The sequence below is a fragment of the Arachis hypogaea genome, chromosome 8, assembly GCF_003086295.3.
Source record: "Arachis hypogaea cultivar Tifrunner chromosome 8, arahy.Tifrunner.gnm2.J5K5, whole genome shotgun sequence".
NCBI lineage: Eukaryota > Viridiplantae > Streptophyta > Magnoliopsida > Fabales > Fabaceae > Arachis > Arachis hypogaea.
Genome location: NC_092043.1, coordinates 3,150,753 through 3,218,685, shown reverse-complemented (window position 1 = coordinate 3,218,685; position 67,933 = coordinate 3,150,753). Strand labels below are relative to the sequence as shown.

Genomic DNA, 67,933 nt, shown 5'->3' with positions numbered 1-67,933 from the left:
TCGATTCAATAACAATTTCATAAGAACAATCCCTCAACACAAGCAAATCAAGTATAATTTTCATGCATTATTGTTATATTGGTCTTAAATTTTTTGAAAATTTAGCCTTTAAGGGTATATTTGATGCAAATCGAAAACTTCTGGAACAAAATTGAAACAAAATAAAACTTAGGGGTATTTTTAAAACTTTTGCCAAACTTCGAGGACAAAAAATATACTTTACCCTTATAAACATCTGTCTTCTTATATAGGATAATGCTACATATTCATATTTTTTTTGTTAACCAAGTCCAATCAAATTTGTCTAAGACAACAAAAATCAGTAATGAATAATATTATTTTAAGTTTTATTGTTTAACTTGGTTAGACTTAGTTCATAAAAAGACTTTGATGTGTAGTATTTCTTTTACATATATTTAAGTAAATACTTATTTAAAAATTTACTTCTTATATAATTAGAAGTAAATTCTTATTGAAATTCATAGTTAAAAAAGTTTTTTCAATTAATGTAGTTGTTACAGGAAAAAATTAAAACTAATATAAAAAAAGATAAATAACACTCTTTCGAGTTGATTTCTAAGAAAAAACACAAATTTCATTTAAATAGAAAAAAACACTCTTTCGAATCGATCATTCTAATGACATCTAATATGAAATTTTTAAATTGACTATGAAGTAATAAAAATTGAATAAAAAATTATTGTGGGGTTAAATTTAATAATTTAGTGGGGGCAAATAAATATTATTATCATGTACTACTACAAAAATTTCAAATCTTAGTAGAGGCCATTGTCGCCACACTCATATACATACATCCGTCTTGTGTATATGAACACTTTATCTTTGGTACTTCTTAGAGGTTTTATGGAGAATTAGGGCTTTTAAACATGTTTTTTTGGGTTTTTATTATGTATATACTGTATGTAAATATTCTCTGCCCAGCCTCAACTTCGCAGGCTGAGTTAGGAGCTTGGTATCTCGTTTTCTTGTCTCTCTATTTCTACTTTCTGTTTAGTTATGCTTTTAAATCTTAGATTTCTTCGCACGCAAGTAATCCTGTTTTTTTAGTGTTGCGCTTTTTATTTTATGATTTTTGCTTTATCCGTTTTTCAAAACTCCTCGTATACTGTATCCTTTTCAATATTATTATATATTTTTTTATTTTAGAGGTCGTAATACCACACCACCTCTACTTTACGGCTTTAGCGTAAAACTCTGTGTGGTATGGTGTTACACAAACATGGCTAAATCATTTATTCAGGAGATGCATTATTAAGAATTGGTCAAGACAATGGTTAATGGTTATGAAAATCAAATCACTTACTGTTTACAAATTGTATTGAAGACTCTCATTAGTCAAGTTGAATCAAATAAGAATCATTTTATTCGTATTTATTTTAAGACATATTTTATGTTTATTTTATTTATTTTATTTTGTTTGTTTTAGATATAATTATGATTTGCCTATTTTTATTTTAGTGAATTTATGAGTTAGAATTTTAAATCTGAGAAGTATAATAAATTCTAAAATTTTGTAGTTATTTCTTTTAATTTTTAATAAATGAAATTTTTTTTAAGTTTTTTTTAAAAAATTTGAGTGTGAACAGAAAAGATAAAGTAATTTTTTTAACGATCGTATCAATAATAAAATTTTTCTTTTTATATTATAGAATTTTTCTCTTATAAGAGATTTATAATATTAGTATGTGTAGTGATTCATCAATTCCAGAGAAATGTAAGAAATTTTTGAAGAATAAAAAAAGAAAGAAGATTGATTATTTTTTTAGATTTGTGTATGATTTAAATATTATTTGTCTTGGACCAAATATATGACTAATCTAATAACTTTTTTAAAAACTCTTGTAATTTACAAAAATAATTTTATTATGATTAAATAATTTAATTTTTAAAATTCAAATTAAAAATGGCCAATTTTAATTATATTGATACAATTAATTTTTTAATAATCATTAAACATGTTATAAAGGATATGAGAAGTTAGTCTAGCCAACCCTTATATTAATCGTTTGTTTGAAGTTTAACTTTTAACATTCTCCTATTTTAACCGATTAAATTTTGGAACAACAGCCCAGTATATGTATTGCATTCTGTTTTATTGAGATTATCTCCCTACCTAAAATTAAGACGATAAAGTGCAAAATATACACTGCTTAATTCGAGTTTTAACAATTTAAATTAATTACTAGTTATCTCATTTCCCCTTTGATGAATCATCATTTTCTAAGTTCCTGAAATTGTCAGGCTTCAATTTCTTTGTATCAAGCCTAAATCTCTGCGTTCAGATCATACATACACCGGCACGTTAAATTCCTTTAAGAAAAAGAATGAATGGATTAGAAGTAACGAATAAATTTTTATGATGCATCGTCATTGTCCGCTTATTTTTTTTTTTTATTTCTAAGTTATACAATTTTATTACTGAAAATTTGTCCAATTTAAACTATAGGCAGAAATTGTAATAAAGAGAATAGAAAGTTTTAACTTTAATAAAATGACTTAAACATAAAGAAACTAAAAAGGTAAAGTAAAAACTCAAGGGTCTCATCTTCTCTCACGCACACTTTTTCTAGCTTAGTTGTTGAACGGGTGATTTTACCTTCAAATACCAGGCGTTTTTTGCTAACCAGAAATGATTATTGGAGTGTTGACTATTGTTGTAACTATTTCTGGATTGAAATTGGACTGAATTAAATTTCGGTTCCATATTCTGTTTGAATGTTGTAATTGTGAAACCCGTTCTAGATTAGCAGTCATTACAGCGGTAGTAATAGGAGTAATTAAAACAAAATCCTTCACCCATTAGTCTTCTTGGATTCTGATGTTAAATCCTCTTCCTACTTCCCATAGTATACCTTTTTCTAGCACCTTTCTCCCCTCGATAATACTCCTCCAACCCCATGATGAGTTATTACCGACCTCTACTCTTAGGAAGCTTGAATATCTATAATATTTGCTCTGTAACACTTTACTGATGAGAGAATTAGGTCTGGAAATTAACTTCCAACCTTGCTTTGCGAGTATGGCAAGATTAAAAGCCTTCAAATTTTTAAAGTTTAGTCCCCCTTGCATTTTTGGTCTGCAAGAAATCTTCCATCCGATCCACTGCATCCTGTTTTCTTATCTTTTCTGTCCCCACCAAAACTAGAGTATGGCTCTCTGAATCTCTTCAATTAGTGTCTCCGGTAACTTGAAGAAACTTAGTGTGTATATGGGTATTGCGGTTGCCACCGCCTTAATAAGCACTTCATGTCCACTATAAGATAATAGAGCCATCTTCCAGTGGCTGAACTTCTGACACACCTTATCTTTAATGTAGTTAAATGTCGCTTTCTTTGATCTCTGAACCATTACCGGTAAACCCAAATATTTGTTTTGATTGCCAATATGAGGGACAAGGAAAATCTCCGCCAAATGGTCTCGGACTGGAATTGGTGTGTTCTTACTAAAGAAGATTGATCATTTGTCCAAGTTTACCTTTTGGCCACTAAGTTCTTCGTAAGTCTGTAGAACCTGTAGCAATCTCTGGCACTTTACTTCTAAAGCTTTACTAATAATTGAATTGTCTGCAAAAAAAAAGATGATTGATTGTCGGACACCTCTAATTGAGTCTCAAACCAGAAATTTTCAACCTCTGTTCTTCTCTGTGGAGCATATGGGAGAGTCCCTCTGCGCAAAACAAAAATAGGTAGGGAGATGAGGATCTCCTTGTTATAATCCTCTACATGGTTTAAAATAACCATGAGGTTGTCCATCCACAGTAATAGAGTAAGATACCATCGTCACAAGTTCCTCAATCCACTTCATCCATCGATCACAGAAACCTAACTTCTTCATCACCTTCCAAACAAAACTCTATTCCACCCATCATAAGCCTTGCTCATATCCAGCTTTAATGCCAAATCATAATCTCCATGCCTTTTATTTTTGAAAAAATGCATGAATTCATGTGCAATTAGAACATTATCACTAATCAACATGCCCTTTATAAAAGCACTTTGAGAGTCACTGATTAGTTTATTCATAAATGATTGAAGTCCTTGCACCAGAATTTTAGATATGATCTTATAGAAAACAGAGCTAAGACTAATTGGTCTAACTTGTTTCATAGAATTAGTGGCCAGCACTTTAGGTATGAGACATATGTGAGTATGATTAAAAGCTTTCAAAATTTTACCTCAGTAGAAAAAGCTTCTAACAGCTGCTGTCACATCTCCCTTTATTGTACTCTAAAAGAATTGAAAAATTTTTGCTGTAAATCTATCATCTCCTAGAGCCGAAAAAGGGTTGATGGAGAAGACTGCTACTTTAATTTCCTCTTCATTCACTGGCCTACTGATGAGCTGATAAATTATACGCTTTTTGGCATTATTTTTAGGTAGTCTGTAGTAGGATCTAGCTACTTTTAGGGATGTTTTCATTAGTTTTTATGCTAAATTCATATTTCTAGACTTTACTATGAGTTTGTGTGTTTTTCTATGATTTCAGGTAATTTCTAGCTGAAATTGAGGGACCTGAGCAAAACTCTGATAAAAGGCTGACAAAGGACTGCTGATGCTGTTGGAATCTGACCTCCCTGCACTCAAAATATATTTTCTGGAGCTATAAAACTTCAAATGGCGCGCTATCAACGGCGTTGGAAAGTAGACATTCGGAACTTTCCAGCAATATATAATAGTCCATACTTTATTCGTGATTAGATGACGTAAACTGGCACTCAACACCAATTTCATGCTGCATTCTAGAGTCAAACGCCAGAAACACGTCACGAACCAGAGTTGAACGCTAAAAACACGTTACAACTTGGCGTTCAACTCCAAAAGAAGCCTCAGCTCATGTAAAGTTCAAGCTCAGCCCAAGCACACACCAAATGGGTCCCGGAAGTAGATTTCTGCATCAATCACTTACTTTTGTAAACCCTAGTAGCTAGTCTAGTATAAATAGGACTTTTTACTATTGTATTCAGTGTCTTTTGACCACGTTACATCTTTGGTCTCAGTTTTATTTTATTATTCATCTTAGGAGACTATTGATCACGTTTGGGGGCTGGCCATTCGGCCATGCCTGAACCTTCATCACTTATATATTTTCAACGGTGGAGTTTCTACACACCATAGATTAAGGGTGTGGATCTCTGCTGTACCTCGAGTTTCAATGCAATTACTACTATTTTCTATTCAATTCCGCTTGTTCTTATTCTAAGATATTCGTTGCACTTCAACATGATGAATGTGATGATCCGTGACACTCATCATTATTCTCACCTATGAACGCGTGACTGACAACCACTTCCGTTCTACCTTAAACCGGGCGCATATCTCTTGGATTCCTTAATCAAAATCTTCGTGGTATAAGCTAGAATTGATGGCGGCATTCATGGGAATCCAGAAAGTCTAACCTTGTATGTGGTATTCCGAGTAGGATTCCGGGATTGAATGACTGTGACGAGCTTCAAACTCGCGATTGTTGGGTGTAATGACAAATGCAAAAGAATCAAGGGAATGAAAAAATTTAGTATTTCTATCACCCCAGTTGAGTCATTGCACCCTAGACTTTTCCTTCCAATACTGCTCTTCTTCTTCCAATGCGTCCTCTAGTTTAGTTTTTAAGATTCAGATAGCATTCATATCTGCCTGAACTCCTTTCTGCATTTAGATTCTATCTGATTCTTGAGAATCTGAATTTTCTTCCTTGAATTAGATTCAGAGTGTTGTTACCATTGTACAATTGAATGTCTACAACACTTTAACTTTCCAGCTAGCTTAAACATTGTAGACCCCTGAATATATATTATCCATGCCTGTTTGATTAAACTAATCACCTCTTCATTTTCACACCATCGTTCCTGAAATCTGAACCTCCTTTTTACCCTCCTTTCTTCACCACCCGTGTTGAGAAGAATGACCTTATGGTCTGAACCGAAATCGGATAAGTGTGCAAGAGTGGTTGCTGAAAAATCACCTTTCCACTCATTTGTAACGAGAGCTCTTCCAATCTCCCATTTATATGATTCTCTCCAAATTGATGATTGCTCCAAGTGTATTTATCTCTCTCATAACTAATGTCGACTAGCCTTCCCTCATTGATGAAATTCCTAAACTGTTGTATTGAAGTGATGGATTTTGTCTTCCTCCCTCCTTTTCCTCTTGATTTTTAATTGCATTGAAGTCTTCTATTATTGCCAGCGTTTCACTCCCTCCTTCCAATATCTGCAATAGTTTTGCAAATTGAAACCCTCTATTTGTCTCATCTGTGTGCAAGTGAACTCCTATAATTTCCCATTTTAAACTTGCTTGCTGGTCCTCTATGGAAAAATACACAAAGAACTGGTCATGTTCCACTATGTGCACCCGCACTTCATCCTTCCAAGTCACTGCTAATCCTCCGGACAGGCCCATTGGATCAACTGTAAAAATAGATTTGTAGCTTTCCCTCTTTAACACTCCCTCCACTATCAAGGTACTATTTTTTGTCTCACAAAGAAATAATACCTCGGGGGAATGGGATCTAGAAATTCCTTTGATGTTGTGAACTGTCAGGGGTTTTCCCAAACCCCGATAATTCCACATCATCACTTTCATCCCTCCTTAGGTGCTAATTGTTGGGTGGCACCTTCTCCCTTATTCAGCTCTTCTTCTTCCTCCTGACAAAGCTTTTTAACATCTATACTCTCCTCCGATCCTCTAGATTTTCTCTTAATACCTAAGGTAGCTTGAAAGCTGTGTTTTTTCCTTGCTATTTGCTTCAAATTTCGTTTCTTAATTTCTCCTCCCCTCCCGTTACCTCCTGCAGCACTGAAGGTGATGCATCCATCATCTAATTTGGACAGAGTTGGCTCTATTGATTGGCTACTATGTTGCTGTCTTTATCTCCTTCTTCCCATGTTTATGAACTCTCCCCTTTATTCCTTTCCATTATTAGCATTTTTCGACCACTTTGCACCTCTTGATCATCTTGTTTGATTTGTGAGTTCTGATCCTGAATCGAGAGACTTGCAAATTCTCTTATAAGGTTAACTGCGATTTGTTTTTTCTGTTTATGTATGTCTCCCTGTGCAGCATTGGGTTGATTTGGATTGTTATTTTCTTTTTGATCCTCCACTCTCCTACTGAATTGATCTGCCCTCAGCCATCCTCCCCATTCCGCTTCTTCTTCTCCATCCTGAGCAATTCGATTTCATCCTTGAAGAAAAATTAAAATTTGTTACCTCTGTGATCTAAAATTCAGAAGTCTTCTAATTGTCTCCATAGTCTATATTGTGTTTAGAGCGGCCTCCAATGTATCTGTACTGAATGATCTGTCCGCCAGTAATTTTTCAATCAAATTTTTGGTACATAAATAAAATTTTTTTTTAATATTCTCATCTACAAAAGTTATGATCTGATCCTTCTCTAATTTAATCTGTTTTTTACCCGTTTTCTGTGAAGCAGCAAAAACTGCTATTGTATTATCGTTGATACTCTAAAAATTTTGACTAATAAAATAAATATTTTCCGTAAATCACAGCAGAACTTGAAAAACCCTTACAAAAGGGCAGTCATGTACTCATGTGTGATCGTTCTTTTTTGTAATTTTTCATTGCCCGCTTATTAACTTGAGCATGCAGTGTCGTATGTACATAAGAAACCCTTGTTAGAGTCACTTTCAGTTTGAATAAAAAACTCGCTCATATTTTTGAGCGCCAGCTTTGGAGGGACCTTCGCCCATAACCTTATCTATATATTCTATAATCTTCGACCAAATCTCAGAGGGCACTTCATCATAGTAAGTAGTACCAATCCACTCTCTCTTCTCACTACTCTAATCTAGATCTGAATTGAATCTGCTTTCGTTTCCGTCTTCATTCATCCACACACACAATAGCACTAGTATTTGTTAGCTCAATTATCGTTTTCATTTACGTAGAAAATCAACTCCGGTTTGAACTTAGCTCTGTTTTTGTTCTTTAATTCGCGTGATCTTTTTCAGTTTCACCCACCGGCGAAGTTGATTTTTCTAGTTCCACAGTAAATGGCGGTTTCTTCCGAATTCGATCCTTCGCTTGCGCTTTCTCACAAGTTCCCCGATGTATCTTTCTTTTTCCTTCTTCTTCTTCTCTTGCACCATCGATGTTTGTATATGTCTTATTTACAAAAAAAAGGACGATAACTTGTGTTTTGGAATATTCGAGATGCAGGATGTATTATATTTGATTTTAATTTAAATAATCGGTTTTCCTTTTCCCTTATTCGATTTCTAAGCTTGTGCATTTTGTTTTAACTGCAGACTTCGCACTCTTATACCGAAAGGTGAGCCAAAACTATTAACTATTGAATCAATTTGATGTTGCGAGTGTTCAATTCAATTCAATTTGACACAGAAAGTTAAGGATCGAGGATGCCTAAATTTGAATTCAATGTTGCACAGAGATGCAGCGCTTTATGCATTAGGCGTTGGAGCTTGTGCCTGGGATGCTGTGGATTCAGATGAGCTTAAATATGTTTATCATGAAAACGGACAGGAGTTTATTAAGGTATTCCTGGTGGCGCATGCAGAGATATTACTAAGAATTCGTTTCTATAGTTTACAATTCATATTGTAAAATTTGAAACTATTCTGATTTGTGCTTCGTCTTTTTCTCTTCTTAATAGGTCTTACCTACATTTGCTGCTCTATTTACATTTAATTCCATGCCGAATGGTTTTGTTATCCCTGGCTTGGAGTGAGTGATGCCTCATTAATTTCAATCCGTCTCTACTTATACTTCATGTATCATGTATTGTTACTTTAAGGGCACTTGAAGCCATCTAGTTGAAATGTTGAATGCATATAGTTTTCATGACATTTATTTTTAGTAATGAACTCGTCTTCTATCATGTTGATTCTTGATCTTTGGCTTTCTTCCTTTTGATAGTTAACTGAAAATAAAACTTTCTGTATACAGATATGATCCACGCCTTCTGCTGCATGGACAACAATACATAGAGTTGTACAAACCATTACCTTCCAACTGTCATGTAAGGTTTTCTATGAGAATTTCGCATACTAGCCATCTAATTAAATTTGTTTAACTGTTGGTTCCTTGTTCCAAATTTGGCTTGAGACCAGTTGTTTCTTTGACACATGTAAATTTCAGGAATATGGTGCTTATGGTAGATATGAATGAATGATATGCAATTAGATCTTAGGGTATGCCATGTTTAGAAAATGAGATATCTTCTATTGAATTCAAGTATTTGACTTATCCTTTTGATACCTACGTGGAATAGCTATAACATTGCACCATATCATTTTAACTCACCATGTGACTAACACAGAACAATTTACTTGAGAAGCATGAATTGTTGATTTTGGTTTTATTTAACTTGAGGATAGAAAAATCTGACATGCTTTTATGAAGAATGAGTTTGACTTGATTAAATATAATATCGGTATAATTTTTGTCTGATTGATTTGAACATTGGTCCCTCTATTGTCACGGAAGAACCTGTAAAATTATTATAGTATGAAGTTTTGCATCAGCTATGAGCATATGAATATTAATTTATGATTGTGATGATTTTCTTAACTCTTCTTTTTATACAGGCTCATGATTTGTTATTGTTGTTACAGGTAAACCATAAAGTCTGTCTTGCAGGATTACATGATAAAGGTTAACTTGCAAGTCTTCCTAAATGATCTTCCGTGCATGTTTGCTGTTCAGTTTCATTTACACAATTTTGTTTGTACAATATTTAACTTATGTATGAAATTTGAATATTTTATTCTTTTATCATCTATATGTGCTTCTTAGAGATGGGTTCTCATTGAATCAGCTAAAGCGGCAATTTTGGAGTTTGAAACAAAAAGTTATGAGAAAGAGTCAGGTGACTTACTAAGCGTGAACAGGTAATAATTAAAACACTCCTTTATATTATGATTTGTTACTCTCATGCTAAACTAACAACTTGCTTGCAGGACAACTGTGTATCTGCGTGGTGCTGGTGGCTTCTCAAAGTCATCTAAACCATTTTCTTACACAAACTACCCTCGCAACCAGGTTCCAACTGTGAAAATTCCTGAAAATAAACCTTTTTCGGTGTTTGAGGATCGTACTCAACCATCTCAGGCATGTATACTATTCGATATGAGAAGAGTTAGGGTTCTTGAACCACACTGTGTTTGAAAGTGCTATTTATCTATGATGTTCCAAAATCCTTAATCTCTCACTCTGACCTAAAGAAAAAGCTATTCCTTATGGTTTGGAGTGAATTGAGGACCTGCAATATGCTTAGGTGCTTCAGTTTTATATCTGATACAACTTCAAAAGAAGCCAGGCTTAGACACCAATCACTTCAGCAAAGCAATACATTGACCAATTGGTTGAGCACTCGAGCTTGTGAAACAATGTGAAATATATTAAACGGTCCAACTTTTACTGACTTTTGGAAAACGAAGGTCTTTTTCTCAATGTAGTTATTATTTAAAAAAAGAAAAAAGAAACAAAAGGATCGGTGTTTCATGAAGTAATTGGTTTACCTTCCCCCTTTTCCTCTCCTATTTTCTTTTGGTTATGGTAATTTTTTCTCACTTCAGTATATCATTTTTATATTAAGCATCTAAGAAGGAAAGTGAATGAGTACAAGAAATCATTCTTATTTGGCCTTTTGCCTTTTATTAAATAGTTAAATATACTTTACAACTCTTTGGTTACTATTGATGAATACTATTCTAGCAGGCGTCGACAATAATTCCTGTTGTTATTATGCTTGTCAACGATTCTGATACTTTTACCCCTGTATTTGCTCTACATATACTAACTGTTAAGTGATCTTTACAGTTTATTTTGTCTGAGAAATATATCCTTCCACATTAATTTCTAATTTCTGAATCCCTTTTGACAGGCATTGGTATATAGGCTATCCGGTGACTACAACCCTCTGCATTCAGATCCAATGATTGCAAAGGTTGCTGGGTTAGTACTCGCTCCTGGCTCCTGCATGCCATCATTTGCTGCATGTCTTTATCCATATTGTCATTTTTATTCAATTATTTGGTTAATCTAATTTGTTCTATAATTCATTGCCGAAGATTCTCGCAGCCGATATTGCATGGTTTATGCACATTAGGATTTGCAGTTAGAGCAATCATAAAATGCATATGCAAAGGGGATCAAGACAAAATAAAAAGCATATCAGGCCGTTTTCTCCTCCATGTCTATCCCGGTGAAACTCTAGTTACTGAGATGTGGCTTGAAGGCTCGGGGTAAGTCACTTCTGCAACATTTATAGGGAATCAGGGACAGTATCCTTTACTGGCTACCTGGAACATAGTTTTCCGCCCGCAGGCTACACCATTAATTGATCAACAATGCCACAAAATTAGAACGACATGACTCTGACTGATCGTAGCGCTGGTTTATTTGAAATAGCTCACTTATACATAAAAGATCATTGCACATGGCCTCAATGCCTACTCATTATGCTGACAATCAATTTCTAACAAAATAAGTCTGGATGTATAACTTTTGCGTTGGTGAAATTCTGATGATTAAAAGTGGAAAATTGCAGGGTTATATATCGGACCTTGGTGAAAGAGCGAAAGCGCACAGTCCTTTCTGGCTACGTTGAACTGCGTGGATTGACATCGTCACTGTAAGAAATTTAATTACGTGTAGCTACATATTCAATAATAGGCCAATTTAAGAGATTTCAATTGTAATAAAATGCATCTGATAGCATATATAATAATCATCATGTACATTGATAACAACTGTATATCTTAAGATTTAAGGATCAAGCTCTTTTAAAAAAAAAATTAAAAAAAAAATTAATTAAGTGATAAAGTGGAGAATTAATCATGCTTAAATTAAGATAGTGAAGTTTACATATAATGGAAGTTACAAATTCAAGTAATTCACTCAATTTATATGTATCAAAAACCAACTCAAACCTTCGCCGATTACTATGTGTAAATAAAATCAGACCGATTAATTTATTAAAATTGGATCAGTTAGACATTTTTATATCAATTTAGATTGCATTTCGACTTTGAACTCTATTAACCATTACCGAGTCCGATTAAACGGGACTTATATCATGTTCTAATGGTTAGTTATAATATTAACTGTAACGTGTTTAAGAAGTTAATTAATATATTCGATTCTTATAATAAAGAGTAATACTATGCATACAAATTTTTTTATCAATCAAATTTAACTAAGTTACTTTACCATCAACAAAAATCATTCTCATCACTTTCACTTACCTATCGTTCAACTTTGGTTCAAAACAAACTTGTACATCTAGTATTTTTCTATAATAAATTAAAAAAAAATCTTAGGACCATTAACCCATCTGACACTTCAGTAGTAGTAATTCAAGTATGACAACAAAATTTTAATTTTTACATGGAAATGAAATAAGAATAATAGTCTAAGTGTTTTTTTTTTTTCAGAAAAGTTGTGTTAGATATTATTTTTAACTAATTTTAATTATTGAATCAGACTTAACCATTATTTCAGTTATTCCATGCATATAAATAATATGATATGAAGGCTAATTTATCAATAAAATAAAAATTTAAAAACTGATTTGATAATTAAATTTTGTTAAAGACCTTACTTAACAAAAGAATTCTTTAAAATTAATTTGGAGTATTACTTTAATAATAAACAATAAAGAATCACCTTTAAAAAAATAAAATAAAATAAAATAAAAGAGGGATTACTTGGATTCGGATTTAAACACCCGGACTGATTACACCACCAGTATTGATGTATTTTCATGTGGGCAAATTAAAAGTACGAAGTTAACAATAAAGTCCATGTTATTTTTATTGTTAACAGCATAAATAAATGTTATTTAAGTCCTAGTTTTTAACATATTTTTTAAAAACACGCTCTAATGAGTTAGAAAAAATGCAAGACTTTTCCATAAGAATGATGTTAGATAACTAATTCAGTCAATATCAACCATTTTTTAAAATTATTTTATTTATTTTAGATTATAAATTTTAAATCATAAATTTTTAATTTTTAATTTTAAATTATATACCTAAATATTAAGATTAACTAATATTGACTAACTATAAGTTGAATCTCTATATCTTTTTGTCCAAAAATGGTATAAAATGTTTTTTTTTATCTAACATTTTTGCAAAAAAGACATTTTAATATTTAATTTGCACCAACTTTATCCACGTCATTTATAATAAATTTCAAATTTACTCGTATAAGATCATTAGTTATCATTCATTCATTTGTATTCATTCATTTGTCAATAATAGATCAGCCGGGAATAATAATAATTTTAAACAGTTTAATTATATATCCAAGCATTTTTTAATTTAAGTTCAATCAAGCATATTCAAAACTCAATAAAAATCACTTTCATTACATTTGTATGTACACACATACGTTTTATTAACGTTTTTTTTTTTTGTCTTCGTCTTCACGTTTTTCTTTCTTTTCGTTTTTTTCCTTTTTTATCTTTACGTTCCTTCTTTTTCTTTACATGTTTTTTCTCGGTCATTATTTTTTTATTATTGCTATTATTGCTACGTTTTTTCTTTTCTTCCTTTTAATTGAGATTTATTTATATCCAAAAATAAATCGAATTTGGTTTAGATTTAATGAATACTTAACAATAATATCAAGTGAACCTAATTTAATTCATAAATGAACTGAATTCAGTTCAAATTTGAACAAAAAGTAATAAACATTCAATCAGTAAAAAAATGACATTCTAATTCATTTCTGCATCTAAAAAGGCTTTCATACAATTTTTCATTTACATTATTGGACTAACGCTCCAATCAATTATTATCATTGGAAAAAAAATTGTTTGAAGACTTGAAATCTAGAAATTGACTATGATCACTTTCAATTTAAAAAAAAAATTATGTAATCTTAATGTTATTAATATTTTTTGGTTTCCCACGATATCCCCCAATCTGGCAGGTCAAGGACTAATCAATCGCGATACTGAGCTTCATTTAAGAGTTTGCCGCTGGCCAATGAGTTACTGTATGCACAAGGCGGACAGTAATTTTAATGTTATTAATTTACCTAGATAATAATTGTCTGGGATCAAAATTAGTTGGTAGCTTAAAAAAATAATAGGATTGTTCAATTGGTGTGGGTTATTAAAAATATTAAATTAGAATCGAATTCCTTAAGGAATAATAGATTTGACAAATATTTAAAAGTAATATCAAATAAACTTAAATTCACAAATAAACCGAATTCGATTCAAATTTGAACAAATAATTAAAAAATTATTTAAAGAATAAAAAAAATTGATCAACAATTATCAACAGTATCAAGTGAACTTCAATTAACACACAAATAAACCTAAATAAACTAAAAAATTAACCAAAATTATTTAATGATGGCATAAAAAAAATTAGAACTAATAAAGATGTTAGCAAAATATTAGTGTTATTGATGATGACAATAACGAAAAAGAAAAAGAAAAAGACACAACATTGGAGAAGAACATGCGCGAATTTAGAAGAAGATGGAGGAAGAGTAGGAAAGAAGAACATGCGCAAATTTAGATGAAGAAAAAGAAGAAGAAGGACGAAGAGGAGAAGGATTGCGTGATTTGAAAACTTATCACAATTTAGTTAGATACTTAGATTTGGTTAAGTATTTTGCTTGAATATAGAGTTTTATTCAATTTTAAAATAAATTCTAAATCCTAAATAGTAAAACAAAAATAATTACAAATTTTTATTTATAGACAATTTTAAACCAAATAAATAAACAAAATTAAAACAAATAAATAGAATTAAACGTATTTCAATAAATGGAATTAAAATAATGCAAGACGCCGTTAAGTAAGCAGTATTACACTATTATCTATGGAATCCTACTAGGAAACTAATAGAATATTTATATAATGTATACAATAGACTATTTATTTGACTCAATATGAGTTAAAAAATGAAGATAAATCACTCATCCCAAAAGACTAGGAAACTAATGGAATATTTATACAATGTATACAATAGACTATTTATTTGACCCAATATGAGTTAAAAAATGAAGATAAATCACTCATCTCAAAAGCTTAAGCTGATTTTGAAGTTCTCCAATGATTGAACTTTTGACCTTTCGAATCTAAAACTCTAATACCATGTCATGAAATCAATCATCCCAAAAGCTTAAACTGATGGTAAAAGGTAACACTAATAGTTATATCTCTAATACTGAATCAGACATCTCTAAACTTCCATTGTACATATTGTACAAATATCATTAGCTCCCTATACTTTCTCTTACCTATGCGCCGCAAAAATAAACAAATAGCGAAGAATTTTTTTTTCTATCTTCGATATTTTTGCCAAAAGTTTTGAAAAATATTTGCTTATATTTAATTTATATCAATTTTATCTAACGATTAAAACAAATTTTAAATCTCTTTTTACATGTTAATTATGTGTCACTGATAGTTCAGCCGGGGATAATTTTAAATCATTAACCAAACATTAAAGACATTATTATAAATTTTATATTTAAAGGCGATTTTAAACCATATTAACAAACCAAATTAAAGAAATAGAATAACAAATTAAAAAATTAAAATTAAAATTGATACAAATTAAACATTTGAAATATCTTTAAAAATTTTTAAAATATAAGTGAAAAAAAAAGTCCACAAAAATAATGTTCTAATGTCCACATTATATTAATAACTTTCACAATTCTCAACTATTATCTTTAAATCAAAATAATTCCATGCGAATATTCATATGATTATAATCTATTATCAAATACAAGATAATAAAAACAACTATGCCTTCTCTAGTGAGGATCACAATTCTTTTTTATTTACTTTTTTTAAAAAATGTTTTCTACCTTATAATCGAGTGGGCTAATCAATCCATTGCGCGTCTAACATTTTTGCCATGAAGCTGTACCGATCAGCAGCTTCATCTATCTGTGGACATAATATATATATAAAAGAAACATGAGAGATAATATAACCAAATGGATAATAGAAAAAATTAGCAGATACGAATTTGTTACCATTTTCTGTGTTGGCCGACCGGCTCCATGTCCAGACTTGCAGTCAATGCGACCAATTATCGGGTTCGTCTGCGGACTATTCTCCAAGCTAGTACACAGGACATACTGCATGGTCTGCAAGTGATAACAATGCGAATTTATGTTGAAAGAGACGAGAAACAAGAACCTGTGTTTTATTAAGAAGAAGTAGACTAACCGCCAATAGCTTCAATGAGTGCAATGGCACAACACGATCATCATGATCAGCAGTCAACAGCATGGTCGATGGGTATTGAATTGACTTATCAGGCTGCTGTTCCCATGGCCGCCGCACATTATGCAATGGTGAGTACCTACGAACAGTTGATTAGAGGAACATCATATCTTCTACTCACACTTGCAAACATAAATTAACCAAACATAAGAAATCACAGGAATCGACAAAGCAAAGTAGCCACATGACAATATGATCAATGCAGAAATACTAATGACTCAATCCGACACTAACATGAATAAAACAAAATGATGACAAAAATTATTTTTTTGCATGAAATATATATTCTATATAAAAGAATTAGTTTTTGCATAAATATACGAACTTATTGTCATACTTCATGCTAGAACTCACTCACTTGATTAGCCAATGAAACTCTTTCTCCTTGTCTGAACAACCATAATCTGTGGTCCAAGCATGGCCTGAATAGCAGTTTTTATATCAATAGGTGGCACTCATAAACAAATAATTAGCCATAACAAATCCAAACAAACCTATGGTAAATTTGTGGAACCTTAGCATATCCATAACACCAACATGAGCCAGTGCACAACCAAAAAGATCAGGTCTCTGTACGAAGTGGAGGAAACAGTTAGCATAAGTGGAGATCATGGAATGGGAAAGTGTCAAACATAGGAATACAAACCAAATGAATCACACCTGGTTTATACAAGCCCCAATAAGAAGACCACCATTACTCCCACCTTCAATGCATAACTTTCGGGGTTGGGTATAACCAGTAGACACAAGATACTCAGCTGCAGAGATGAAGTCATCAAAGCAATTCTGCTTATTTGCAAGGGATCCTGCTTTATGCCATTCCTCCCCGTATTCTCCACCTCCACGAATATTTGCAATGCAAAAAACAGTACCTAAATGTCTAGTGAGTACTATACGACTAACAGCGAAATATGGGGTGAGACTTATGTTAAAACCACCATATCCATATAGCAAACAAGGGTGCGATCCATCCAAACGAATATCCTTTTTGGCAACAATGAATATTGGGATCTTTGTCCCATCTTTACTGGTAACAAAAACCTGAAAGTTCAAATGGAATTAAAGAACAGAACAAGTCAAGTAACACTGTAACAGCCATGCATAATCTGAGAAATACAATATCTATAACTGAAAACAATGAACTTATAGAGCCTTAAGAATATCGTGGACCTAAACATAGGATATCTCAGCATCAAAAAAATTGTGTTTACCTGCTTGACCTGAAACTCAGAGCGATCAAACCCAGGGACAACAATTTCACGAAATATCTTCATATCAGGTATATTTGTTCTAAGGTCACACTGATATATGATTCTTGGCGTTAGGAAGCTTGTAAAGCTTATGAAAACCACACTATCTTTACGCCTTGCAGAAACTTCGTCAACAGTGCCAATATCAATTGGTAATTGATGTAGCAACAAGCCTGTTTCTAGGTCTCTTACTTGAAGAATATACTTCACATCACTCAAATAACTCACTATCAGTTGATTACCATTCACAGCACAAGCTGACTCAAGTACATCATTTTCAGACTCTTGGAGAACCTCAGACCACACAGTTGGTTCTCTCAAATCTACCCTTACTAGTTTATATTTTGGAGCATCTTTATTAGTTAAAAATGTAAACAGAGTGCCATCATTCGCAATGTCATGATACTGTGCATCAAAATTATCAATGAGCTTGACAAATGGAAGCAGAGTACTTTTATTTCGAAAACTTTCCATCCCATTGGGAAGTTCAGACATGTCAAAGTAGTAAAGTTTGTTAACTGGATCACAGCCTTCTGAAATATAAAGGAGAACATACTGCACATTTGACAAAAACAGAGTGAGATTCATTGGAAATTTAACATCATATGCATAAAATGTTGTGTATGCTTCGTTTTTGTACTCCACAAAGAAAAATAAAATTAGACCAATTTTTTAGAACTATCTCCAATGCTAGTGTTATGTGATGTATATACCTTCTCGTAGCATAAGGTACCCTAACGATAATAGGGTGACTCACCATTTTTTGACAAAGCTACAGGTTTTTATAGCATGATGCTCAAGACAGATGACTATTTAGCAAAAAACCGGCAATATGCCATTGAATATCAACACCAGGCTACTTATCATAAGTACATAATGCTAAATGTAAAATTTTGTCAAACACAATAGAAGATATCCAATTATTCCCATGAAAACAAATCAAGCAAGACCAATTCCAAATGCTAACAGGAAGAGCTAAAGAAATACCTTCCAAAAAATATGCACAATAGGGCATAGAAGAAGTGGAACATCAATGACATTGATAACAGTAAAGTCTTCAGAAGAAAAATATTGTTCGTGAACTTTTCTTATTTCATGTGTACACACAGAAAGAACACAGATATGTCATATAGTTCTAAAGCAATGACAATAAAGTGTACCTTCCCATCATCAGTGACACTTCCTCCAAATGAATATTTAGGGTTTTCAGGATCTCTCCAACACAAAATATCTTCTGATTGATCTGTACCCAAGAAATGATAATAGAGCTCATGGTAAAGATTAGAATTCGTCTCAGTCCCAGCATCTACTACTTCTCCATCCCTATATAGTAGAAGCAACATAATTAAAATTTTAAATAAGGAACACATGAAACTGATCCTTCCACCATCACTCTGAATGAATAATTAATATCTCCATAAAAATAAATCAAATAACCACAATTCAGATTATCTTGACCAGGACAAGCAAATCCCTGGCAACACACAACATTTTTAAACTATATACTTCGATGAATTAGTAGTCGGATAACATTTACAAATTAGAATAACAAACTTCTATCTTCCTTATGATTACTAATCAAATACGCTATATTCTCTATTAGGGTCAACAGACAGAATTAGAATCATATTTCATGCCAGCTGTACAGTTAATTATTAAATCTGTTGGTTGTTGATTTTTCCTTATGTGCAACCTACTGTATATAAACCATTGACAGCGTTAATGAGATATTAATTTTCATTTTCTCGTAAACTTGAGTTAAATATTCTCATAATTTAACAAATACACGTGACAATTTGAAATTCAAGCCTATGAAAGCCAGAGTCGAAAATTCAGACTTCCTTGTAAGAGAAATAATATGAGAATAGGCCTATAAAAAAGAGCAAGAATAGGAGATCACTTACTTAGGTGCTGGATATCGGCTATAAAAGAAACCTTTGCTATCATGTGTCCAACTAATAGAGGAAAACTTGACCTGAAACATGTCCAAGTTTACAACAGTCAGTGGCAACTCATTTCTAAGCTGGTTGCTGTTACTAACAAGGAACACAGTGACGCTCACCCATGACAAAGTGTCAGGCTCAGCATTCTTATCTGCAATACGCATTACTTTTATAGTCACCCAATCACTACCACTTGAACTAAGTCCGTAAGCCAAATACTTAGCATCTTCACTGATTGATAGCGTGTTCAACGAGATGGTTCCATCTTCGCTGAGCGCATTAGGATCAAGCAAAACCTCAGGTTTACCCTCCAAGCTATCCTAAAAGTGAACAGCAAGACAAATGAATACGCAATAAACTCAAAAGTCCGTAACAATCAAAGCATCTAGCAAACTCATCTCAACGCATAATCCGCAACCCAACCTGCACATAGAGTGTGTCTTGAGGCTGAAGCCCTGAGTTGTGGAAGTAAAAGTACTTATCACCTCGCCTAAACGGAGCATGATAACGAGGATGATCAAAAAGCTTCGTGATCTTTTCACTAAGTTTGGATCTAGTTTCGCATTGCTGAAGTACCGAGTTCGTCAATTGCACCTGTTTCTCTACAAACTCCTTCACTTCTTCCGCATCTGGATCTTCGAGCCTAATCAACAAAAACATTTCGGTAAGATTTTCCTCACCGATTTTCTAATGCGCGAGAGCAATTAACTATCCTCGCAATCCTAAATTAGGTATGAAATTTTTTTAACCAACAAGTTGAAATGAGAAAACAAAACGCAATCTATCCGAAACGAGAATGAAATCGAGCAGCGAAAACAGCTAAACAGGTATTAAACATTTGAATTTACAAGATTGAAATGAGAAAGCAAAACGAAAGCTATACGAAACAACAATGAAATCGAGCAGCGAAAACAGTTAAGTTTGTTTTCCGTACCATCGGTAAGGATCGGCAACCTTGACGCCGTGGTAGTCTTCAACGATGGAGTCGTCTCTGCGAGCAGTAGGATATTGGAGACGGTGTGGTAGGGCGGAGAGAGAGGCCATCGGTCTCCGAGGAAAAAGGTGAGAATAAGAGAGGAAGAGACGTGAAGTAGAATAAGAAGAAATGAGGTGCGTGTGAGTGTGACTTGAAGTAACTGACTGAAGAAGAAGCGGCACAAGTTTCGAAGAAACTCTTAGCATTCTCCTTTAAACTTTTTTTTTTCTTGGGTCAAATATCATACTCTACTTACTAGCTTGTTACTACTGCACTAGTAAGAAGAATCGAAGAAGGGCGAAAGCCGAAAGGGGAGTGTGTGTGTGGGCGCGTCCAATCAGAAGTCACGATATTGGTTGGGCCTGCGCGGGATGAGAGCATAGCTATCAGCCGAAGACCGTTTCATTCATTCTTAGCCACTTGTGCTTGTTGAGTTGTTGGTTGTTACTTGTTAGTCAGTTGTTTGGATAAGGACTATAATATCAATTGAATTCGTGTATAATAATCATCTTTATGTTAATTTTTTTCTTTTCTAATATTGAAGATATTAAAATTGGGAATTATTTTTTAAATATCTGACAATATAATTTCATCAGATGAAAGAAAAAGTATACGAGTAGTTATAAAAACTAAACAATAAAAAAAATACTCATAAGAAAAAAATAGTTATTATATCCAATCCAAAAAAAAGCCTTAAATAATTAAAAAAAGAGAGAAAAGTGAAAAGAAAACATAATCTAAGCTGATAAACCTTCAATCGTATTTTTGGGTCATTTTATATGTCCTTTAGTCAATCTCAACAATTTTTAAAAAAGAAATGTTAAGAGACTAATAATTTTAGTTAAATAAAGAATTAATTAATGTCAATTTAAATATAAGATGGAAAAGTCTAGGGGGCAGCAGTTTTATTGAATTTTGGCCAGCATGTAACCAGCAGGGGAAGGTGAGCCATTGGATGAAATCTCATACCAATCTCACACCATCAAATCATTATTGATGGCTAGTTAATGGCTAACAATCACAAAAATTAATGGCCCTAGCATTGCTCATATAAGATAAAAACAATAAAAAATGTTGATTACTTAAGATTTCTGAATAAATTCTATCGGTCTAGAACTGTCTAAGCAAATTGTTGTTATAGTTAGAAATTCTAGTATCAATTTGGATAGTATCTCTAGTTATTTTATTGTCTTTTAAACTAGCAAGATTTGTATAAGACGAGAAAACTACAATTTGTTTGGGTTGAAAAATATATTAATATATTATAAAAATGCAGTAAGTGATTAGTTGATCCACAAGTGGAGTTTCAAATATTTAATATGGGATTATTTCTATTGATAGATACGTTGTAGCTATAATCAGATCGAAAATGTAAAATAAATAAATGGTATATGTAATATCCTAACATTTAGCACCTCATGATCGTATTTAAAGTTTGATATTTAATATATATATAACACATAATTTTTTATTATTGTCTTTATATTTAATATTATAATTTTATTTCACATCAAACAAAATTTATTTAAATTTTAATATTATATATATATATAACACAAAATTTTTTATTATTGTGTTTATATTTAATATTATATTTCACACAAAACAAAATTTATTTAAATTTTAATATTATATACATAATATATATTTAATATTTTTTTTAAATTCTAATATATCTTTTTTTCTGAATTTAGTATATGAATTTTTAACTTATTTTTTTGTATTATTTATTTTAATTCTAAAGTCCAAAAACTTTTTTTGTACAAACATGTTATTTTTAATATTTATATACTATTTTTTTATTTTGAACTTCAGCCCAATATCTGATATTTACAAAAAAAATCTAAAACTTATAAAAAAATGATTAACCTGATTAACAGATTATCTTTTTAAATCTAGACCATTCAAATAAAATATAATAAATAAAGAGTTCAAATTTAATGAATTCACAAGGTGTGCAGCACTCCATACTTAGCACGGAGCGTTTAAGGATGAGCCTGTATAGAAATACTATTTGATATTTTATAAAAAAAAAAGTATTCCACTAGTATAAAAAAATAGATTATTTTATTATAATAAATTTAATTATTCTGGTTAGTGATTATTTAGTTAAAAAAATAAATTAACATGAATAATATATATACAAATTTATAAAAATTAATTAATTATTTTTGTATGTATACATAATATTTTTGACTTCACAAATATGTTTGTAATTAGCTTATAGATTTATTTAAAAGCTAATAAAAATAATGCTAAATTTTTTAATTTTGTTTGTAAAGTATTATTTTAGCCCCTAACATTTAGATAAATCATAATTTTATGTTTGAAATATTTTATTTTTATTCCGAACGTTTTATTTTATCTTATTTTAATTTTTTAATCAAAATTAAATTTTTTTCTTCTCAAAAGACTATTTTTTTTTCTATTCTTAGTTTCTTTATTCTCTTATTATTCTGTCACTTTTGCTTTCAAATCACTCAACAAATATTGCGACAACTACAGTTACGATTTTTGTCGCTATCTATAAGAAAATTAAATCATAATGGAAGAAAGGATTTTGGAGAAATTTTTTTATAGTTTTGACTAGAAGACTAAAATAAGACGAAATAAAACGTTTAAAATAAAAATAGAATATTTTAAACATTAGAGATAAAATTAGAATTTAATCTAAATATTAAAGACTAAAACATTATTTTATTTTTTTTAAGTAAAATCAAATTATATATCTTATGTTTTGTAAATTGTAAAAACTAAAATGTTGTTTCGGTAAAAATTTTGAATACTAGTAAAACGTAAAGTTGATAGACCTTATAAGAAGTAAAAGAATTTAAAATAAGTTTAACAAGGAGTCATTTACTGACTAATGATGATCTAATTATAAGAAAGAGTATTACTTATCTATTTATTAATTAATATTATTTATTTTAATTTTTAAATAATCTTATTTGTAACTGTTATTTTGTTAAAAAAGGTTTTTTTTGTTATAAATATTATAACAAATGAACTTTTTAATGGAGTGAAAGACAATCAATAGTTTGAAATTGCAATGAGTAATAGTTTGAGTTTTCATTACTTTATATCGATATACTTTTTATATATAAGTCTAGTTTTTTGGGTACTTATATACAGTATAATTCTTGTTTCAAATTAAAAGTACTAATGTATTAATAGATTTAATTTGTATATTGATTAGTTCTTTTATTTATTAAATGTGTACAAATTATAAAAATACAATTAATTAGGAACCTGAAATAGAAAAATATTTATCATTTAAGTAAGAGATTTTGAGTTCAAGTATTGAAAATAACAAAAAATTACATTTTCTTAGAAATTATATGTAATGAAATTTATTTTAGAAAAGAAAGTTGTGGATTAAGTTGTGTTAAAATTAATTGCCCGTACCATGCATGTGATAAGATTGAAATTATAATTTTAAATTATTTTATTAAAATTAATTTAAATGATAATAATTTAATTAATAAATAAGTAATATGATGTGTATTGTTTATTCTTTTTTAAATATGATATTAAGTGTATTAACTCAAATGTAACTATTAAGTGTATAAGAATTATGTTTGAATTATGAATTCTTTAAATAAAATTATCCCATTTAAAATCTTTAAATTATAATTTAAAAAAAATTGATATGATATTACATTTTTCTCCATTTCACTATTAATATACTGATATTGTAAGTCTACATTACAATATTTTTCTGAATCTTGACTGAAAAAGGAAATAGTTATGTGTTTCTATCATTCAATTTATTTAATACACCATGTGCTAACACTAACGATATTTTTTTAAAAAACATATATTGATAAAAATAGATATAATATGATTACAAATATAATATAAATAAATAAAATATATAAATAAATGCTAAACCAATGTTTTTGTTGAATTTTATAAATTAAAGAATAATTATGTATTCGGTTATTTAGTGATCACATAGATGCTCAATTAATTAGATTGTAAATTGATAGATGCTCAATTAATTAGATTGTAAATTGATATCATAGTGTGCTTCTTATTTTTTTTCTCATTTCTAAATGAAAGTGAGAATTAAGAGAAATAAGTAGTAATATATAAAGAAAAAAAAGATTTTGCACTACAACACATAATTATTACTAAAAAAATATTCACATTAAAATATTAAAATTTTACATACGTACTGTAAATCATGAAGATCAATTACAATGTACTGGTCACTTCTCCTTATTTTTTATCATGATATAAGTTTTTCTTTTCCACTCAAGAGTCCAATAATATCTAATTGAACAAAAAAATTAAATTAAAAGTACCAAATTAAGAACAAATGAGTGAATAATATAAAAAATTAAATTTCAGTTGATTCTTCAATCTCAAAATTTGAGAAGACATAGACCTTCCTTTATACTAATTCATTCTCAAATATTTTTGTCAAATAGTTTTTGATTGAACAATAAATTTTATCGTACTGTTACAAAATAAATTAAATATAAAAGCTATTAGCTTCTACAAAGCTATTAAAAAGAATTATCTTTGACTTGTGAAATGACGTACTTATAAAATTAACTTAAAATACGAATTACAAATATTTTTAAGAATTTAATTTTGATGCACTGACAATGTAAAGTAGTTTTGCACATGCATCCAATTATATAATGACACATCAGTAAAAATAACTATTTTTCAAATTGAATGCGTGAATGATCATCCAAAAGAACGGATATAATTACACGATTGTGTAAAATATTTTACACTGTCAGTATATCAAAATTAAACTCTATTTATAAATTAAACTTAGGATTACTTGAAAAAATTTAGTAAAAGAATCAACTAATTTAGTAAAAGAACTATTTCTATGTAAGTCATCTTGTTCTTATCAAACTTAGACGAGACTTTCTATAGTTTTATAATTCTAGTCTTTATTTTTCATACTTTTTCTTCGTATAATTTACTGTAAGTGATACCATTGATAGGATAGTAGACAGTAGCTATTAGATATAAAAAAGTAAAAAAAAAATAGAATAAAGACTTTGTCAAAATTATAAATTTTTTAAATGATAAATATGTGAGAGAAAATTCACTATTACTTATTATATATATTAATAATATGTCAATATTTTAAAAATATACTAATGTAATGGCCACTTTTTCTTGTTCTTGACCATGATATAAGTTCTCCTTTTTTGGTTAAAAGTCCAATAACATCTAATTTAAAAAAAAAGACGAATTAAAAGCATAAAATTAAAGACAAATAAATGAAACAACACAATAATAATAATAATAATAATAATAATAATAATAATAATAATAATAATAATAATAATAATAATAATAATAATACAAATTAACTACGTACCAAATAAGTTAGCCTTTTCATTTGTTTGTCTCAATATATCAACATGATCGAGAAAATTGAAATGATTGTCAGGAATGTTAAGATCATCAATCGTATTTACTATACGTGACTCCTTCTTTAAAGTTATTCTACACACATGTGTAGTCGGAAGATAAATTCCGCTTGATTCCTTAATCAGAAAATTTGAGATGACATAAACCTTCCCCTCAATCATATCATTCTCAAACATCTTTGCCAAATAATTTTTGATTGAACAGTGAATTTTATCACACTGTAAAACAAATTAAAAATGAAGACTATTAGCACTTACAACTCTATTAAATCGCACAAAAAATATCTATAAATTGGACCTAACATCACTTGAAGAAATCATGGTGGATAATCAACATACTTTATCATCCATGAGAACCATTTTCAGGTAAGCTGACTTACTCTTGTCAAATTTGGATGGGACTTTCCATAACCTTATCATCCTTACCTTTATTTTCCAAACCTTTTCATTAGATAATCTATTACATGTAATACTGTTGATTGAATTATAGCTTGTAGCCATTAGATATGGAAAATAATAAAGAGAAAAAAAAATATGAATAAAGTATGAATTTTCTAGATGATAAATAATTGAAACAATTGAATATTGACTATTACAACATATATATATATATATATACTAATTACAAACATTATAAATTTTTAATGGAAATAATTGATACTAATAAAAAAAATCTATAAATAGAAATTATATAATTTCAATTTCAATTTCACATAACAAAATAGTTGTTAACGAAAATTATGAAATCTTTTTTTAACATACGTATTATGCCATACGTATAAATTATACAGATTATGTTATAACTTCATATATATGCATAACAAAACAGTTTAATATTATATATTGTCTACATTAATTATATGCCAAAATTTTGAAAAAAAAAAAAGAGGAGATATATAAGTATGTAACATATTATTGGTATATATAAAGCAGTTTTATATTGCTATAATTATAGAGACTTACTACAATTATATCAAATTTAATTATGACTGTAAATAAATAAAACAGAAAACAATCAAAACTATTTTTTTTTTCTTTTTATAGTCAAAATTTACTGTAAATATAAAAAAATAAGCACTAATGATTAAAAAATTGAGTAGAAAATAAAACTCCATAAACTAAATTCAATTTGTTAACTAATTAATTTTACGTCCATATAATATTATTATTATTATTATATATTGATTAAAACTGTGATACCAATAAAATTATTACATACGAATGAGAATTAGAACTATATCAATTATATCAATTATATGAATTCAAAATTATTATTATTATTATTATTATTATTATTGAGTAATAATGATAATTCACGTGATAATAAATTTTATTATTCGAAATTTGATTTGATTGATTTCTATATGCATAACAAAATAGTTTAATATTATATATTGTCTACATTAATTATAAGCCAAAATTTTGAAAAAAAATAAAAGAGGAGATATATAAATATGTATAATATTATTGATATATACGAAGCAGTTTTATATTGCTATAATTATAGAGACTTACTACAATTATATCAAATTTAATTATGACTATAAATAAATAAAATAGGAAACAATCAAAACTATTTTTTTCTTTTTATAGTCAAAATTTGATGTAAATATAAAAAATAAAATCACTAATGATTAAAAATTTGAGTTGAAAATAAAACTCCATAAGCTAAATTCAATTTGTTAACTAGTTAATTTTATTTGAAATTTGATTTGATTGATTTTTATTTTATTTACTTACATAAATAATTAAAATATATAACATAAATATCATAATTAATATAATTTTATAATATAATTATAATTAATATATTTTATCATAATTAAATATTAATTTGATGTAATTTAATAAAAATATTTATTAAAAATAATATAATCATACATTATTCATGAGTTAATTATTTAGCAAAATACTTTAATATGATTTTTACATCTCGTTATGAAAAATAACTACTTAGATATACCAAATAATATGTAACATATTATTACCTGTATAAGCTAAGGCACAAAGACAAGATTTAATTAAGGTGATTGAAACTTTCACCAAACAGAATATGACCTCAATCGAAAAAAAAAGGGCATTCGATTTTGCATTAATTAGATAATCGTGGAAATAACATAATCATACATTATTGATGTTTCATTATTTTTTCTAGATAAAATCTGTTGTTATTGGCAAATAAACTGTGTTTAGATCAACGATTTACTATATGTTTAGGTAGAGATTTTGTCAAATATAATGAAAATACAAATAAAGAATTAAAGGATAAAAATAAACTTAATTATATCCGACACTACTTCATTTTATTAAATTATTTAAAAGTAGCACATACACAAAAAATACTCATAATATATAAATTGAAGCAATAATTTAAAATTCTATAATTATAACCTAATCAAATACTAATATTAAAACCAAATTACTTAAACAATATTGAATCTATTCTAGTCCTAAGTCACGTATAGCATAGAGTCATTTTCGTAATGACAACCAACTGAAATAATATCGTAAGTTTCAACATTTAGAATTCATGCAAATTCGGACCATCCTCTTGTTAAATAAGCTTCATCATCCGCTATCCACGCAATGCAGCAAGGTATAGAATTCTCACACCGAGAAACCAAACTAACCCTTATTCCTCTCAATGGCATTGCATGCATGCAAAAGAAAGTCGGTAATTTCTGAAAAAAATCACAATATGTTAAAAAATTATTCTAATAATGAACAGCTTAAAATAAGAAAATTTAAATATATTATTAATCGTTGAAATTGCATATCCAAGTTTGTCACGAATTTAGCAAAACTGAACTTAAACTGAGGAAATTCAATCTCATTATGTGCTCCACTTCAAAGATTTTCGGGCAGACGTAAAATGTATGGAGGGGATGGAACTTAAATTTTCCCTATAAAATTCTGTGGATGTAATTCCTCAATAAAAAATCGAGCTCCTCCCAAGAAAGCTAACTTTAACTACATTCTAGGTTGGTCATAATAGGTGAGTAGATCCAACCATTCTTCGGTAAAGTAGAGATTATTGCCCCTTTTTTGAACGCTTACATCTATGTAGTTGGAACCCGAATCAATGAAGACAACTCGATGAGGTATTTTATGGATGTGATGCATTGTAAACAATTGTGGCAAAAGACAATCAAACTGGAACATTAAACGATAAGAATAAATTAGAGTAACAACAATTAATAAATTATCATACTGAATTTTAACAGTACACCAACATAGGCAAAAACACAATGAAGAGGATGACAAAATTAATATGAATTTAGGACATTCAGTCTGCAGCTCCCAATAAAAATTTGAGAACCACTTGCTGCAATAAGAGCAATTTAAAAAAAAATAAAAACAAAAACAAAATCTGAATTTGAACCAAATTGACCAATTTAGAATGGTGAATCTAATGAAAATTTATACAATCCAACAATTATTTTCCAGTACACAGTCGATGATAAAATGCTGTAAAATCAACTTGGAAAAATATTAATTTATTAACGTTCAATCATGATCAAGCAAAATTTGGAGACTAAAACAAACAAAATGAAATCAAACAAATCCCTTAAATTTTTACACTTCACTGAACTGGAATTCACCATTTTTTAAACAAATTGTTCATGAAAGCTCAAAGATTAGCAGCAAAATTAGTCTATAAACTTGGATACACAATATAATAAAAATGAGTATATGAAAAATATTATAAAAAATTATAAATTGTACCTTAAAAGGATCAATTTTAATAAAAAACAAAGAATACATTCTTATTCTATGAAGTAGTAAAAAAAATACTAATTATAAAATTATGAGTTGACTCTCAAATTCAGATTCATGTACCACAGAAAAACATTATATATATACTGTAGTAAAACAAAAATAAATATGTAAGTTACTTATTATTAAGGTAATTTTTTATTATGTACAGTAATTACGCATCATATATTAATTTTGTTAAAATTATATAATTTTATCATATCATGAATAGAATCATTATTTTCTATCATGATAAGAGAAATCTCGGACAATGAATAACAATATTATACATAATATATACAGATTGAAATAGAAAGGGGGTAAAAATATATTATTATGCATGATTTTAATAACTTAAAATGCTTGAAATAATTATCATAAGAAAATAGAATTATAATGGGTTAAAGTAATAAAAAAAATATAATTTTAAAATATGAACAAAAATTATAACGGGTTATATTTTATTATTATTATTATTATTATTATTATTATTATTATTATTATTGAATAATGAATAAGAATTAGAATTATATCAATATTTTTAAAATTAATATAATTAAAATATTTAAAAATATTTAAAATTAATGTGCGTTATTAATATCATTATCATACATTATTATTATTATTATTATTATTATTATTAAAAGTATTTTTAATAAGTAATTGATAAGAAATTTAATAGTGTATTAAATGTTGATTTGATATAATTATAATGAAGATATGTTCCTAAAGTAATATAATTATATATTCATTAAATATTAATTATAATATAATTACAATAAAGATATTTTTTATAAAATAATTTAGAATAGAAAAAATTTCACTCATTTTGGAGGGAAAACAGAAGCGTAAGAGATCAACACGTCACCTTTAGCAGTCGGAGAAAAATCCAATTTTAGCATATTAAGTAGATATTAATATTTAACAAAATTTATTTTAATATATTTTTACTTTTACTACTAAAATTTTTTGAATCTATTATTGATTCTAAAAAAAATAAGTAAAAGATCACATTTTTCTAATTCCATTCCAATCAAATATATGAACCTATGCCCATTCTAATAAAATTATAAAAGAATAAGAAAAGAAAATATAAAATTATAAAAACATAGTAAAAAAAAAATAAAGCATGGCCACATGCCTATCTTCTTGTAATGTACTCATGCACATCCATTCCTTTATGCATAATTAATTCCTATGAAACTTGGATATTAATTAGTTCCTTTTCTTGAGATAATTTTGACGATAAGATTCTAATTATGCAATATGCATAGTGATCATCATACATCCATTCCTATACATAACTTTTCTTTTTATATATAAATATGAAAATTAAAACACAGGTTCTAAAAAAAATTAAGAAATTGAAACAATGAAAAAAAAAAAGCAGCATCATTAACTATATATTAAATATCCAAAATATCCTAAGGAAAGCATATCCTAAGGAAAGCATGCATCCACCCATTCGTTCTCAATGCTTCATTTCATGTTATAGGTTTGTGGCAAAAGGTTGTTTTGTTTGACTGTAATGTGGGAGCTTCATCATTGCCACCAATGTCCAAAGCCAAACACTCAAGAAAAAAGGACTTAGACTAATGATTACATCAGGGTGGAACAAGAATGGATAATATACTGTAACTACATGCAAAATTTCATTCTTTCCTTGGTCCACTTTGTTGGATAAATGCCTAGCTAGCTAACTAGCTAGTTAGCTATATCTACTTATTTAATTTGGCGCCTTCAAAGACTACAATGAAATTAAGACCCATAAAAATTTGTGAACACATGGAAGGGTAATAAGGTTCACATGTACCAATTTGGAGTTTTCAACTTTCAAGTAGTAGTACTCCTATTTTCTTCTTCTTTTTTTTCTTATTCTATTTTCCTTTTCTTTTTCTCCCACATTATTTCGCTGTGAGATTTTTCAATAGTAAATGAGGTAGTTGCAAGTTTGCTAATTTGGCTGTGTGCAAAAGAAAGGTAAGGGAAGGTCTACAACTTTAGAGTCAAAACAAATCTGTGCCTTATGGCTACAATAAAGACAATAAAATGGTCCCCCCAGAATTAATATAAGCCCTCTAAGATAGGCTTAATTCCTTTGCACTCTGTGTGGTGGGGTTTGTACGTACACTTGAACCAAATTAAAGAGATTTTGACTAGTACAACATATATCAGGATTATTACTACAAAATATAATGCAAATAATTGTTAATAGACCGTGACTATACTTACTAGCTAGCTGCTAGCTGTTCCCTCAGATTCATATGAAAATTAAGCAAAGAGCATGCACGCGCCATGGGAAGAGAGTGGTTGGTTGTGTTGCATTGAAAATAAGAGATGAATGTCAGATCCTAATGATGAGGCTACACTTACGTTCAGAGGAAAGTAGTGGAGTAGCGTATAAAGGTATTAGGTAAATGGAAAGGCCACCCCTTAAATTAATGCTAACTACTAAGTACAACCCATTCGACCATTCCCATTCCCTGTTAAAAAAGATTTTGAATATCAGATCAATTTTTTTTTAAATAAATTTTAACTGATTTTTCAATAAAAAACCAGACTAACTCAACGATATTTTTAAATTACAAATTTATAGTGACACAATCTGCATGAACCCGTCACAAACTGAAATCTACTACTTTCATGTAAGGGAATTATTTAAAAAAAAAAACTTGAGCTACATATGCAAAAATTAAAGTGCAGATCCAAACCATGAAACTTCATTTGATTATGATGAAAGAGAAACAGAAAAACATTCAACCCCTCTCCAAGAGAGAGATGTAACCGATATCATCATCATTATCTTCTTGAAACCCTAGAACCAAATCACAGAACAAGTATCAACTGAAAATTGTACACAAAGAAGATGAGATAAGAAAGAATCACGAAAATAGTAGAGAGAGAGAATATGTAGATAGAAGCTTATAGGGTTTCAAAAGGAGACATCAAATACTAACATATATTACAAGGTTTTTTCGAATCCAGAAGCAGCTTCTGGTTAAATTAAGGGTTATTATACCCTTCGCATACATCATCTGAACCCACATCAAATTTTTAAAGCAAACTGAAGAATACTGAGAAAGATCGAAGCAAAAGCATGAATACACATGAAAAAGAACAAAATAATAATAATGATAATAATAATAATAATAATAATAATAATAATAATAATAATAATAATAATAATAATAATAATAATACCACCGGAAACGTACTAAAAGTAATTTTAGGCAAAAAGAATAATTATAAACCCATAGTGTTACTCTATAGGAGATACTAGAGACAAAAAGAAAAAAGGAATAGTGGTTATGGATGGCATGTAGATATATATAAACTTTACTTTACCTTAATTAAGGGAAAGAAGGATATCGGACATAGATATAAAAATATATGTATATATCACGAAGGATTTTTACAAAGAGAAGCTAACAGAGCTCTGTTGGCAGTATGTCCACCTCCCCAAGAATTTTGGTGTCAAAAAGAACGAAGATCGGAGGAGGTGGACAGAATGCCAATAAACTCTGTAAACAACGCTTTGTTAAGCCCAACGTGAACAAACACAATCAAGCTTGGTTTATACTTGAATAATGAAGGAAGGACTATAGTCGTCGTTCACACCTAGCTAGTGCAGCCGCAGCACATAGACAAAGTGGAAGATTCAGATTGGAAGTTTTTGGCAACAAGGGGTAACCACATCCCTACCCTATTTAAGATGCCACTGTGAGCCTCACAATAAATATGAGAGAGACTCATAGCGTGTCTTGGCACAAATTATTAGGTGGTAATACACCATTTAGGTGTATCATAATTTATTTTATTTTATACTTCTTTAGCCAAATACGAGTACATGTATAATGTATAATCATACTAGCTTCTATTATTTGAAATGTCATTTTATAATTGTGTGTCTTGCTTCTTATGGTAAATGTAAATTAAAGGCTAGATTTTTAAAGCTTTATACATTCAATATATTAAAAAGGTTCAAAATTTTTCTCATTCATTCTCTTAATTAATGTGTCTCTAGAGGACTTTTTAGTTAAGTCATTCTTTTAATTATTAAACATACATATGTAATCATAATAAATATAGGAAGTAATAAGATGATAAGTTCGTCGTTAATTATTCTCTTAATAAATGATTCTGAATTCAAATTTTAAGAATAGTAAAAAAATATAATATTAATTTACTTATAAATAAATGTAAAAAAACGAGACATCTATTTACATCGTTTAATAATGTCATCTAGAGTTTTAAAGCTACTTTTTAAACTTTTCTAAGATATTGAAAACTTTTGAAACTTTAAATAATTTAATATAACTTAAACTTTTCTATCTTCCTTTTGTTACAAGTTTATATTTATTTATTTTTAACTACATAAACAATACTTCACTTTAAAAATCTTAATAATGAGTGCTAGAAAAATCCATATTGCTATAAAAGCTAAAAAGGGCGGATTATATATTAGGAAGAATTTTAAGTGTACCAAAAACATTAGTATTTTAGTTAGGGAGCCATTTAGATAAAAGACCCTTAAAACATTTTTTTTAAAGATATTTTTAAATAATAAAAATTTAATACATATAAATCATTAAACTGTATTATTTTTATTAAAATTAGATTAGAATAAATTGATTTGGTCAAAAAATCGATAAATTATACATTGAATCGGTCTAAATTAATATTTTTTTATAAAAAATAATTACATTATCTCCTATTATAAAAAATGACTAAAATATTTTTATTATATATATATATATATATATTGAGAACTCTAAATTTTAACCCTTTTCTTTTCTCTGTACGGTTATATGTACGGTTATAGGGTTAGAATTTAAGGTTTTTAAAATTAAAAAATATATTTAATAAGAATATTTCAGTTATTTTCTATAATAAAATTATTGTAGTTATTTTCAATAAAAGAGAATATTAATTTATATCGATTTAAGATTTGATTTATTAATTTTTCGACCAAATTAATTTGTCTGATCTAATTTTATCAAAAATAATATAATTTAATCAATTATATATATTAAATTTTAATTAATTAAAAAACATCTTTAAAAAAACAGTTTAAACATCTTTATCAAAATAGTCTCCCATTAATTATTTTAATCGTTGATATAAATTATACATGTCAAAAACATTTCAAACAAAAAGTATAGTAACCATATATAATTCAACTCAATTACTGTTTACATGTATGTTTATGTGTAAATAACCTCTTTCATATATATACATATACCAAAATTAATTACTAATATATCTATATATAAATATTTATATATTATTTAATTCATTTTTATTATATATATATATATATATATATATATATATATATATATATATATATATTATGGAGGCTCCCCCACCCAACCCACACCTCCCCCCACCCCCAAATCGAAGCCACACTTTGATTCCGTTGAAAGGACCTACCTTCCACTTAGCCAAGAATCCAAGGTATTCTCTGTTCATCACTTATTTGACCTAACACAAGATGATTAGACAAATAGACATAGCAAAGTGCCGTGGCCTCCTTCAAAGAGATCAGAACGGTCAAACATGTGTTCAATAATAATTATATTAAGGAAAAAGTTTGGAACCAAACTTAGAGAACTAGAATCAGTAAAAAATCTTCTATTTTTAATTTTATTTAACGAGATGAACAACATTTAATTATTATCTTTTATGTGCTTATTTTTTTATTATAATATTTATTGTATATAAAAATATTAATTACATATACTAAATAATATACATACGTTTATCAATTTATATTTTTATCAAATGAATACACATCATTTATATTTATATTATTTAATTTATATTATAATAATAAAAGTACATTTTTTTATATAGTGTAACATCTACATATTTATATACATAATTTTCATAATTGATATATTTTTATAATTAATATTATTTAATTTTAAATTATATTTTATTATATATTTTAAAGTATTTCACATATGTACTAATAAATTATGATTCAAAATGTTCTAATATTTTTTTTAAAGACATTATACATTTAAATCAAAGTAACCGTCTTTGATAATTTAAAAATTTGTTTCATGTTTTTTAAAGTGAAATGATTTATTTTGATTCACATATATTTTTAAATTTTACTATAATTAAATTTAAAAAAAGAATGTCAAATACTTAAATTAATTTATTCAATAGACAAATTTATTCATAATAATATCCATAAATTTATACACATAACATTTATAGTTAAGTAAGGTATAAATAACATCCATAATTTTGTATTAATAACATCCATAATTTTAACTCATAACATTTATAATTTTATATATATAATGTCTATAATTAACGAGCTTTTGCAATTAATATTATCAAATTTTAAAATATGTATCTTATTATATATTTCAAATTATCTTACATGTACACCAAATTGTCATAATTTTAATATTTTTTTTATTTATTATGCATATGTATGTTTATTTATTGATTTTAATATAACAAGTTAATAATTATTTTTAAAATTTTATTTTTTAATTTTTATTTATATTTATTTTTATTTTTTATTTTATAATAGTCTATATGTAAAATATGAGTTGTATAATAGTTGTTAAATTCTCTAATTTAACATCCATATTTTTATATGTATAATATTTATAATTTTATATATATAATATCCATAATTAATAAAATTGGTGCTAATTTTATTATTATTTATTTTATTTTGTAGGCCATAAACCAATAATTTTAAATGTTTTTAATTTTCAATAAATAGAAATCGATTAAATTTAATATATTTTTATTTTTTATAAAATGTGTTAAGGTAGTTTAAGATTTTTTAAAATTATAAGAATTTAAAAATTTTATTTAGGAGAAAAAAATTATAAAATCATAAATGTAGAGGAAAAAATTTTTAGAATTTAATTTATATTAAATTTAAAATTAACTTTTAATTTAATTAAAAAAAAGATAATTAATTATATCAATTAAATTAAAAAAATAATTCACACTCTCTTATAAATATAAATATTATTAATTATATATATTTATTATCTATAATATTTTTACTAGGTAGCATTCACATACACAAGACACTTTTCTCTCCTCAGATCATTAGTAGCTTTTTCCACGTTGAATAAATTCTGAGAGATATATGAAATCTTCCCTTTTGTCATCCGATACGTCGCACTCATCACGCCCACAAGGCACAAACCCACACTCTTTTAATTAGACACCAAACCCCGATATACTTATAATCACCACAACAACAACAACAACAAACTCCCACACAAATAATTACCATGTATGTCGTTATTCAATTTTACACATACATCCATTTATGATACCAACCCATTTTTACCTGTCTTATTTATTGCATTGCATCTAACTCTCCATCTATATATAGTCAACACTCAACACTACTACTCCACCCTTGGGTAAATTTATTTTTAAGAATACTTAATATTTAATATATTTCAATTTTACTACTAATATTTTAAAACATAAATCAATTTTACCGTTCTATTCAAATAAATAGTTTTTATTCCTATTATATCCTTCTTTATAACTTTTTGAGAAAATGCCACTCCCCTCTTCTGCGAGATGCTAAAATGTCACTCCCCTCCCATCTATTTTATAAATGTACATTTTCCTTCCTTCTAACTTTTAAAAAACCTCCTCTTTAATCCATTTTAAATTTTTTGTGTTAATAATGTTAACTTTATCCATTAACAAAAAATTTATTTTTTATCATTAAATTTTACTTACTAAAATATCCTTTAATAAATTATTCTTTTATTAATTAAATTGTATTTTTAACAAAATATTTTCAAAAAATTAATAATTAAATTATTTTTTTCTAAAATACCTATTTTTTAATAATTTTTTAATTATTAAATTGTGATTTTACTAAGATTTTTATTAACAATTATTTTTATATTTACTATTAATTTTTTTATATTAATATATATTATTTTAATATTAAATAAAAAAATCTTACCACTGGTAATATGTATAACAATTAATATTTATTGATATTGAAAAATAATCTTACTAAATTTTTTTATTTAATATTAAAATAATATATAAATATCGAAAAATTAATAGTAAAATATAAACAAATTGTTAACAAAAATTTTGGTAAAATTATAATTTAATAATTAAAAAATTATTAAAGGGTATTTAAAAAAATAACATAATTATTAAATTTTTTAAAAATACAATTTAATCAATAAAAAAATAATTTATTAAAGAATATTTTATTAAGCAAAATTTAATAATAAAAAATAAAATTTTTACTAATGAATATTTTTTTAAAAAATAATTTTTTTTAAAAAAATGGATAAAGTTAACATTAGTTAACACAAAAAGTTTAAAATTGATTAAAAATGAGGTTTTTAAAAGTTAGAAGGAAGGAAAATGTACATTTATAAAATAGAGGAGAGAGGAGTGTCATTTTAGTATCTCACAGAGGAGAGAAGTGGAATTTTCTCTAACCTTTTTTGTCCAACTTCATTCTCTTCTTCTCTTATGCCACAACCATCGGTATCATGGCCTCCTCCCTAGCTCTCTTCTACTCTTTGTCTATCTCGTCGGAAATAGATCCTCTCCATTTTTTCTAATATTTGAGAGAATAAATTGTGATCTCTCACATTTAATTCTATAAATAAGACTAAAATTAAATAGGAGAGAAAACAATGAAAAATTAAATTTTTTATTGGACACTACCATTTAATTTTTTTTTTCACTGAAAATGATCCACTCTCCTCTCATCTTGTACGGCTTGATCCTCTTTATTTTGTAATTTAAGAATAATTTACTATTTCTTCTTACAATATTCCAAATATTAATAAATTTATTTATAAAAATACATAAAATTTAATATTATATTTATACCTATAAAAAAATGAATTTCAATTAAAAAAAACTATCTAAAATTTGTAACTTTCTCTCCTAGCTAGTATAATCTAACCTAACTCTAAGTACTCAACTATAACTTTAATTCCACCTCTCCTCTACGACCACCATCTATCTTAACCCACCTTTAGCCACCAAGACTCCAACTCTTCCCAACAATGAAAGTCAGCAACATTATCCACCAAATTCACAGCACCAATATCATCAAGCATTCATAGTGTTAAATCTATTTTCTTAAATGTAGATATATACATAACATAATCATATAAAATCTACAGAATAATAATTATATTACAATCCAAAAACTTAAGGCTAAGACAAAGAAGCTTGTTACGTTGCACTCCTTAGCCAGGCCGCAAAAATTAAACAGCAACCACTTGTATGAGCTCCCCACGCGCCGCATCGTCGACGAGATAATCGAGTAGCATGTCTTCAACAAAGCTCTCACCCTCGTCATCAAGAGGTTCTATACCATCATCCTCGCCATCGCCTTCAGCTCGAGAATTCCATTGGTAATATCCAGTGGCTCCTTTGCGTCTCCGCTTCCGTGTAGGAGCACGACAACCAGTATGTTGGCCTTCCCTGGTATGGGAGTGGGTCGCCATCTTACTCTTCGGTTGTGACAACGACTGCAGAAACTGATTGTGAAGGAAGGTGGGGGTGGCGTGTTGCTGAAGGGGTGGAAATTTTTTAACTATTTTTATCTATCAATTTTACGTAAAGTCGATTATAACTGAAGTTTTATCTTAATTGTATTAGAGTCCATCTTTGATGACTACAACATCAATTTTGCTTTCTCATGGTATACTTGTCAATATTTTAAACATTGCAGGTAGAAATGTAATAATTTACTGGTAATTTAATATTTTATCGAAAAATTCTAGTTTCTTTTTAAATTCTTTGCATTTAATTATTGATATGGTTTGATTACTCGATTTGCATAGTAATTTAGGACTTATATGTGTTGTTAATTCATTTGATTGACTAACTTGGAGTAATGAGAGAGGGGATTCATAATGGAATTTGTGAGCACTTGTATTGAAGATGATGGAGGATCCAAAGAAAAGGAGGGAAAGAAGTTAAGGGAGCACGTGAATGTGAAGGACAAGTGCCCCAAGAGCAAAAAGTTTTGGAGCCTCCCTTTCCGTCCTTATTGTTTTTGGACCTTCGAGCGCCACAACTACTCCGAGCTTCGCTTGGGACACCAAGATCAGTCAAGTAGTACAAGGATGCTCAAAGTAATGGTGGTGACTATATATATGCGTCGGTTGATTGGGATTGTGGAAGAGGTGGAGGGGGCAGGTTGCAATGTTGAATAGGAGGATGGGTGATGGGTCAGGAGCAGTAGAAGAGGCAGGTTGAAAAAGAAGGAGAGCTGTCGGCGTCGGAAGCAGCCTGGACGAGAAGAGAATAAAAGTGGAAAAAGATGAGATAAATTCTATCACACTTTTTAAAATAATATGTAATTTATTTTTTTATAATATATTAATTTTTAATTAAATGATATCTTAATTTAATTATTAATTATATTTAAATAAATTATAATAAAATTAATTTATAATTAAATTATTATTTAAAATAGATTATTATATGTAATTTAATTATTTAATTATTAATTATACTTAAGTAAATCATAATAAAATTAATTTATAATTAAATTATTATTTGAAATAGATTATTATATATTTTTTAAGAAATATTAATAAACAATTTTTTTCTTTTTTCAAATCTTCTTTCCTTTATACTAAAAGAAGAAAAACTTATGTGACTTTTTTTTAATGCAATGGTTAAAGTATATATGAATTTTCTCTCCAATAATTTTTACTTTATTGTAAGAGTAATGTCAAATAATTATTCATTTTAAATAATAACTTAAATAATAACAAAAAAATTAGAAGTTTAATTCACTATAATTAGAATCATTGATGAATAAAATGTAGATCATCCGTTTATTTGTTTATCCCATATTTCAAATAATAACATTGTAAGATGCAGAAATTATGAAAATAACAGAAAAATTTTTAATTCAGGAAGAATGATTTGAAAAAAATGGGGTTTGATTATTAATATTTTAAAAATTATATAATTATCCATTTAAATAATAAATTGATTAAAAATAATTTATTATGATTAAGATATTAACTCTAATTAAATTAAAGTCATTCAACTTATTAGTATCATTAATAATCAGATTAAGATATTATCTAATTAAAAGTTGGCACGTGATAAAAGGTATAAGCTACATATTATTTTAAAAAAAAATTCACTAAAAAATAACATGAAAAAGTATGATTTATTATTTTTAACCAACAATTAACATTTAATAATATTTATAAATATTGTTTAAAAATACGATGTTGGACTAAACATTGAATTATTGACCAAACATATTAGCTAATATAAACTAAAATTATTAGTGCTTGAAATTTATTTATTCATTAATTTAAATAGAAGCGTAAATTTGTTTTGAGACATTAGCAATAAAATTAAAATAAATTATTAGAGATACTTCTAAAATTTGTCTCAAAGTTAATGTAAAAAACATGCTTTTGTTATACCAGCTGAAGATATGTGTATATGCTATTTGTATCTAATATCTATATCCGTTTATTCGGTAATAATGTATGGGTGATGTTAGATAGCCAAAAAATAATTATAATATAAAAATATTATATAAAATTTTTTATTTTTTGATAAACAAATGATATATACTTCTTTATTACTTATTCTCTTTATCATCTACTATTTTGTTGCATGTTTGGAGTCATTAATATTCTTTTCAAAATTAATTTCAGTTTCTTCTAAATCAAATCCTTAACATCTCTCAATCACATTATTATCCATTAAAATATAATAATTTTCTGCGAAAAATATGAAAATTAAATTAAAAAATTTTAACAACTTTTACTATATAATTTATATTTTACATATAGACTATTAAAAAATAAAAAATAAAATAAAAAATATAAACAAAAATTAAAAAATATTTTTTTAAAAATAATTATTAACTCGTCATATTAAAATCAATAAATAAGCATACATATGAATATTAAATAAAAATATTAAAATAATTAAAATCATGGCCTATTAGTGCACATATGAGATCATTTGAAAAATATAATAAGACGAATAGTTTAAAATTTGATAATATTAATTATAAAAATTTATTAATTATAAACATTATAGGTATTATAGGTATGAAATTATAAATATTATCAATACAAATTATGGATGTTATTAACATGAAATTATAGTTGTTATGTGTATGAATTATAAATATTACGTGTAAATTTATCAATTGAATAAATTAATTTAAGAATTTGATATTTTTTAAATTCAATTATGATAAAATTTAAAAAATATCTGTGTTAACTTTATATTTACATATGCAATAACTAAAAAATGATATGTGTATGGATGTAATATCTAATAAATATAAATTTAATTTTTAGATGTTAGTTGTATGTAATTATGGATGTTATGCATATGTACGTATGAATGTTATGTGTACGAACTTAGTTAGTATACAATATAATTATAAATGCACATAAAAGCAAAAAAAAAAAAATTAAATAAGTTTATTACCATACCTCATCAAAGCTAGTGTGGTTTTTCATATTCTCGAGAATTGGTTGACTGACAACAACCTCGTCAGGTGAGTTCGTCTGTTGTTCAAATTCTTTATCGGCACCTTCTACCGTAGGTACCGTATTCAGATCGAATTCAAATGCCATACTATTTGTAACGATAAATACGACTTCTTGTAAAATTTCTTGACTTGTACACTATTCTGCTTGATAAGAATATAATAAGTAAAATGACTAGAGAATGAGATAAAAAAGAAAATTGATATTAAATAATATAAATAAAATAAATTATAAAAATTTTTGGCTAATTATGACTGAAAATTTTTTGTTATCAAACTTTTTCGTAAGGTATATATGTTAATACGTGTCCCCTGACCTCTCCGTTTTATTGATAAAGTCGGTTTGATTAGAGTATAGGAGTTTTTATTTTTAAGAATTTGGAAAGGGAAAAAGCTACAAATTTAATTAACATATTAATCTTTTGATGTGCGACAGTTGGCTTGCATTGATGCTGAATTACAATTATTGGTGCAATGGAAAATTGTACCAACTTTAATTTGTATTGCAATGAAGCTTTATTTTCCCCTTACATAAACATGTGCTGCAACTAAAACTAGATACTTACCTTCTATTTCTATGTTTAATGCGTTTTAGTTCATCATTTAAGGCTGTGAAAGAAATATATATATAGCCTGTAATTATGTCATCTGTCTCACTGATTTTAGCTAAATATAATGATATAACTGTAGTTTTTATTAGTCCAAGTTAATTACGGTATTAAAAACGTTTAGTGTGAAGTCACCAAAAAAAAAAAAACGTTTAGTGTGAGCAAAACCCTAATGCAATATTCACAATCCAACGAATACTTTGTTTGGCTGTGAAAAGGAAATGAAAGAAAGAAAATAGAGAGAAGAGGAAATTAGTAGACACATATATTTTCTTTTTGTGTGTTTGGATTTAGAAAAAAAAATTTAAAAACAGAAAAAAATTTAAAATATGTAAAATTACATATATAACTTTATTGAGACAAACAATACTCTTTCTCCAAGTTTTCTTGTCTCTATATACCAAGCGAAAAAAAAAATTGTGGAACCCAGGGTGAATTTTCTCTTCTCTGCTACTGTTTATATGTCATCCAAACAAGAAGGTAAAAATTTATTTTCTTACCATTTTTTCTTTCTATAATTTCTTTCTTTTCATTTCCTCTTGGTATAGACATAGCGAAAAAGTGAAAGTTCTCAAAAAGCTAAGTAAAGTAATGATAACCAAGCTTAATCAGTCCTTTCGTACATTTTGATGAAATTTAAATTAGGGTCAACGGTTCATAATTTATTAATTTTTATCAGTAAATAATCAACAAGGTTTAAAAATATGAGTTAAAATAATATTATTAAATTTTAGACTAAAAGAATTAAACTAATTATTAAAAATATTAGCTAAAAATAATAAATTTTGTTGTTCTTAAATTTTTCTATTCAGTTTATTATACTTCTTATTTTGATGATATTACTTCAATACAAAAATATATTTATAACAGAATTTTATTTGAATTAAAAGTGATATTATTCATTTGATCCCGCTAGAAAGACAATGATTTATTTGTATAATGTGTACAATGGACTATATGAGTTAGAACTTTTGACCTTTCGGATCTAAAATTCTAATATCATATCATGATACCACTCATCCCATAAGCTTTAGCTGATGGAAAAAAATAACACTAATACTTATATCTCTAATACTCTCTAAATCTCTATTATATACATTGTACAAATATTCTATTGTCTCCTCATACTTTCCCTTATTCATTATATATATATATATAGTGGTAATATTCAGTCTTTTTAGATTATAATATATTGGGTTTAATATTTGACAATAAACTATTTTACATTAGTTTGGAAATAAAACACTCCAACCATAATTTGAAATATATATATATAGAAGACATTAACATACGTTATATTAATTAAACGATCAAAATTAATCAAGATTTTTTAAAATAATTATTTATTTATGTCTCTTTTAATTTAGTTTAATATATGTATTAAAATAAATTCATCTCTTCTATTTTTGTGGGGTAAAATACAATTTTTCTTTCTTATTATAAAACAAGTTAACAACCACAACGACAATAATAGAGCAACGACAACAATAATGTAAGGTTTTTTATTTTTTATTTTATTTTATTTTTCAACATTTTTAGTTAAGTTTCTAATTTCAATTTTTAAAAATAGAAAATAAAAATCTAGTTAATAATTTTGCTGGATAAATAAAACCTGAAATTTAGATACTCGTTTATAATTTTAAGAAAATATAATATTTTTTTATGGAACACGAAAATATCATGTTAAGATTTAACAATCGAATGAGTAACCTCTAAAATTATGTTTTTATCATTGTATATGTAGTCTAATTTTTTTATTTAATTTTTATTATTTTAAAAATTAAAATTAAAAATTTTAATTATAAAAATTCAAAAATGAATGTAAAATTTTTAATTTACTGTGAAATTGATGTGTTTATACAATAACAATAAAAAATTTTCTGTTATGTATTGTATATCTAAATATTTGGATATAGATTATTGTTCTCATTATTATTATTGTTGTTGTTGTGATCGTTATATTTTTCTTGTTATATTTTTCTTGTTGGTTGTAGTTGTTGTCTTTTGGCTTAGTTTGGTAAAGTTTTTATTTTTTAAAAGTAACTTATAAAATTTAATGTTTAAAAGTTAGCTTTTCAAAAATTGTAACATAAGTATTTGATAATTAAATTAAAAATAATTTTTAATAAACACAAACAACAACAAATGTGTTTAGTAAAATAATTTTTAAAATAAAAAAATACTATAATAAATATTAATGTAAAAATTAAATTTAGATATTAATTAAATTAAAAATAATTTTTAATAAATACAAACAACAACAAATGTGTTTAGTAAAATAATTTTTAAAATAAAAAATACTATAATAAATATTAATGTAAAAATTAAATTTAGATATTAATTAATGTATAAGGTTATATTAGACTTTTTAATTTTAATAAGCACAAGTCAACTTTGAAAAGTTTTTCTTAGATACTTTTAAAAGCACCCCTACTTTTTAAAAGCGACAAACACAAGGATGTGAACTTTTTGATTTACCAAATACAAAATAAGGTATTTGTGTACTTTTGAAAAGTACAAATGCCTCTTTAAAAAGTTTTACCAAACCAAGTCTTTTTGTTGTTATCGTTATTATGGTTAATAGAATCGTTGTTGCTATCACTACAAGAAAAACGTTGAGTACTGTTGAACTTAGTGTTGGATGTTAGCGGCGAGTTTGCCATCGAATTTAACGTTGGATTTGGCTATAAATTCGTAATAGTAAAATATTATCGTCGGAATTAATGTTCCGACGGTAACATCGACAGTAATACTTGGCAGAAAAAAAAGAAATTCTGGCGCGCCCCACTATCGTCAAATTTACCGGCGAGTGAATCCGACAGTAACCTTGTTTAGTGAAACGCTGCGTTTTCGGCACACGAAAAACGTTACCGTCAAATTTTTCCGACGGTAATGGTGCCCTAAATGATAATGCAAACCTTCGTCTCCTCCATTTCAAATTTTCCTTTCTCTCTCTTCATCTCTACCCCCTCTTTCTCATCACTGCCTCCACCTTCACTGCCGGTTCTCTACCCCCTCCCGTCGCTCCACTATTCTCGGCTCGCCAGAACCTCCACTGCCGGTCGCGCTCAACTTTTCACGTTGATTTGGGAAAGTAGAATCTCCACCGCGAGCCAAGCCTACACCATCGTGACGTCCATCGCTTTTTCCGCCAAGGCGCACTCCGGCGAGCCACTTCTATCGCCGCAACCTCCACATCTACCGTTGCTCCACTCTTATTGCTATGAGGTTGATTTTGAAATTTTTTCAATTTTCAATTTAATCTTCTCTATTTTAAATTTATTATGCTTTGATTAGATTTTAATTTTTCGTTAGTAATTTGGTTTAGTTAAACTAGTTTTTGCTATTAGGTTGATTTAGAGTAAAATTAGAATTTTTTTATTAGAATTTCTCTTAGTTTATAGGTAATTAAGCATGCTATTGTGATTTTTGGGTTTGTAATTTGAATTTGTTTAGGATTTGTAATTTAGATTGATTAATTTAGGTTAGATTCATTATATTAGGTTTTGAATTGTTGTAGTATTTAAAATTCACTAATTTTGTTATTTTCTGCGTTGATGACTGTTTTGCTGAGAAATTGCTATTGAGATTATTTGCTAATTGTTTAATTATATTTTAATTTAGTTTAGGTTTGGTTAGAATTTCAATTTTAATTTTGAATTAGTTTCAAAGTTAGTTCAGAGTTAGTTTTCTAATCTTATTGGTATATTTAAGTTGATTAAGTTAGGTTAGATTCAATACATCAAGTCTTGAATTGTTGAAGTGTTTGGTATTTATCTAATTGTATTAATTGTTGCGTTGATGACTATTTTCCTAAGAAATTATTGCTGAGATTGTTTGCTGATCGTTTAATTTTAGTTTAATTTAGTTTAGATTTGATTAGAATTTCACTTTCAATTTTGAATCAGTTTCAAAGTTAGTTCAGGGTTAGTTTTCTAATCTTAGTGTATTTAGGTTGATTAAGTTAGGTTAGATTCAATACATTAGGTCTTGAATTGTTGAAGTGTTTGAAATTGTCTAAATGTGTTCATTGCTACATTGATGACTATTTTGCTAAGCAATTGTTGTTGAGATTGTTTGATAATTTGATATTTGCAGACACGTCAATAGGCAGATATGCTGCGGATCAGACTGCTGGTCGTGGTTGTAGTCGTGGTTCAGGTAGAGAGAGGATTTTTTCGACCCGGGACTTTTGGATCCTCTCCCTCTACTTTGACCACACCGGTGACGTCACAAGTTGCAGGTTTAGTGGATCAGCCGTTCATCATGGTCCCTAACCCCAAATACATGCCTCCGTCCATGGTAACGGCACTACCTCCTACCAATAATTCCATCAAGCAAACAATCACATCCATAAGACTCACATAATCACAAAAATATATTTTTCACATCAAATCTATCTATAAAAATTTCATAACAGAAAATAAGTTTTAAGAAAAACTCCTACCTCAACTCATTGAAATTCACAAAAGCAAATGGGTCGAACCCCCTATTTCTCAGCTCGCAATAGTGGTAGCCACAACCACGGCTCCAAACCACTTTCGCAGCAACCACTGCAAATCTAAACGCGATATGCAAAAACCGCAACTCAAACCTATTTTACTAAAACTTCAGAGTCTTCACCAAACTCATAACAGAACACATATTCACTAGCGGTAAGGATTTTCAAGTCAAGAACGACTTACTACGGCTGAAGAGGAATAAGCCAAGGGAGTGCCAGTAGCTCCGATTGTGTTTTTCAGTGACAGAACAGCGGCGAGAAATAGCAACAACAGCGACAGCTTCGCGGTGATCACCATCCACGCGACCCTCTCTCTTGTCCTCCCCTTAGGCAACGACAGCGGTGGACATACTGACAGCGGCGGCGGCAAGAGGCACAAACGGCAGAGACTCCTCCCCCTGAGCCACTGGCCCGCGTTCTCTTCTCCCCCTTTTCTCCAATGGCGATGCAATGGTGGCAATGGATGACGGCGACGGCAATCATGGTGCGACGACAGCAGAAGCTCGGTGGAGAGTCTCCAGCGATGAGGGCGGTCAGATTCCCTTCCAATAGCAATAAAACTCGCGATGGAACTGACAGTGACAAAGTGCAATGGCTCCTCCAGCTTGTGTTGGGAATAAGTAGTATAACCACAATCCAATCAATTATGTGTCAAATAATTTGTTATGTTATTATATTAAAATGTTAATATAATAAGGTCCTTGATTAAATTTAGAGATTTATCATTGTGACAGTTATCATAATATTGAGAGATAAATCTTTTATAATTTAATCTAAATTGTTCTTGATCATAGGATTATTAAAAAGGACATTAATAATCCGAAAAGATCAATATATATATATATATATATATATAATGGTCTTCATTGGATGAAGATTAATAGATCTCATTTATTAAATTATATATATAGATGGTTCATATAGAGATATAACCATTGAACTAACTCACTTTGAGAATTCCTGATGGTTATAATTACCGTATATTTGTCAATAGGATATTCTCAAGATGAACATAGTAATAAAGTTTCCTTTGACCTGCGACTGTCATAGTAATTAACAATGTATTTATTATACTTTGATTCCGGACACCTAATACCCTAGGGTGCTAGTTGAATGGATATTGGGTATGATTTAAATACTTGTAGAATTAATGATCAGTCAATAAGTAATCCGTCAACTCTCGGTAAAGAGTTTGAGCTCTATGATTATAATGACTGAGATGAATAAAACCTTGGCCAAGGGGATTGAATGAATGAAGAAATGAGTTTCTTATGTCATTCACAGTTCATTATAATAATGGTAACAAGTTAGAGTTTGACAATTAAACCATACTCTAAAGGTTAACCAAGAGATGGAAAGATGGAAGAAATTATACTTTGTTCTTCTGAGGTTCTTAGTAAAAATATATTACTTCATACTATCGGGTCGTTGAGGAGTGTTGCTAGACGCCAACCTTGATTAGTAAATTTAGTATGACTAATTTACTATCCGCTTAGTATTGAACCTATGGGGTCACACACTAACGAGTGTTCTAATCTTTGCTATAAAATTATTTAATTATTATTTTGGTTTGATCAAATAAATAATTATATTAATTCAGATGGAACATTATTATATTTTTTGCTAGCACAAAAAATATAATAATAGTATGATAATTGAGAATATTAAATGAGATTTGAGAATAATTAGTTATTCTATTTCTAAATTTGGATGAGATCCTAACTGATTCTGTTTTCAAATTGAGTTATGATATGATTCATAAAATTTGAATGATTCAGATTTGGAATTTCAAGATATGATTTAAATTTGAATTGAGAATCAAATTTAAAATCAGTAACAAATCTCATACTATATATATGTACATCAAGAGTACAGGAAAGTCACACAAGAATAAAACACAAGGGTTTTATTCCTTTACCTCTACGCACATAAATATATGTGAGCCTAATTCTTGGAGAATAATTTTATGGTGTGCAAAGAGTTGCAAGAGGTTTCTCAATTTAAATCAGATGTCCATTGGTCAAGGAGTTGACAGCAAATGTTGGTCTCGGTGTGGATACGCATAGCACCTTCGTACCATCGAAGGATAAAAAGATTTTTACTAGCGTATTCAGGTATTTAGATCTGATCTACTATCTATATATTGTATATTATTGGAATAAAGTTTAAACACAAAATAGATCTTTTGGATTACTTTCTTTTCTTGCGCTGCGTGTTATGAACACATGGTAATCCTTCAGTGGTATCAGAGCTTTGGCTTTTTTGTGTTTAAATTTTATTCCTATTTTCTTAAAGTTTATGAATAATAGGATTAATTCAAATTGTTTTTAAGCATGTGATGTATTTATTTTCATTAAGATAGTTTTCTAATAAATTAATAGTTAATTTATTTTAATTATTTAATTGTGATTAAATTATCATTCTTTAAATATAATAGTTATATTTATAATCAAATATTTTGTTTAGTTCAATTTATTTATTAAATTTTATTGTGATTTTGATCACAATAAAAAGAATAAGATGCAAAATATCTTTTATTTGTTTCTTATATATATAAGTGTATATATAAAAGTCAAATTTAATTTGATAATTTTTTTAAGGCTAAACGTTAGTACATGAAAAATCAAATTTTGATTTGATTGATGTGTTTTGAACACTATAATTTTAGAAATTAGTTTTTCTAATATTCTTGATTATAAAGAGCGGCCTGACAACCAGGAGTTTTATTTTCAAGATAATAATCAGTATATACATTTGATGTATTAGGGATTTAATTTTATATTTTACCTAGACAATCTGGGAGTATAAAATTTAATCCACGAGTACTGGTAGAAATTCTCTAACAATTGAGATAAACCCTAAAAGTTTGGAGTTTGCCAAAAATAAATTTATCTCTTGTTTACAATGAGTAACCTGACCACCAGGAGACTTGTACTCAAAGACAGAATTTATTTATTCATATGATGATATATAAGGAGAATTAATTTTATACTTGAACCTAGACAACCTAGGGGTATAAGATATAATTCAGTTAATAATTGTCTGACAAATAGATAATTATTTGGGATTATAATTATATGTGATACAATTTAATCATATTTATTTAGAATAGGTATGAGTAATAACTTGACAACCAAGGTACTCATTCATGATTTTAAATAATTTTAACAGAAATATAGATTTCTTAATTTACTTTCGTATTTTAAATTTTAAATATGTCTATCTTTTGTGTGGCATACGTAAAAGTAATATATTGACATTTGAAAATTATTCTTATGTATGAAAGGGTTATCATGGAGATGATAATTCTATTAAAATAATATCTTCCAATAAAATTATTTTTGAAATGGTAGAACTTTTAAAATATTTGTAATATTATTTTATATGGATTGTTTGGACAGCCATAAGTTCTAATTTCAAAGGCATATACCCACTATTTATTATTGAACATCTTGAGAAGATGTATGGTGACCCAAGTAAGATAGTATGACTATCAAAGATTTTATTTAAACTAGTGGGAGTATTGGGCAATATATTTTGAATTAAACAACTTTAGAAGTTGAAACACTATTAGCCAAATGGTTTTAGTGAGAATTGTTCTTACAAATATTTTTAGAGATTTTTTTTGTTACAAACAAAATTTTTCTTAATATGATTAATGTTTGTGATCGTTTTAGACAAACTCAATATGAGTATTGAGGATGCCAATTAAAATTGCTTTTAAGGGTTGGTTTGACTAATAATAAAGATATTGAGTATTTTTATTATAAGAGTTTAAAGTAAAATCTCTAATTATCTAATTGATATTCTATTGAATAGAGAATGGAATTCTCTCAATGCATAAATATTAGTACTCTATGTACCCTATCATGTTTAAAAAAACATGAAATTTGATTTAGTTGAGTATCATTGTTTGTTAAATATTTGGACTACATTTTAGAAATGTTGCTAAATTAACAAATTTCTCACTAAATCAATTTTTTACACATATGAGACATGGAAAATGCATAAGCTGAAACTCAAGAACATTAGAGTTTGGAGATGTCTTATATGTGTTAAGAAATTGCACAACAATAGAATTGATATTAGGTCCGATAAATGAGATTTATTGGTTACCCTAAAGAAATAATGAGATTATTTTTATCACTCTTCTTATGACAAAGTGTCTGTGATAAGAGGTTAAACTCTTTTTTTTAGAAAAGTGATTCCATCTTAAAAAAAAAAGAGTGGGAGTAACAACTATTTTTATTAGAATTGTATACTACTCAATAGCTGATATACTTTTTCCTGAAAGTATAAAAAGTTTGATCGTCAAACTAACTTTTCGAAAAAGTAGTCTATTTGTATAATGATATAATTCTATAAAGATAGATCTAATGGTTACTTAGATTTTTTATAATCATGTTCAATAAGGATTGTCCTTAAAATAAAATTATGCACTATTGTAGTGGGAGATTTCGTGTTTTAAGAAAACGAGATATTTATTATGCACTAGGTGTATTTTACAAAAAGTCAAGCAAACATGCTCAAGAGCAAAGGTGTTTAAGGTCTAAAGAGTTTTGATAAACACAAATGTACATTAAAAATTATATACATGATTGATTGGCTCTAGTGCAAGTGGGAGATTATTGAGATAATAGTATGCCCAAGATCCAATCTATCATGATTGGCTCTCGTGCAAGTGGGAGATTGTTGGGAATAAGTAGTATAACCACAATTCAATCAATCATGTGTCAAATAATTTGTTATATTATTATATTAAAATGTTAATATAATAAGGTCATTGATTAAATTTAGAGATTTATCATTGTGATAGTTATCATAATATTGAGAGATAAATCTTTTATAATTTAATCTAAATTGTTCTTGATCATAGGATTATTAAAAAGGACATTAATAATCCAAAAAGATCAATATATATATATATATAATGGTCTTCATTGGATGAAGATTAATAGATCTCATTTATTAAATTATATATATAGATGGTTCATATAGAGATATAACCATTGAACTGACTCACTTTGAGAATTCCTAATGGTTATAATTACCGCATATTTGTCAATAGGATATTCTTAAGATGAACATAGTAATAGAGTTTCCTTTGACCTGCGATTGTCATAGTAATTAACAATGTATTTATTATACTTTGATTCCGGACACCTAATACCCTAGGGTGCTAGTTGAATGGATATTGGGTATGATTTAAATACTTGTAGAATTAATGATCAGTCAATAAGGAATCCGTCAACTCTCGGTAAAGAGTTTGAGCTCTATGATTATAATGACTGAGATGAATAAAACCTTGGCCAAGGGGATTGAATGAATGAAGAAATGAGTTTCTTATGTCATTCACAGTTCATTATAATAATGGTAACAAGTTAGAGTTTGACAATTAAACCATACTCTAAAGGTTAACCAAGAGCTGGAAAGATGAAAGAAATTATACTTTGTTCTTCTGAGGTTCTTAGTAAAAATATATTACTTCATACTATCGGGTCGTTGAGGAGTGTTGCTAGATGCCAACCTTGATTAGTAAATTTAGTATGACTAATTTACTACCCGCTTAGTATTGAACCTATGGGGTCACACACTAACGAATGTTCTAATCTTTGCTATAGAATTATTTAATTATTATTTTGGTTTGATCAAATAAATAATTATATTAATTCAGATGGAATATTATTATATTTTTTGCTAGCACCAAAAATATAATAATAGTATGATAATTGAGAATATTAAATGATATTTGAGAATAATTAATTATTCTATTTCTAAATTTGGATGAGATCCTAACTGATTCTGTTTTCAAATTGAGTTATGATATGAATTATAAAATTTGAATGATTCAGATTTGGAATTTCAAGATATGATTTAAATTTGAATTGAGAATCAAATTTAAAATCAGTAACAAATCTCATATTATATATATGTACATCAAGAGTACAGAAAAGTCACACGAGAATAAAACACAAGGGTTTTATTCCTTTACCTCTACGCACATAAATATATGTGAGCCTAATTCTTAGAGAAGAATTTTATGGTGTGCAAAGAGTTGCAAGAGGTTTCTCAATTTAGATCAGATGTCCATTGGTCAAGGAGTTGACAGCAAATGTTGGTCTCGGTGTGGATACGCATAGCGCCTTCATACCATCGAAGGAGAAAAAGATTTTTACTAGCGTACTCAGGTATTTAGATCTGATCTACTATCTATATATTGTATATTATTGGAATAAAGTTTAAATACAAAATAGATCTTTAGGATTACTTTCTTTTCTTCCGCTGCGTGTTATGAACACATAGTAATCCTTCAGCTTGTGCCCTTCCTCCCTCAACGACGCCTGGTGGCAATGACCAAATATCCAGTGGCGGCGGCACAAGCAGCATTTCCTTCTTCTCCATCGTGCGCTCCCTTCTCTCTTTGTCTTCCTTTCTTTGGTCGATCTCTCTCTTTTCCTTTGGTGTACGACAGCGGCGGTGGCTCCCAACCCCATCCTGGCGCCGTCTCCTTTCCCTTCCTCTTTTCTTCCTCAACTCTCTCTTCCTCTCCATGCCCCTTCTTTTTTCTTTCCCTTTCTTTATTCTTTCGTTGTTTGTGGGGATTTGGGGCATAAATGGCAGCTGTTAATGAATATTAGAGTTAGAATGATATGTTTTAAGGACTTAGGATTTTGTTTGGAGAAAAAGGGCTCGGCTAGTATAAGTATTTTTAATAAATTTAAGGGTAATAAAATAATCCAAAACTAATTTTTAATTCAACAAACTTATCTTTAAAAGAAATATTCTAATTCAAAAATTAGAAATAATTAAATTAAATTTTTTAATTATAAAATAAAGTTCAAAATCTAATTATTCAAATTAAAGCAAATGAATTTCTCCTTTTTTTTTCGATCACTTAAGCTTTAAATCAATAATAAAAAAGTAATTGATTAATATAAAAATCTCTGAAAATATGTTCTCAAATAAATAAAATAAATCATAAATAATTTATTATTTAATTTCCAAAAATCTGGGATCTTACATTCGTCACTAGTCAAGCAGTCCATCGAGAGAAAGGCATAAATTTAAGGCTCTAGGTGCAAGAGCTCCAGCGTAGCCTTCACTAGTAGATTCAGGAGCTTAACGATTATGGGAAGAGGTATCAGGAGATCCTCACCCGCATGACTTCTGCGGATGAGATTAGGCAAGAGTTTAGGGAGTTGGGGAGCGGATGTAGCATATGGAGGCTCAGATAGAGGTGTACCAAGCTCATATATATGCACACCACTGACATCGATCCTGCTTGTGGCACGCGGACATCGTCACCACCTTCTGCACCGTCGACTCAGCACCATGAGACTGACGACGACGACTACCTAAATCTGTAGATATTAGGTTTTTGTTTTATTGTTTCATATATTTATTTGATGTACTTGACTTTTATTTTAAATAAAAATTCTTCATTATTTATGAATTGACCACTAACTGTGTAAAAAAATTTAAATTGACAATTTATTCAATTTTTTTTAAAAAAAGTCATTACTAACGGAATAATCTGACAGTAATTTGGCATGAAATAACATGTTTTTGTCGTCAATATTACCATCGAAAAAATTCATCAATAACCAATTAATTTTTCGAGCAGGTGGTCTGTCAGAAATTCCAACAATAATTACTGTTGGACAAAATAAATTCGACAGTAAATATTTACCAACAAATTTTATACTATTCAATTGTTTCTGACGTAAATTCGACGGTACTTAATATTTTTTTTTAGTATATGTTGCTATTGATGTTATTTTGCTTAACTGATGTGCCTAATATTGTTGTACGTTGTTGAGTAAAAAATTATTTTAATATTTTGTGATGTTAAATATAATTAATTATTTTTTAGTATAATTAATTTATTACGATTAACATTATAGGAATCAATTAAGTATGACTAATCAAGCAAGATGGAACTGTGCAAATTATCAACATTAATATGAATATCATATTAAGTCAAGTTTGGAAAGAGATTACACAATTTAACAACAAGAAATGCTCTAAGAATCAAGCTTATGAGTAATTGGATAGCTCCTGCATATTATTAAAACAAAAAAAAGAAAAGATTCTCCTTTCAATGTCAACGATTAAGAGCATTAAAGACGCAATGGCTAGTTTGATCAAATTAAGAATATTCTAACATTAAAAAAGCAATCAAGCTCTATATATTAAGATTTCTATCAAAGAAGAAGGCAACAATCTTTGACTCATTATTTTTGAGTATGTTCATATTTTTTTTTTAATTTAAGTTTACTTTATACAGAAAATAAAAAAATAGTGCATATAAAAGTCATTTTAATTTTTGTTTAAGTATTTCAATTTTAAAAGTGTGCTAATGAGTTAGAATGCCCTTAGTTCTTCTTAACTAAATTGGGTTAGCAGTTTAGTACCTAGATGAGTTACTAAGTTTAGAATAATTTAGATAATTTACAAGAATATTAGTCTCTTAAAATTAATGTTTATAATTTATATTTATTATAATAAAAATTTTACTATTATTGTAATAAAAATTGGACATAAATTATATTGTACTTCATAGCTAAATCAAAATATATCGTAGTCTTACTCTGTTCGTTCTCTATTCTTTACACTTTTTTTGACATTATAGGTTGCGTTTGTTTACAAAGACAGGACACTGAGACATGAATACAGAGACACAAAATCATGTTTGGCAGAGAAGACATGGACAGAGACAGTGTGTCTAGATACACTGAATTAGTGTATTTTGTATCCATTCTGACAGAAATGACACAAAGACACTAACAAGGGACACAATTTATTTTTCATTCTTTTTTTCATTATTTTTATTAATTTTTCATAATTATATTTTTTATTATATTTTTCATTTCAAATTTTTTGAATGAAAAAAATAGAATAAATTAGATTTTCATAATTTGTTTTAGTTTATCACCACACAGAATACAAGAACACAAAATTGTGTCTCTGTCCATCAGTGTCTTGTCCTGTCCTGTTCTCAGTGTCTTATCCTATCCTGTTCTTAGAAACAAACGCAGCCTATCAAACGAGATAAAATCACAAATAATTTTTTAAAACTATAATTCTACACTATTTATTTATTAAGTTTTAAAAGTAATTTTTTATTTAACTCTTCATTTTCAACTCACTTAAAAACCTGTAAAGATTTTGTGTAAGTTAAATTATTAAGATCATAATATGCAAATAAATAAATTAGTAAAAGGATCATTTGAGTATATTAACCATATTATGCGTTATTTTTTTTCCTTTGAAATTAGATCTTTCATTATGCTATTTCCAAATTAGTGTATGTAGAAGTAACAAATGATCTCCGGTTAATAAAGATATTGAATTCTTTTCATGGTGATTATTATAATATTTAAAGAGTGATATCTAATTAATATGTTAAAAAAGGTTAGGAATTATTATTTAATTTAAAAATTATAAAAATAAATAATTTTAAAATATTTAAAATTTAATATAAAAAATAAATTAAACAAAAATTAAACATAAAGCGGTAGATACTATAGAATTAGCCTCTTTTCATTGCTAGCTTATTTCAACGTACAATCATTTTTTTAGTTATTTAATAACATGTTCAGTTCTACCCTAACAATAATTTTGACTTTAGGAAGATACAGAAGAATTAACTTTCCTGCTTTGCTTCAACTTTTAACCTTTCAAAAAGATGAAAAAAGATACATGCGCTTTGCTCCTGGCCCTCCTTTGCTGCCTTATAGGTAGCGTCAACTTTTTATTTCTTTATGGAAAAGCATTTTTATTTTTGTAAAGGGTTTGGGACAATGGTTATTATGGTGGGGACTGTAAATTATATATTTTCTTCTATTTCGTCCTAACTAACAGAGTGGGGCATGTCCAAGGTATAAATGTAAAGCAAGCACGACATAAAACGAAAAGGGTAACAAAGGATGTTTACCTTTTATCGTTTCTCTGGCATCAAAGGTTTACTTTTGGAACACGGAAGATTAATAATGGAAAAACATTGATCTATAAAGTATGCTCATTAAGGCTATTAAATATGCAGATTCGATTGACTAGTGGGAGTACAATATCAAAGCAATTTAATTTAATTTGTGAGGCCAAACCAAACCTATGTAATAAGAGCAATAGTAGTATTACCTACACTTGCAACACTCTTAACCTAGTTTGCAGAACTCGATGCAGAGAGGAATCCACAACCACCATTCTTCATGATTATGATCCATGCCTGTCCAAATGAAAGACCTTAACGTGAAGCGGCTAATGCGCTTTTCCCCTTCCTTTTTTTAAACTTTTTTTCTTTAATTTTTTCCTGTCCCTCTAAGAAGTAGATGCAATCGCAATTGATAAATTTAGAGAACTAACTTTTAAGTAGTCAAAGATTCATCAATTTTTTTATTATAATTTTTTTAACCTTTATTTTTGAAGAATTTAAAATTATTTATGATTGAAATTCAGATTATAGAATTTAAATTTAAAAGTTATAATTTAAAAAATTGACTGATAATATATGATGAAAAAGTTAGTGCTTTAGTTGAACTTATCTTTTAAATTGAAACTGTTTTGGTGAAATATGAATGCCTGTTCATACCCTGACCCAATGTCAAAGGCCCAGGTCCAAATAAAAGGCCTAGTCCGAAGGATTAAGTCTAACTAAATACCGACCTTCACATAAGAGGTCGGTATCTACCACGACTTACTCTAAAGAAGTCGGACATGAGATTAGCTGGCGGATAAACACTCATTCAAATGAGTAACCGCCCCTAAAATCTCTCTAACCGTTTCATAAAGCCATATCTTAACCTCCCCAAGATAATGGGACGGTTAACACCCTAAAGATACGGCACTACTCCAATGGTGGTTATTGGCTCACCACTATAAATACACTGACATCCCTCAGGTATCTCTACGCCCAATACTCTCTAGACCTGCTCACACTCTTGCTAACTTAGGCATCGGAGTGTCTTTGCAGGTACCACCCCCCATTCACTTACTAACACAAGTCGGACGGAGTCTCCCGAGCTGCATACTCACACGGAAACCTCCTCCTTCGCACACTTGGGCCAGCCAACGCCATCTATTCAATCAATCTCCGGTTACCCACCGTAACATTGGCGCCGTTGCCGGGGACCCGAGAGATCATCCATTGATGGCGGACAGATCCGACGAAGAAGGCCATGTGGAGACAGATTCTGAGCAAGAGAATCTGGACACAGGCAATAACGATGTGGACCTAGCCCTACACCAGGAAGTTAACAATCAACATAGAGAGGGCACATCCGGGGTAAAAAACCCGAAGGTAAATTCCTCAGACGGGCGCGAATCAGAAAAAGGCGGACCGTCCCAAGTAACTGAACTAATGGGGTTAGTCCACAGCCGCCTGGAACAGTTAGAACAAGAGCGGGAGCGACAAAGGAAAACTGAGAGGTACCTAAAAGAGGAGATGGAACGGCGAAAAGAGTTAGAAAGAAAACTCTTAAAGCTAGAATCTTCCCTCAAGAGTCACAACTCCCGCGACGAACAAGAAGAACAACTCTCGGGTGGAGAGGATCCCTTTAGCGAGGACATAATGAGGGCTAAAGTTCCAAGGAACTTCAAAAGCCTTGATATGGACCTCTACGACGGAACTACAGATCCAAAGCATCACCTAAGCAATTTCAAAAGTCGGATGTACCTAGCTGATGCTTCCGACGCGACGCGATGCAAAGCTTTCCCGACCACTTTATCGAAAGCAGCGATGAAGTGGTTCGATAGCCTCCCCCCGAGATCGATCACCAGTTTTGAAGACCTCTCAAGGAAGTTTTTGATGAGGTTCTCAATTCAGAAAGACAAGGTAAAACATGCACCGAGCCTCCTGGGAGTAAAATAGGAGGTCGGAGAGTCTTTACGAGCCTACATGGAAAGGTTCAACAAAGCATGTTTGGAGATCCAAGACCTGCCCACAGAGGCAGTCATAATGGGGCTAGTCAATGGGCTCAGAGAAGGTCCCTTCTCATAGTCCATATCTAAAAGACACCCCGTTTCTCTAAGTGATGTACAAGAAAGAGCTGAAAAGTACATCAATATGGAAGAAAACGCCAAGTTAAGAGACCTGAGTTGGCGACCTGGACCCCCTCCTTCAACTAAAGAGAGGGAAAGGGAAGCCAAGAAAAAGGAAGAACTCGATCTCGAAAGGCAAAGGAAATATCACTCTTATACTCCCCTAAAAGTTTCTATAGTGGATGTATACAGAGAGATTTGCAACACTGAAAGACTGCCACCCCCTAGACCCATTAAAAATAAAAAAGGGGGAAGCCGCAGCGATTACTGCGAGTACCATAAAATATATGGTCACTCCACAAACGACTGTTACGACCTCAGGAATGTGATAGAAAATCTAGCTAGGGAAGGTCGGCTTGATAGATATCTCATAGAAAGGTCGGACAGTCATGGAAAGAGAAAGCGAGATGATATGGATAGAAGAGACCCACCGCCGCAGACTCCAGAGAGGCATATCCATATGATCTCAGGAGGATTTGCGGGAGGGGGGCTTACTAAATCCTCTCGCAAAAGACATCTCAAAAGAGTCTACCAAGTCAGGGAAGAGTCACCCGACCTTCCTACTATTTCGTTCACAAAAGAAGATGGGCAAGGAATAATCCCTGGGCATGACGACCCAGTGGTAATAACTATGATCCTGGCCAATGCCCATCTCCACAGAACCCTAGTAGACCAAGGAAGCTCGGCAGACATCCTTTTCAAGCCTGCTTTCGACAAGCTAGGGTTAGATGAGAAAGAATTGAGAGCCTATCCCGACACCCTATACGGATTAGGGGACACGCCAATAAAACCACTAGGATTTTTGCCCCTTCACACCACTTTCAGAAAAGGGGAAAAATCAAAGACTCTGAGTATAGACTTCATAGTCATTGATGAGGGGTCAGCTTATAATGCCTTAATCGGCAGAACTACCCTTAATCGGCTCGGAGCAGTGGTATCCACTCCCCACCTCTGCATGAAATTTCCGACCTCAGCGGGAATAGCAACGGTGAGGGGAGATCAAAAATTGGCGAGAAAATGCTACAACGAAAGCCTAAATCTGAGAGGAAAGGGCAAAGAAGTTCACACAATAGAGCTCGGTGGCGCAAGGGCCAGAGAAGAGCTGCGACCACAACCGGGAGGAAAGACCGAGGAGATACAGATTGGTAAAGAGGAAGGAAAAAACACTTACATAGGAGCCAACCTAGGGGAAACTCTAAAACAAGGGTTGACTGAGCTCTTAAGAGATAATTCCGACCTCTTCGCCTGGAAGGCCTCTGACATGCCTGGGATTGATCCCAAGCTCATGTCCCACAAACTCTCGGTCTATCCAGGGTCCCGACCTGTACAACAAAGAAGACGCAAGCTCGGCGCGGAACGAGCCCTGATAGTAGAAGAGCAAGTACAGGCGCTCCTGGAAGCCGGCTTTATTAGAGAGGTCAAATACCCAACATGGCTAGCCAATATAGTGCTAGTCAAAAAACAGAATGGTAAATGGAGAATGTGCGTCGACTATACCGACCTAAATAAGGCATGTCCTAAGGACCCTTATCCCCTACCAAGTATTGATACCCTAGTGGACTCCAGCTCGGGGTACCAATACTTGTCATTCATGGACGCCTACTCGGGATATAATCAAATCCCGATGTATGAGCCCGACCAGGAGAAAACATCATTCATCACACCCAGAGCCAACTATTGCTAAGTGGTCATGCCATTCGGATTGAAGAATGCAGGGGCCACATATCAAAGGTTGATGAATAAAGTGTTTTCCCCTCACCTGGGGAGCCTGATGGAAGTATACGTCGACGACATGCTAGTAAAAACCAAGAAGGAAGTTGACCTCTTATCCGACCTCTCACAAGTCTTTAACACCATAAGGTTGCATGGGATGAGACTAAATCCTGCAAAATGCGCCTTCGCGGTGGAAGCAGGAAAATTTCTAGGATTTATGCTAACACAAAGAGGGATTGAGGCCAATCCCGATAAATGTAGAGCCATCCTGGAAATGAAAAGTCCGACTTGCTTGAGAGAAGTCCAGCAGCTCAATGGCCGACTTGCAGCCCTCTCCAGATTTTTGGCAGGATCGGCACTAAAATCCCTTCCACTATTTTCCTTATTAAGAAAGGGATGCCCATTCGAATGGACTCCGGAATGCGAGGAGGCGTTCCAAGAGTTCAAAAAGTTTTTAAGCCAACCTTCTATCCTAACCCGACCAGCACCAGGAAAAGACCTCGTTCTGTACTTATCCGTAGCAAACAGGGCTGTCTCGTCGGCCCTGATAAAAGAAGACGAGGTCGGACAACACCCAGTCTACTTCATCAGTAAGGTCCTACAAGGCCCTGAACTAAGGTACCACAAACTAGAAAAGTTTGCCTACTCCTTAGTAATAGCCTCACGAAGGCTACGACCTTACTTTCAAGCTCACACAATAAGAGTCCGTACAAACCAACCCATGAAGAAAATCCTCCAAAAGACGGATATTGCAGGGAGAATGGTTCAATGGGCAATAGAGCTCTCCGAGTTCGATCTGAGATATGAAACTCGGGCAGCAATTAAAGCCCAATGCCTCGCCGACTTCGTGGCAGAATATGCAGGGGATCAAGAGGACAAACCGACTACATGGGAACTCTATGTAGACGGATCCTCCAACAAAACAGGGAGCGGCGCAGGCATAATATTAGTAGATGAAAGAGGAACCCAGATAGAGGTTTCCTTAAAATTTGAATTTCCGGCTTCAAATAATCAGGCAGAATATGAAGCCCTGATCGCCGGACTAAAGTTGGCAGAAGAAGTCGGTGCGACAAAGGTGATGATATACAGCGACTCACAAGTGGTGACCTCCCAAATAAGTGGAGAATATCAAGCAAAGGACCCTAATATGAAGAGGTACTTGGAAAAAACTTTGGAGCACCTCGGGCGCTTTGCAGAAACCGAGGTCAAACATATAACTCGGGATCTAAATAGCAGAACGGATGCCCTATCCAAGTTAGCAAGTACCAAACCAGGAGGGAACAACAAAAGCCTGATTCAAGAAACCCTCCAAGAGCCCTCGATAGCAAAAACCGAAGATAAGCAAGAGGTACTCGAGGTCGTCGGTTTAAACCTCGGATGGATGAACCCCATACTCGAATATATAAAATTCGACATCCTCCCCAAAGAGGAGAGAGAGGCTAAAAAGATCCGAAGGGAAGCACAACACTACACCTTGGTAAGAAATGTCCTCTACAGAAGAGGAATATCAACACCATTATTAAAGTGCGTACCGACCTCAAGAACCACCGAGGTATTGGAGGAAGTACATAGCGGGATCTGCGGAAACCATCTCGGAGCAAGGTCACTCGCCAGGAAAGTAATCCGAGCAGGATTCTATTGGCCGACCTTGCAGAGAGATGCCACAGAATTTGTGAAGAAATGCCAACAATGTCAGATACATGCAAATTTCCACGTGGCTCCCCCAGAAGAGCTCATTAGTATCACTTCTCCATGGCCTTTTGCAAAATGGGGGATGGATTTGTTAGGTCCTTTTCCCCAAGCGCCAGGACAAGTCAAATACTTGATCGTGGGAATAGATTACTTCACAAAGTGGATAGAAGCAGAACCATTAGCCACTATCACCACTCAAAGAAGCCGCAGATTCCTCTACAAAAACATCATCACAAGATATGGGATACCTTATTCCATTACTACGGATAATGGAACCCAATTCACCGACGCTACCTTCAGAAGCTTAGTAGCCAGTATGAAAATCAAACATCAGTTCACCTCGGTAGAACACCCACAAGCCAATGGGCAAGCCGAGGCAGCCAACAAAGTCATACTGACAGGACTAAAGAAGAGACTACAGGAAGCAAAAGGAGCTTGGGCTGAAGAGCTCCCTCAGGTGTTATGGGCCTATAGGACAACCCCCCAATCCGCCACAGGAGAAACACCTTTCCGACTAGTCTATGGAGTAGAAGCCATGATTCCAATAGAAGTCAATGAGCAAAGCCCAGGGGTAATTCTCCATGACGAGGTCGGAAATGTACGGGGACACAAAGAAGAGCTCGACTTGCTCCCCGAAGTCCGAGAAGGCGCCCAGATAAGAGAAGCGGCATTGAAACAAAGGATGACTACCAGGTACAACAAGAAAGTCATTCGAAGAACATTTGCCCCGGATGACTTGGTCCTAATCAGAAACGACATTGGGGTCAACAAATCAGGAGAAGGGAAGCTCGCCGCAAACTGGAAGGGACCATACAAAATCAATGAAGTTTTAGGAAAAGGTTATTATAAAGTAACCGACCTGAACAGCACTGAATTACCAAGATCGTGGCATGCTTGTAATATGAAAAGGTACTACAGTTAAAGCAAACTCTACTCCCTGATGTACTCTTTTCCCAACTTCATGATTTTTTCCCAAAAGGGTTTTTTCTGGAGAAGGGTTTCTAAATCTTTCTACGAAACGCGCCGACTTAAGCTCGACAAAACGTGAAAATCCCATGAACCGACCTAGATGGTCGTCAGGATAAAACGACGAGGTACAAGTCGGCGTAAAGAGGTTATATGAGTTGATCGTAAAAAACTCGGGAACAATCCGATTCTCAAGTCGAAATGAGAACCCGAGTAAAACAAACTCGGAAATACTCCGAGTAGATGAAAAACGCATCACAAAAATAACCTAAGTCATAAAAACTCACTAAAGCAAAGTTGGGTATAAAGGATAACAGAAAGAGATTGGAAAACCTGAGAAAAGTTTAAAGGCTGCATAAAAGCCCTTAAACGAAAAGGCTCGAAAAACAAGACAAGCCAATAGAAAAGGTTTTCAGAGAAAGATCAAGAGGGTTTTTGAAATATCGAAATTAGAAAAGCATACACGCATAAGGTAACTTAAGCCCTTATCCAAAAAAGGGCATTTATTTTGTTAATCTAAACCCTTATTCAAAAATGGCACTTGCTGGAATATTTTTGTTTACGGCCTTAAAAGGCCAAAGGAAATTGTTCAGGCTTCACCAAATAAATGAGTTTAAAAAAGGGGGGGGGGACTCACAGGCCGAGCCCCCATATAGCCATAAAAAATTCATTTTTTCAGAGGAGTAGAAGGATCACCACCACCAGACTCAGGAGAAGCGCCACCGGGACCAGGAAGAGAGGCTGAAGAGGAGGTCGGAGGAACAACTGAAGAACTCGGAGCGTCTTCAGGACGAGGAGGGGACTCAATAATCCTCTGCCCCCAAGTCTTCAATTCTGACTCGGAAACAACCACGGGGACAGGAGGATCCACGATAGCACCATCAATAACGATTTTATCAGGATGTAAAGGAGAAAGATCCAAGTCGGGAGCGATAACTCTGACTTGCTCCAGGAAAATTCTCCAAGACTCCTCGGCACCATCAGCGATAGAGTCCTCCAACTCGGCGTACGTATTCCGAGAATTCAGCAAATCCTTCCTCACAGACACAAGATCCTGAAATAAACTCTGGTAACTATCCTGTGCTGTCTTCCTCAAGTTCGCCTCCATAGTACATTGGGCCCGCAGCTTGCTCTCCTTCTCCCGGAGGCTATCTCTCTCCTCCCTCAATTTAGCTACCTTCTCCTTCAACTCCCTCTCATGACCCTGGTAAGCAAGAAGCCTCCCCTCCAACTCCTCAACCCTCGAGGTTACCCCCAAAGAGCTGAGGGGAGTCTTCTCAAAGATATCCAAAAGCTTGCCACAAACACCCGCCGCCCGAAAACTCTCCTCAGCCAGAATGGTGAGGTGGTTTCGAATAGAAACATCATCCATGCTTATATGAGGATAGATGTTCTTTCGGACGAATGCAAGAGCATCCGCCTTAACCCCACCATCAAAAGAAGAGCCAGACTCTAAAGTCTTACGCTTCTTCTTCTCTGGCTCAGAAAGAAGTCGGGCAGAAGGAAGTGGTCGGGACAAGCTGGAAGAAGAAATCACAATGGGCTGAGAGGGAGTCCCCACGTTTTGAGGAGGAGGAGGAGGAGGAGGAGGGGAGACGATTGCCCTGGCACCACCGGCCCTGGCCCGAGATTTTGCCTTAGCCTCCTGAACTCTCTGGTAAGATTCCTGAGCATTCTTCCTTGCCATATCTGCAAAAAGAAATAATTAGCAAAATTTACAAGTCGGCAAAAACTCAAAGTCGACAGAAACAAGTCGGAAATAGGAAATGCATTTACTACCTAGTTGCGACCGAACAAAGGTCGGCGTCCCCTGAAGGAATTTCCTAGTATCCAAGTATGGGGCCCTCCCCCACGCTTCTCGGAAAAACCCCACAATGGCCGCCTCCACCTCGTCCAGGTCATCTAAACCATACTTTTCACAAGGGGAGGCTTCCAGCCAATAAAGGGGAAAGCGAGGGGAAGAATGCTCATCCAGGAAAAAGGGGTGGTGACTCTCTACAGCTTGCACTTTGAAAAAATAATTTTTGAAGTCATGGAAGGATTCATAAAAAAGAGTGAAAATCCTCCGACCTTGTATGGCTCGGAAGGATACCCATTGTTGTTTGTTGTTTAGCCCACTAAAGGGCTTAGTCATATGGAAAAGAAAGAAGAAAATCCTCAAAGAAGTCGAAAAGTCCAAAGCGTGACTAACGAACTGATAAATCTTCAGAAAACCCCAAGAATTGGGGTGAAGTTGAGTAGGGGCAACTCGACAGTGGTGCAAAACAGATATTTCAAAATCCGAGAAAGGAAGAAAAACACCCAAGCGGGTGATCATACATTCATACATAAAGAAAAAATGAGGGGCCGCCTCATTGACTCTCCCAAAACAAACCCGATCTTCCGGACCCGGGGTTATCAACTCATATTTTGGCTCGTCCTCCTCCGAAGTACAAAGCCTGTGATGAGTACGAAGATGAGTGATAAACTCAGCGTCGACCAAGGGTTCCTCCCCAAGGACCGTGACATCAACCCATTGAGAAAGAACATCTACAGAAGCCATTTTTTCTTTATATAAAAGGTAACAGAAACCTACAAAAAGAAAAAAGAAAAAGAAAATCAAAAAACACGGTCCCTAAAGAGAGGGGATACGAAGCCGAAATCTACAGACCAACCTATCCACCCACAAAACAAAAGCATGCAAACATAAGGCATGACGTGAAAGAAGTAAAGCTAACCTTTATCCGAAAGGTGAAGGTTGGAAAAAGCAGAAATCTTCGAGCACAAGAATGCAGCACGAGCAAGGAAAGAAGAAGTGTGAAAGATTGCAGAAACAGAAAAATGAAAGAGAGGGAAAGTATTTATAAACCTGCTAAGGGGCATAATGGTAAAAGCAGAGCAGTCATTAATGAGATTGCACCGTTACCAAAGCCCTCAATCCCTGAATGCTTCCCCAACGGACACGACGCTTGAATTGACGTAACTGTCAGAAACAAAAGGTCGCGAAAATCACGTCGGTTTATAAGACCCATGTCTCCTCCAAATAAGTCGACTACGAACCCGAGTTAAATACTTGAACCCAAGCTCTAAAGAGACTTTGGGCTCAAGTAGGGGCACTGTTCATACCCTGGCCCAATGTCAAAGGCCCAGGTCCAAATAAAAGGCCTAGTCCGAAGGATTAAGCCTAACTAAATACCGACCTTCACATAAGAGGTCGGTGTCTACCACGACTTACTCTAAAGAAGTCGGACATGAGATTAGCTGGCGGATAAACACTCATTCAAATGAGTAACCGCCCCTAAAATCTCTCTAACCGCTTCATAAAGCCATATCTTAACCTCCCCAAGATAATGGGACGGTTAACACCCTAAAGATACGGCACTACTCCAACAGTGGTTATTGGCTCACCACTATAAATACACTGACATCCCTCAGGTATCTCTAAGCCCAATACTCTCTAGACCTGCTCACACTCTTGCTAACTTAGGCATCGGAGTGTCTTTGCAGGTACCACCCCCCATTCACTTACTAACACAAGTCGGACGGAGTCTCCCGAGCTGCATACTCACACGGAAACCTCCTCCTTCGCACACTTGGGCCAGCCAACGCCATCTATTCAATCAATCTCCGGTTACCCACCGTAACAATGCCATATTATTATTCTCTTTTCTTAAATAAGATGTATTATTAATTTATCAATAAATTTAAAAATTAACATAGATGATTATTTCAAAACAAAAGAAGTATGTCACATAATAAATAATTTTACTAACAAATATTTAATATTGATTAAGACTATATATATATATATATATAATTCTCCAGATCAGACAAGGCAAGGCCAAAGAATGATTGAAAACACATGGTGAAGATATGCATGCCATGGCCTTGAACAACGTCGTCAGTTTATTATTTGATTTTCCTTGCGCGCGGTCCTAGTTGATATTATTTGTGTTTGTTTATTGTCAGACCTCAAATAATTTGCATTTCATCCAAGTGACTTTTTTTTTTTTAATTTCAAATCTTAATTAAAATGGGTAATCTGACTCGTTGGAATACTCTCACATTACTCGAGTAAATAAACCTTATCCTCATTATTTAAGATTAGAGAAACATTTTGTACGAGGAAATGTATAATTATATTCTTAATTAGAATATCACATGACACATGTGATCATCAGGATATCGACTATCGGGTAGATTAAATCAAAGAAGAATGAGCCAATGGAGATGATGCCTTTTCAAGATGATGACTCTTCAACATCTGATCCCTCATACATTGTATCAATATTATTATAATTATTAGTA

General features: G+C 30.6%; 2 protein-coding genes and 1 long non-coding RNA gene across 4 annotated transcripts; 1 reads left to right on the top strand and 2 right to left on the bottom strand.

The window, feature by feature from the left end:
• The first annotated feature begins 7,456 nt into the window (after positions 1–7,456).
• Positions 7,457–11,748, top strand: LOC112705683 (enoyl-CoA hydratase 2, peroxisomal). The gene is made up of 12 exons (XM_025756590.3): positions 7,457–7,782; positions 7,987–8,085; positions 8,284–8,306; positions 8,425–8,530; positions 8,649–8,719; positions 8,942–9,014; positions 9,610–9,649; positions 9,813–9,885; positions 9,955–10,105; positions 10,881–10,951; positions 11,068–11,241; positions 11,547–11,748. Exons 2-12 carry the CDS (start codon positions 8,029–8,031, stop codon positions 11,632–11,634), a joined length of 927 nt encoding a protein of 308 aa, XP_025612375.1. The 5' UTR covers positions 7,457–7,782; positions 7,987–8,028; the 3' UTR covers positions 11,635–11,748.
• Positions 11,749–15,647: 3,899 nt separating this feature from the next.
• On the bottom strand, positions 15,648–20,906 carry LOC112705682 (uncharacterized). Of its 2 annotated transcripts, none has more exons than XR_003155530.3 (12): positions 20,390–20,906; positions 19,879–20,098; positions 19,575–19,775; positions 19,417–19,487; positions 18,673–18,835; positions 17,474–18,067; positions 16,923–17,303; positions 16,777–16,832; positions 16,621–16,684; positions 16,206–16,341; positions 16,010–16,123; positions 15,648–15,920 (listed from the first exon to the last, which is right to left on the bottom strand). XR_003155530.3 is itself a non-coding variant. In XM_025756587.3 (12 exons), the coding sequence occupies exons 1-12, from the start codon at positions 20,635–20,637 to the stop codon at positions 15,855–15,857; spliced, it is 2,334 nt and encodes a 777-aa protein (XP_025612372.1). In that variant the 5' UTR covers positions 20,638–20,906; the 3' UTR covers positions 15,648–15,854. The 2 variants fall into 2 exon arrangements, 1 of the variants encoding a protein (XP_025612372.1); XM_025756587.3 differs by having other exon boundaries at positions 16,757–16,832.
• Positions 20,907–32,096: 11,190 nt separating this feature from the next.
• Positions 32,097–33,294, bottom strand: LOC140174776 (uncharacterized). The gene is made up of 2 exons (XR_011864440.1): positions 32,935–33,294; positions 32,097–32,404 (listed from the first exon to the last, which is right to left on the bottom strand). It is a non-coding gene; the product is annotated as an uncharacterized lncRNA (long non-coding RNA).
• Positions 33,295–67,933: the final 34,639 nt, after the last annotated feature.

Coding starts and splice junctions, on each gene's coding strand:
- LOC112705683 (XM_025756590.3), top strand. CDS start 8,029: ATGGCGGTTTCTTCCGAATTCGATCCTTCGCTTGCGCTTTCTCACAAG. Junction 9,886..9,954: donor GACTTACTAAGCGTGAACAG/GTAATAATTAAA, acceptor ACTTGCTTGCAG/GACAACTGTGTATCTGCGTG. Junction 11,242..11,546: donor ATGTGGCTTGAAGGCTCGGG/GTAAGTCACTTC, acceptor GGAAAATTGCAG/GGTTATATATCGGACCTTGG.
- LOC112705682 (XM_025756587.3), bottom strand. CDS start 20,637: ATGCTAAGAGTTTCTTCGAAACTTGTGCCGCTTCTTCTTCAGTCAGTT. Junction 19,776..19,878: donor AAGACACACTCTATGTGCAG/GTTGGGTTGCGG, acceptor GTTCACTTTTAG/GATAGCTTGGAGGGTAAACC. Junction 16,124..16,205: donor ACTCATTGAAGCTATTGGCG/GTTAGTCTACTT, acceptor TATCACTTGCAG/ACCATGCAGTATGTCCTGTG.